Source organism: Colias croceus, chromosome 3 (genome assembly GCF_905220415.1).
Source record: "Colias croceus chromosome 3, ilColCroc2.1".
NCBI lineage: Eukaryota > Metazoa > Arthropoda > Insecta > Lepidoptera > Pieridae > Colias > Colias croceus.
In genome coordinates, this window is record NC_059539.1 from 6,166,513 (window position 1) to 6,238,601 (window position 72,089).

The 72,089-nt window shown below is 32.6% G+C and overlaps 4 protein-coding genes and 1 long non-coding RNA gene across 10 annotated transcripts; 2 read left to right on the forward strand and 3 right to left on the reverse strand.

Moving 5' to 3' along the window:
- Positions 1 to 31,496: 31,496 nt before the first annotated feature.
- On the reverse strand, positions 31,497 to 38,134 carry LOC123705900 (EGF domain-specific O-linked N-acetylglucosamine transferase). The gene is made up of 8 exons (XM_045654987.1): positions 37,643 to 38,134; positions 37,275 to 37,365; positions 37,074 to 37,174; positions 36,528 to 36,704; positions 36,170 to 36,444; positions 34,966 to 35,300; positions 34,229 to 34,331; positions 31,497 to 32,521 (listed from the first exon to the last, which is right to left on the reverse strand). Exons 1-8 carry the CDS (start codon positions 37,953 to 37,955, stop codon positions 32,351 to 32,353), a joined length of 1,566 nt encoding a protein of 521 aa, XP_045510943.1. The 5' UTR covers positions 37,956 to 38,134; the 3' UTR covers positions 31,497 to 32,350.
- An 857-nt stretch (positions 38,135 to 38,991) lies between these two features.
- Positions 38,992 to 50,490, forward strand: LOC123706071 (transcription factor Dp-1). 4 transcript variants are annotated; one of them, XM_045655207.1, is made up of 11 exons: positions 38,992 to 39,344; positions 39,549 to 39,670; positions 39,996 to 40,044; positions 40,116 to 40,201; positions 40,299 to 40,468; positions 41,484 to 41,652; positions 43,966 to 44,178; positions 44,795 to 44,943; positions 45,301 to 45,383; positions 48,287 to 48,370; positions 49,270 to 50,490. In XM_045655207.1, the coding sequence occupies exons 1-11, from the start codon at positions 39,296 to 39,298 to the stop codon at positions 49,428 to 49,430; spliced, it is 1,335 nt and encodes a 444-aa protein (XP_045511163.1). In that variant the 5' UTR covers positions 38,992 to 39,295; the 3' UTR covers positions 49,431 to 50,490. The 4 variants fall into 4 exon arrangements, with proteins under 4 accessions (XP_045511163.1, XP_045511164.1, XP_045511165.1 ...); XM_045655208.1 differs by having other exon boundaries at positions 43,981 to 44,178; XM_045655209.1 differs by having other exon boundaries at positions 38,992 to 39,200.
- Positions 50,491 to 51,679: 1,189 nt separating this feature from the next.
- LOC123706125 (COP9 signalosome complex subunit 9) lies at positions 51,680 to 52,431 on the reverse strand. Its single transcript, XM_045655288.1, has 3 exons — positions 52,261 to 52,431; positions 52,030 to 52,102; positions 51,680 to 51,862 (listed from the first exon to the last, which is right to left on the reverse strand). Exons 1-3 carry the CDS (start codon positions 52,327 to 52,329, stop codon positions 51,825 to 51,827), a joined length of 180 nt encoding a protein of 59 aa, XP_045511244.1. The 5' UTR covers positions 52,330 to 52,431; the 3' UTR covers positions 51,680 to 51,824.
- A 1,114-nt stretch (positions 52,432 to 53,545) lies between these two features.
- LOC123706111 (tRNA-dihydrouridine(20) synthase [NAD(P)+]-like) lies at positions 53,546 to 55,945 on the forward strand. 3 transcript variants are annotated; one of them, XM_045655265.1, is made up of 6 exons: positions 53,546 to 53,885; positions 54,238 to 54,376; positions 54,549 to 54,881; positions 55,001 to 55,288; positions 55,387 to 55,549; positions 55,636 to 55,945. In XM_045655265.1, the coding sequence occupies exons 1-6, from the start codon at positions 53,732 to 53,734 to the stop codon at positions 55,912 to 55,914; spliced, it is 1,356 nt and encodes a 451-aa protein (XP_045511221.1). In that variant the 5' UTR covers positions 53,546 to 53,731; the 3' UTR covers positions 55,915 to 55,945. The 3 variants fall into 3 exon arrangements, with proteins under 3 accessions (XP_045511221.1, XP_045511222.1, XP_045511224.1); XM_045655266.1 differs by having other exon boundaries at positions 53,760 to 53,889; XM_045655268.1 differs by lacking the exon at positions 53,546 to 53,885 and adding an exon at positions 54,087 to 54,167.
- Positions 55,946 to 57,052: 1,107 nt separating this feature from the next.
- Positions 57,053 to 58,295, reverse strand: LOC123706112. Its single transcript, XR_006753367.1, has 3 exons — positions 58,221 to 58,295; positions 57,569 to 57,763; positions 57,053 to 57,121 (listed from the first exon to the last, which is right to left on the reverse strand). It is a non-coding gene; the product is annotated as an uncharacterized LOC123706112 (long non-coding RNA).
- Between the last annotated feature and the right edge of the window lie 13,794 nt (positions 58,296 to 72,089).

Below are 72,089 nucleotides of genomic sequence, written 5' to 3' on the forward strand. Positions count from 1 at the left end.
ATAATAATGAATAATCTAACTAATTACGTATAAAATATGAAAATGTGTCTACGATTTCAAAATGAATTTATTATGTAAATTGCTGATTGCCATTGATATTAAAATTATATCAAGACAAAATATACAATTTCTTTGTTATGGTTTTTGATAGAGTTTTAGGGCAACAACGGATGGGCGACATATTTTTATCGCTGGGATGAAATTGCAATATTTGCGAATGTCTTACAAAACCTATTTCATTAACGAAAAACCAAAAATAGCTGCTGCTTCATTCTCGAATGTCAGTATTTTTCTTATAATAAACAATAGACATGTATAACATATAACATCAAAACAATTTACACTTTTGATTTACGCTCTCAATATGAAACATTAGGCGAAAGGCCCATCACCTCACAAATTACACCTGCGTTACTAATTATTTCGGACACGGATATATCTTCTCTCATTTAATTCTTTATTTGTAACCGTGTTAAAATTGTATTTATTACCACCATCTGTCACCGCAGTAATGACTGCCGCACCACATGGGAAATGTAGCCTAATGCTTCAGTTTAAGATCAATTAAACTTCTCGAGGTCATTATGACGAAATCAATGAAGAGTTAACAGCATTTTTACATTAATCTGCTGTATTTTTATTTTATGTTTTTAAGGAGATTATATTTAAAATCCTATAAAAAGTGTTCACGGAAGTAGGTACTGGTAGAGCCTTAAATTCGCCTTAACGTACATTAAGTTTTGACAACAAAATATAGAATCAATTCAGTATTATACGCGAACACGATTTTTGTAAAAAATTGCGAGATAAATCCTGAACTGCGTAAGCAGAGCATTACAATGAATATTTTCTTTCAGGTTGCTGAGGTCTGATCTTGATTTATAGGTGCGCAGCTTAAACTTACCGTATTATTAACAAGTTGTAAATCATTTATCGGAATTAGGACCGTGGAGAATCGGCACTTGATATTTGATGACTCGAGTATTAACAATCGACACTTGAACTATTTTATATAATTTACAATATCTACATTACATAGTATATTCTATATTACAACGGGAGTGGTTTATTGTAAATGTTAAAAGTATTTATGGCTTAAGTAATATTTGAAAACTGTATCTTTATTTATAATAATTTAAATTAATCAGTTATACTTTTAACTATAATATTTAATACCTGTTGTTTACTTTTTTATATAGAACATCATGCTCATCTGTTACCACCTTAAGGATAAATAATTCAGACAATACCTGCGTAAATACTACGTCTTTGCGTTAAAGGTTTTTGTTTTTCCGGAACAATATTATCATGTGGGATTTCAGCATTGGAAATTATAAAGTAGAGTGTACGTTGATCACGATCTGCGTCGGCGTCGATTAATTAAAGAAATTTTTATATTTTCTTCATTTTGTTTCTTCGAAGTTTTTGGTGTCCTTTTACATGTTCTGTGATAGTTCTATTACAGCTTAATTTATAACTTTTCAACCGACTTCACAAAAAGTTTTCAATACGAATGTATTTGTTATAATTTATTTTTGCTTCCTCGGAGATTCCGATTAGGTGAACTGATTTTAATGATTATTTTTTTTATTTGAAAGCCTCCGGTTGGTTCAATTTAAATTTTGTCCAGTTCTGACTATTTCAAGGCGGCTTAGTTTATGTTAAAAATAATTATATCTTTATTATGGCGTTTACAAGAATGTCGGGTTAGTTACACTGCTTAGTTAAAAAGCTCTGAAAGGATTTTAACAATTTTATTTTATTGGGTTTGTATTCGATTGGATAGTACCTAACTGTTTATAAAAAAAAAACGATTAAATGGACAGGATTGTTAAGCAGCTATTTAGTAATTAAAAATAGTGACAATTTATAACAGTTCCAGTCCTCCATTCGATATTTCCCAGAAACTAAAGATGGAAGACTTGAGTTGTGTCATTTATTTCTCGCTGTAAATTGAGCTAGATTCAAATATAATGTGATAGTAAACTATATAGTATATAGGTATATATGAACTAACTTATACTTACTGAATTTATTTATTATAAGTATGTGATAATAAAATATAACATTATTTTACAATAAATATGTACTAACTTTTTCTCTTACATAAGTGAAACACGCCCTTATTCAGTTCGAATTAAAACATAAATATTTAACCTGTTACTTGAAAACAACATGTAAGTGAGTTAAAGTTGTTTATATCCTTAAGTCAAAGTCATGAATTATGAAATAAGGAAATGACGATGATGTTTGTATTTCGTATTAGGATAAAGACGTCGTTGTCGCATCCAAGAAGTACAATAACAATTATTTTTAGCTCAGTTGCAAACGTATATTGTGTTGATTTATCCATAATATTGTGTAATGCGATCCAACTAAAGATATGACTTTTATATTTGTCAAACGTGATTTAGAATATAATATTTATCTATAGAGTTTAGATGCATTTTGCATTCAACAACACTTTATTTAAGTTTACCTGGCTTTAATTAAATTTTAATACATACGTTATTATTATTAATTCATTCTCAACACCTATGACGTCATAATATAGACTCTCCTATTCTTAGTTGGTTCGCAAGGAAAGCTCAGATCAGTGCAAGAGAAGGGAGGGGGAGAGGAAGAGGTAAATGCATCATCCGTGATAATGAAGTGACTCGCGTGCACGACTGTAGCGGCACACTCGCATATATTGTAATGCACTATCCGGTCTCCTAGTCGTGCAATACTCAAGTACCTGTTGCAGCCTTCCCTCGTGCCGTGATTGTGTGAATAACATTTAGAAACTTGTTCGTATGTGATCTGTAACTACTTTTACAAAAAAATTGCTATGAGAAATTGATTAAGTTTACAGCATCAGAATTATACCATATGCCATATTCATACAAGGAAATGTTGATTTTTATTTTTATTTATTACCTATATTTCAAATATAAAATATGTAGTTAGTATTATTTGAACAATTGTAAGTTTATGGAAAAGCTTATCAAAAGCTTGGAATGTATGTTATGTAAAAAAATACGCTGAGCTTCCTCCATGCATCTATTCATTTTTATATCTATTCGTTCTTGTTTATTTTATAATATTGTTATACTATTTTTCAGTGAACTTTTTGACACCTCTCAATTTTAAATCGACACTAGCAAATAGGGTCCCATTAACTCTGAGAAATGTTTTTAGAACAGATATATTGCAAAAGCAAACGTGATATTCAAAGTGCTTAAAGTAGAACAAAGTACCTACCTGTAAATTGTTTTGCAGGACAATGTTACAATGAATATGGACGCCATTTGTGAACAAGACAGGATCTCAGGTTTCTTAAACTGGCACCTCCCACGTGGTGTCTTGTGCCCTTAACCTTTCGTGCGGTCGTATCGCGGCTTATGCGCCTTTTAGTGTGATCACCATAAACGCATACGGTTGCGAGCTTTATCTAAATTTGGAGCAATAACTTCCACAATACAATTACGGAAAAATGGACTTTGCAGACCATTAAATCCTGAATTGGCAGTCAATTAAGTACAGGTAGACATGGTATATTGCAATCGTTAAGTAATTTTTATGGGCAAGATAGGTTGCAAGGTTTTGAGCACACGTTTAAATATTATAATAAATATTCTCACATTAAAAAATTATCTTTTAAAAATATATTTTACAGAAAAGCTCTATAATAAACCATCAATATAAAAGCTCTACATTTTTTAGAACTCTACCTAAATAGCGCTTTCATACAAAACCAAAAACAGCAATTAGGTAATAAAACTGAAGGTCACTATTTCACTTCAAATGTGAGATTGATAAGGTCTTTGACATTCTAAACTAGGGATATCTGAAAATGAATTCGATCAAGCAATGATTCCGCGACAAGCGCGCACCTGCACCGCTCAGTGGCGGCGCCGACCGAAACGCCGACGCACTTTCAAAAAAGGTTTACGTGGCACTGTTGTGTAGACCAACAATATCAGCTTTACGATTGACCTAAATATCAATTTACATTCTCATTCTAGACTTTAAAGATCACTCAGACATGTGAAAGGCTTTTTTAGATCCTTTTTTTTGTTGTTCACCTCATTAAATATTCTAGCTTTTTATACTACCAATATACTTAAGTTTATACTTGCAGACCTAAAATAAAAAAAGAATTTTGATTTAATTATAACGTATTCTACGCAATTATATACATTTATAAAAAAAGAGTGTGTGTACTTATGTACACGCGTTAGAAGTTATACTTCTTTGGCGAAGGAAAAAAAAAGCTAGAATATACAACTTGAACGTAGTTTTCAATTTTCAAACCACCTAGAACTAACTTCATGCTGTTAAATTTAGGTGTCGGTGTGCGCGCGCATCGTAAAAATTCACACTATAATTTTTCTCCATCGCGCCAAAAGAAGTATAACTTCAAAAAACTATCCTCAATTCATTCGTGTTAATGAGCATAAAATATTTTTATAGTCTACTTATTTCATTAGATACATAAATTAACCCTGGTAAATATATTTTAAATCGCTTTAAGTTTCGAAGTTTATATGGAAAAAAATCTAAAAACAAATTCACTTTATAATATGTATTAATATTCATGTAACTTTTAAAGAGCTTTAAAAGCGCTATTCTTGGCTAAACAGCTAAACGTATTCATTTATATTATTATGCATTCAAATAAATTATCTGATACACTGCCTGTTTATTACAATATCAAAAATATCAAGTAAGCCAAATTTGCAACATGAAATAATTAAGACAACGCGATAAAGATAATATAGGGCAACTCGACAGAATAACAATAAAGGAAACCTAAATGGTTTATGGCTACAAGAGTTAAGATTAACAATAGTGCAGATATGGAATATTTTATTTCGCCTTGTCGAGTCTCCCACGCCATTGGATTCAATTATAGAGGAAAAGCAGATAGGTCGACTCGCGAGTGGTCCGCTCGTGACCCGTAAATTGGAACGGTCCGTGGTCGTATGCCCTTGTCGCACCTCGACCGACGCGCACCTTCTCCGTCCACTCTGAACACTCCATCTCCAACTACACGCTACATTATGTTACGGCACCAAATCTATACAACAACAAATAAACGATTATTCCTCACGCGTGTCCATATTAGAAGCGAACACAAGTGTAATAGCTCCTTTTGCGGAGATCGCTATCAAATGCTTTCTATTCGGCCATTGAAAATTAAAGCCATTGAATCTCAGCTTCAGGTGAGTTGCAGACACCTTTATCCTTTATCGGTTTTCGAAAGTTATTGGGTATAATATCTTTAGACGATAATGTGTCCATTTTAGCTTCTAATATCCGTATTTGTTTATTTTTTCCTTAAAATAAATGGATATTGCAAATAAAAACTGAATGAAATATCTAATGTTTCTAAATTCTTCCACACGATGAATATGAATTGTGTAATTATTATTCAAATGTTCCAAATAAATATTGTTAAACGAATATTAATTTGACAAAAAGAATAATAGGTACGTTTGTCAATCGCAAGTCAAGATAGTCATAATAGGAAACAACATTGAGGTGATCACTGATCGCTTAACACATAAAAATTAAGTTCATTGTTCTGTTCTTTCATGCGCACACATTGAGAACCAGTAATCGTATAAAATTCTCGGAAATCTTTTCTCGCTGCTAAACTTATTATTTTGTTCGTGTTTCATCTTAGCACATATAAAGTTACACAGAGGCTTATAAAAACTGAATTATTGTCCTATAATAATTTCACTTTTAATAGGTGAAAATTAGTAACAATAATATGCTATCGGGCAGATGAAACAGGTGTTCACTCCATATTCGAGCAGTAATGTTTCATAAACAATAGCGAATAAGTATCTAAACAAGCGCATTGCCTTTGTAGCAACTTAAATCAGAAACCTAAAAGCATATCTATCTTTTAGCCTTTTCAGAAATTATGTTTGTGCCTTTATTTGTTATACCATAACATTTTTAATATGAGTTTTCCTTATTTATATTAATTGTAATAGCATAAAGGATACCTCATTTTATTACTTTAATTACTTATCTATCGTTCAGTTAATTAAGATTCGTATGAAAAACATTCAGGTGGTAATAGATACATTTCTAATTTCTATAAATACTTACTACCCAAGTATGAAATGATTGATCGGCCCAATGCATAAAAGAATATATGAAATAGTTTACCCTGTAGGGTAAACTAACTAACTGGTAGTGTACTACCACTTTTTAATTTAGGGAGATATTGAAAAAGTTACTTTCTTAGTGAATTGTGAAACTTAATTTGTTGACGGAAACCTAAGGTAATAAGCCCTAAGAAGGACATTTAACTGTAAGCAAACATTATGCTCATTATGTTTAAGAATTATGATTACTTTAATTACCGTCCCCAGCTAGATTGTAGCTGGTCGGTGTGCATATTTCTAACTCTATTCCGTTGGAATCTTAAGAATTCCCTATTATAAGAAAATGTAGATCTCTTTTACAAGCAATGTAAATATAATTAAAGATTGAAATCTCGGAAGGCATTTTTATGGCAAAATAGCTTCGTCCAGTCTAAACTGTCAGTGTTAATCATTTATTTGTTCAGTTTCTATGAAGAAATTCTTAGTGTTGCAATCATTTGGTAAATCTTAAGCAACAGGTACAGGAATATTTGAGATGAGTAGACGTGAGCGACTGTAGCGGTAAATAGAGGAGGATAAAAAGTACGGCGGGCGCCTGCGGCTGTCGCGTGCCAGCCAGCAATTAAAGTGATCGCTCGATGCGCCTCCGCCACTACGTTGACTAGGTATAGGGGAGAGGGGGGCATAATGGGGACGTTAAGGAAAATACACAGTAACATGATCAACGCAATGTATTTATTAATTAAAATGAATCACAACACTTTGGTTACTTATTAAACTATCATTTGGCATAGAATTTGGTGATGTAAATAATCATATCACGTTATAATTTTAATTTTTTGAAACTATTATGAAAACCCCATCGTGCCCCAGGGTAGGGGCAGAATGGGGTACGTATTTATTTTGCGTCACAATACAAGCACATGTGGATTTCTTCTGTATTGTCGTCATCTACACCAGCACAAGATATATGAGCCCACCGTCCACATAATTGACAAGCCACCCAACCTTCCGAAGACCTTAAATAGTGTGGTTCCCGTCAAGGCAGTACATGCACATGGTATCCTCGTCGGTATTCTCTTCAGAAGAGTCTTTTTGGGTCTTCTGCTTCTTAGAGTTCTTCTTTAACTTGGGGTCATTTGGATTAGAACATTTCTTCGTTCTCTTAAATTGTTCTCGTTTTTTCTAACATAACGGGATACCCCATCGTACCCCGTAGCCATGTCCCCGTTATGCCCCAATTCTCACATTATTTTAAATAACACATCAAATAAAATGAGTGAGGGTTAGAGTATTTTTGTTCAAAACATATCAATAAATAACTTTTCTGCAATAACAAAGTAAATACATGATAGTAGCAACATAAACACTTACCATTTTATAAGCGTATTCATAGTCACTCAAAATTACATGAAATTACGTTGAAAATCGTTTTTCCTATTAAAAATCAAACGTGCGCAGCCTTTCGCCGGTCACTTTCAGACTTAAGAGAGATACAAATTGGCTACCTATTAGCGAAAACAAAACACATCTAGACCGTATAGTTTTCTGTAAGTGTGGATGGCCCCGTCGTGCCCCGCGTCCCCGTAATGCCCCCCTCTCCCCTATAGCTGACTTGTCAATTTTAATTATTATTATCGCTCTTCCTTCAACAAAACAAGTAAATAGCCGAGACTAGTCATCCGTTAGCTGATGCCGTCTACTGTCTAGCCATGTGATCATGATCAATTCAATGAATTTGTAACAGACCTATGCGTAAAAACCGCAGACGAATACAAAGATTTTGTTGGAAACCATTAATTAATGTATAATATTATAGTTTTTCTAGAATTTCATGTAGAAAATCAGCTATTGATTAAACTATTGATTGGATAGAATTCATTAATATTTATAGGTCGTGTTTATGGACTTAACAGAATCAGATTTTATTTGTTCGCTTTTTTTCTCAACAGCAATAGCAATAATATTACAATCTTTACAACGGTTGTCTTAAGTATCTAGTGATCTATACATATAATAAATCTGTAGAAGGGTCAATTCTGTACATTGAAAATATTGAAAAAATAAATACCAGGGGGTGTTACTGGATCGATACCAAACCCAAATATGTGATTAAAAAATTTTTTGTCTGTCTGTCTGTATGTGAAGGCATCACGTGAAAACTAACTGTTCGATTTCGATGAAACTTGGTATAATTATACCTTATTATCCTGGGCGTAAAATAGGATACTTTTTATCCTGGAAAAATACGTAGAAAAAAATTAATCTTAATTTTTCAGTTTTATCCATAGACGTTGTTCTGTAGAACCGCGAACACACGTTGCGTATTATTATAGGCCTAGCCGTATTTGGGTCCAATAGATATTTATAAGATGTCATTGTCAGAGTTACTCAAAATGGAGAAATAAACCATCCACGCCAAGACCGACATCCGCGCGGACGGAGTCGCGGGCGGAAGCTAGTTGATTAAATAAAAATCATTTATAGAAACACCTTAACAACTTTAAGCATTTATGATCTTTACATATAATAAAACAGTAAAAAAACTGAGTCTGTAAATTGGATATAAGTTATAACTACATATTTAAAAAAATAATATAGTGGGTAGAGGGTAGTAGTATGGGTTCAAAAACAGTAATAGAGCACGAATCTGTTTGTCTGTTTGTTTGTACATGCTAATCTCCGGAATTACTGGACGGATTTGAATTATAGATTTTTTTGCACAAGTCTGGGCAACATACAAGCTATTTATTTTGGAAACTGCAGGAACACCTGATGCAGAATCGCAACAGATCACAAAATTATATGTCGTAGCAAATATTGTTTCACATGATGAGCATTTTCTGCTGAGAGTATACAGTAATCAAACATAAGTCATCATCATAGTATCTTTAAGTATGTATGTATGTATGACCTGGAACACCTGATATCAAACTCCTACCTACAGGATGTAATCGTTAAGTGTGCACTTAACGATTACATCCTGATTTAAATATCATGATCATCATGATTTAAATATCATGATCATCATGATTTAAATATCAAAAAACTTTAAAATGATATCGAAAGTACTGCGTGATTTGATAGCAAGAATGCATCATCATCTGGACGTCCACTTGGAAAATAGACGACGGACGAAAAAAGAAAAATACCTTTAACCTTTATATCTATCTATCTACCTAATTCAATTGAAATCCTCCAGTTGTGCACGGCCAAAGGTCACGCGAACGAAGTCGCGGGCACCTGCTACATTGGCATAAAATAATAAGACATATAATATTTAACCCATCAAATAATTGAAAAGGTAACGGTGTGATTTATGCAAATCGATAGCTTGACGTTCAATTTAAACTGAGAGGCACGTTGCGCCTGCGGCAATCTCGCCCATTAAGCGCTTCGCAGGACACGCGCTACTTTTCTTTATCGGATAACATCACTAGCCAAACCAAATAAGTGCAGTTCCTCAAGTGCTTGAATAATTGTTAAGTTAAATAACTCTTTGTAATTATCTAGTTAATATATTTAAATATTACCTATTAATGTGGGTTTATTGATTTAAGTTCGCCTTTTTTCGTACTTATTTCTTATAAGAAGTATTATTAGCTAACTATTTAAATTAGACGTTTATTTTGATAGCAATGTCAATATATATATTAAATAAAAAAAATTAATAATTGGAGTCGTGAATATGTAATTGTAGAGACATTTAATATCATTTTTTTATATCTCTACCTATACCATTCATATCAACTAGCGATTTTAAATCTTGACAAATATCAAAACGGCGAATGTATGACTAAAGTAAAAACTATTACCACATAAACCACTTGTACAAAGGCAATTAACAGAAAACATTGTTCAGTGTTCAACTGCACGGGGTAAACCAGGCACGAACTGAAATACGATGTCGATATTAAGTTGTAAGGTGCTGTGTAGCTCGTTGGTGAAATTGGCTGCAACATGTACACAATGTGGTACCGACGTACCTACTGAACTATTGCGTTAGATATCATGTCTTATTTATTGGTATATACTAAGATAGGAAATACAATAATATGAGAGCTGAATATCAACATTTCAGAAGAGAAAATGTAGGTGATATCTGATGAAAAAGATTGTTGTATAAATCGATGATTACCTGATCCCTTTTATTTTTCAAGATTTAACACTGCTGTTAGGTACGTACTCTCAGAGCTACTGCTGCTAAACAATGTTAGTAATTATTATCACTAATTCTATTTCGTAATTATATTCAGTCTAGATATTAAAATGCTTGAATGCAGATCGAGAGTTCGATTCCATACTCGAGCAGAAATATAAATATAATTGGTGGTTTTTGAATGAAATATCTCATCAATCGTTGATAGCCTTTTATCCTTACGAATGTCTTAGTTGTTCTATAAGAAATGAAATGATGTTCTCCGGGAAGATTTGACACCTCCAATAAGGAGGGTGGGGGACAATTTTCAAGAGAATGAGTGTAGAATAGATTTCTGAATTCTGGTTTCAGATTCTAGGCCATCTATGCTCTAGGTATACTTTTAAATGGGATAATCAAACTGTCTTCAAACAATACACAGTGTACCGATGCTGGCATAATATGCAAAATGTTAATAAGTAATAATGATTATACATAAATGTTTATGAATTAGGAACATGGTAAAGGTAAAAATATTAGGTAATAAAAATTATTTGATTTTACAAGAAGAATTTAGTTTATCGTTAATTAATATGAAGTTCATCTTCGTTATTGAACCGTAGTTAACTGTTATTTTAACTACTTATGTAGGTATTATATGGAGCAAAGCATCTCTAGTAACAGTTACCAGAGCAATACCTCTATACAATATATACCTATATCTACCTACATACTATACAATAACATAGGTTGCCATCTTCCTGATTCCATACTGTGCTGTAATAAAGTGACTCATCAACGGAGGTGAAAGTTAACAAGTTCGACTAAGCCTCGTAAATCCGAGGCACTTGACAATGAACAATATGACACTTCTTAATGCATTTCGTAATAAATCGCTTAAAGCTCCTTGTGTAACAATACTTACTTTACTACACAAATACTCAAAGCTACGTGAAAGAGACTTGTTAGAACTTATATCTTTATGATCTAAGTGAATATTGAGATAGTATCTCTCTAAACAACTTTAAAATACATAATTGTATACGCATAAGAATCTTAATGCAATTATGTATCATTTTTCAAACTGTTTCACAATGAGATATATGATGAAATTTAGTGTTACAATTTAATACCTATACATCACAGTCTTTGAATTTGAAACTAACAACTATTATTGTAAATAAGCAACATGCCGACGTGAACTTAAACATGAACAAGTATCGATGATGACAGCGAACAATGCATCTGCAATCACAACTCGCGATTTCAATACATTTGACACAAGTCTGACCTTGCTGTTTAATTGAGTGCTACTTGCTCATATTCATGTGTTATTTGGATAGGCCAATACCTTGACACATACGGTCATTCACTTAGTTTTTGTACGCGGCTTTAGATTAAGCTTGACTGACACAAATCATGGAAATACTCAACTTTGGCCTTTAAATTTTTTATATAGTTTTGTAGTGTAATATTGCCTATGACATCGAACTGTAAAATGCTGGAAACATATTCAGGAGTTAATTACAAATAATAATTACATTGTAATTAATAACATTTTTAACCTTACTATATATTACACATTAATGTTTTAAAAAAAGAGTAACGTGTAGGTACGTTTCACCATTATGACTCAAGAATAACTGAATAGTTTTTAACGATTTTAGTTCATTCTCTACTAGGGACAAAAGGTCTCCTAATGTTAAAATTTAAAAAACTACAAAAACATCGACTACCCAAGCGGAATCAGGGCCAGGCAGCTAGTTTAATAAGATAATTATAGAAAACTAAATGTTCAACATTTGGCTTAGTAAAAGTTACCTACTTTGAGCCTAATTGGTCTCTATTATCATCAGTTCATTGACTTAAGCAACGATGTAGATAAGCTGTGACATTGTCTTATACGACATTTTATAATGAAATAAAGCGATTATATTGTATCGCATACTTTGAAAGTTTAAAGCCAGTTTGAAAATGTTTGGAAAGTAGAGTTCCTGCACGTGCATGTCATATAGATTACGGAAAAATATGAGCTCATAAATTATTGCAAAAGGGGTGTCTCTTAGCAATTAGAATATTATGAACTAGGTATTTTTATAATAGAGTTTACTTACATATAATAGCGCATGTAGGTATATTTTGATGTCACAAGATTGGCACTCAAAATGCACAATAGCTTTAATAGCTGTTGTGAACCTCGTTTAATTTTATTTACTTCTTGTTGACAAGTTCTAGGCTATGAATAACGAAAGGGAAACACGAAACATATTTTTTGTTTTGTTATGAGCCATCATATATTTTTATATAAGGATTAATGATTCATGAATAAATAATAAAAATAATATATTGATCTATCTTCGTAGATTTATAATTCGTATAAAGATAAATCGATTGATTTTTGAGAAAAAAGAAAGAAAACATTATAACGTGGAAACTATAAAATATATAAACTGTTTAGGTAAATTAATATATATAAACCCAAATATTCAAACATTGTTCCACTCAACATACAACTCGACAAACGAAGACAGACTTTCCAAATTCCAACGGATCTATTATTTACAATATTAATTGAAATGGGATCATAATATCAACAATGGGTTACAAAAAATAGATATGTGTAGCATGTTGGCATTAAAAAGGATTGGGGTCGAAGCGAAGCAGCACCCAGCGGCCAGCACACCCGCTCTACTGCCTCCGCACCGTGTCCCCGCTATCGCTTTCACGTCGTGGTTATCGCCGCAGTGATAATCTGCATAGTGCGAACCGTTATTGAAAGCCACGGTACTAGTTTGTGCGTGAAGGCTACAATAGCGGCACTTTAATCTGATATTTATTGACCGAGAGATAGAATGAGGCTGCACCAAGAGGTGACCTAAATCTAGGCTTATATGTGTAATTGAATAAAATCTGCCCTGAACTCCGTGTCGCATAGTGGAGTGCAAATAGAATCCTAAAAGAGCTCGACTTAAGATATATTACACCTACACCTACTGTGTTTTCTGTGCTAATATGATGAAGAGTTATAGTGTCTCACTTTGTATGTTACAAACATAGAGCAATCTTTAGAAGAACTGCTCCGAGCATGAAAGTTCAAAATTACAAAAGCTTTTCTCGTGACAATCCATAGCAAGTTGCAAGTATAATAAAATTATCTCAAATTAATTATTCGGGATTGAAACATCCAATCTTAGTTCTATAAAGAGATACCAGATGTTCAATAATAGTGTGGTAAAGTAAAGCGGCTTATTAACACAATATACAGATACATACAGTAAGGAAACTTCATACAAAATGTTCGAAATGGCTCCCCCCCCATAAAGCGTGTTTTCGAGGGTATTGAGGGGGATCGATAGTAGCGGGTGACACATCCACAGATTTTGAATATAGTATGGAAAAAAGTTTAAAGTGATGTCATTTCACATTAAATAAATATCGATTGTTTCAGTTTGTAGCCCTTTCAATAAATATACATATATCTGTATCGTATCTGACTACAAGTTAAAAGAGACTATTTTTTAATTTCTATAGATATGGCAGTATGAGTTTTAAATTATGTTGACATATTTTCTACAAATACTACCTATTAGGAGTCCAGTCTGTTTAAAGACCGCATCTATTTTTTACGCAATCTAGAAGAGCACGAAAGTCTACAAAATGGAAACCTTAAAAAATCTTGTTTAAATTTATGTGCATAATTACGTAAATATTAGGGAAGAAAAAGATAGATATTATCTTAGATTACAAAATAAAGTACAGATGGAGCATGACAACCGCCCGTCGCCCTTGTCAAAGAAAATACGAAATCAAAAACAAATACGTCGCTGCACCAGTGCTATAGCGCATATAGTGTCATGCAATACGTCAAAAAGGGTTTGCAATTTTAGTAAAAAAATGCCGTCTTGTGATAATAAAACGCTGTAAAATTTGTTCCCGAAAGCAAAAAAAAAAAAGATAAAACATAGTTTCACAGGTTTTCTGTAGATTATTTGGCTGATTTATTTCTTTAATACGAATAATAATTTTACAGATATGAAGGAATACAAAACTTCAACGTATGTTGCCAGTATTTTGAAAATGAATTTGACATTTTTATTGGTAAAACGGTAAAATGGTTAAAAGATCTTCAGGGTAATGCTGTTGGATTTTTCGATCGTGAATGTGATTATTTGTATAGTGCACTAAAGGTTCATGATAATTATTAGATTATTTTAATAAGCATAATACCTACATTATTTTGTTACTTTTATAAAGCTTAAAAACGTCATAGTCGTTTTCGCTAGCGATTTAATTATTTATGTGAACTCCATGATGGATATGATGAAAATAAAATGTCCCGTATTCTCGACTAAAAACTACCGCTATTCGTATTCATATATTATGAAAAATAAAAAATAATATAATTATTATAGTTAATATTATTGAAACTTTTTTTATGTAATTTATTTAATAAAAAATTGAATACAATTATTTTGTCTATATATAACTTTAGTAGGCAGGTACTTTATGTAATAAAAGAATTTAAATAAAAATTAAAACTTGACTTCTCATTTATGTATATAGCCTACGTCACTAGCGCCACTAACATAATAATTCAGATCATTGCAATGAAACCTCACAACTCAAAATCGGTCCAACGGTTTATACTGCAGGGCGTGTCAAAGACATATTATACATACATACATACATAAACTCGAAAAACATAACCCTCTTTTTTCCGTAGTCGGGGAAAAATTTGGGAAATTTTTCAATATCTGGCAACATTACACGCACACAGAAGCACCGTGTACGTACAGTGCAGCGGCGAAATGACAGCACACATAGCTTTATTGAAAATGACGATAAATTATTCGGTTTAGTTCGGCAACGCTCCATCTGTCTTTTATTTTGTAATCTAAGGATATTATAATAATTATTGTATTTTTATCGATACGTGACTTTACCACTTTGTCAAGCACTAAGCCTGTCAAACTATTTTCTTTTTCATCCTAAAACAAAAAGGTTATATAAAAGGAGGTTCTATGTTCGTATAATAATAATTTTAATTTATTTTTGCATATTTTGTGTTTTTTAATTTAATTTAATTTATCGTTTTAAAAATAATTTAGTAGGTATACCTACATACAAGTATTGTTAATTCTGGTTTAAAATAATTATTGAATACTTACCTATATGTATCATACAAATATCAAGCATTATAAATAATTTAGGTAGGTACCTACATTAAAATAGCCTTCGGCGTCCAAAAAAGACAAGATTTCGAAATATAGCACTGAAAAAAACGTACCTATTTACTTTTACAAGGTATATATATTTTATTGAGATTGTTTCTTCTTGTAAATTCATATTTAGGCTACACCATTTTTTAATTTTAACGGGCTTTAATCTCAAAATTACCACAAAGTCAACTGTGAAAAAAAGCAAACAGAAATATACAGGCCGAATTGATAACCTCATCCATTTTTGAAGTCGGTTAAATATCAAAAAGGTAACAGCCCTATAGCTATACGTCATAATTTCATCGCAGGGGCTTAGTTTCCTAACTGTATGTACGTAGTATAAGTATATCTGTCAACTGTGTTATTAATTCAAAATATTTGACCTGAAAGACCAAGAGGAAAATTAAATTGCCAATTTAAAAATACAGAGCTTTCAATATCGAACAAGTATTGGATTTACATTTGGGCGTGAGCTTGATGCTGGTGGCGAATCGCGAAGACACATTTGCACGCCTCCTATCAGTGATCAATTTCGGCTTGGATGAGATTATCTTTTCATCGGAGTAATTTCTCTTCGGTCTTTTGTCGATAACATCGTAAAAACAACGGTTTATATCGTTATGCATAATTACAATCTTGAAATGAAATTCTTTGCATTGTGACTTATGTTTCGCTGTTTTTTGCTCGGCGGGAACTCCTACTTTGTATAATACACTTTGTGTCATTATATTATAATAAATTAGGCGCGTCTATAGCTTTTATAGCTGGTTCTTTTCGTATGAAGTATATGAACTTTTTTTAATACCTAATGTATTTTATTTAAAATACAATATAAATGTTTTGTCGCAATAGTAAATATCTTCAACCAATAAGTGAGAACACAGACAAATGGGATAAAATAGAGAGCAATCAGAAACAATTTTCTATTGGTATAACTCGTTGGACATATTCCGGCAACAAACACGATCGTCCCGCGAACCGTGGGAATGCCCCAGTCAAGTAACGGACAGACGGACAAATGATGTTGGGCGATCTATTGCCTGTAATTGATGATGAGTATTGTACTGTGCTTTTGAAAGCGCCACGAATGTTTGTCTTCGTTCTGTTACCTTCTGTAAGTATGTTTGCCATTGTTTGTCTACTCCATTGACGCTTTAATCGTTTAGTCATTATCAAATAAAAAGCCTCTCGACTTCACTTATATAATTTTCGTTTTGAGATTTAACGGCTGTCAGGTGCCGTTTATCCACTTGGCATACTTAGTAGGTATGTATCGCAAGTTGTTTTTACATAATATAAAACATTTGTTTATTTTTGTGTATGTTGATAAAAATGACAAACAATAATTCCCTTGTATATAAAATAAACATAGGGATTAAGCACAAAGCCAACTATTAGCACAGCAATGAAAAATCAATCTCAATTGCTGCAACATAAATCAAAGTCAGCGAAATAAGGGCTTCGTTTGTAATTGCAGGTGCTTTTATGCAAGTGTCCGATTCAAAGTAAATAAATGCTGATAAATATAGAGAATAGTACTGGTAGCTGGCGCCTACGATCGCTATCAGCGACATGTTTCTGCAGCGTCGTCGCATAGTCGACCACCGTGCGCGCTGCCACCGCACCGCGCAAGCTAAACTCATCACGAATATACCACTCATGTCAAAGCTTATAAAATAACCACCCGTGAATGCAGTCCAAATATATTTTGTCAACAAAAGGATTATTAAATGACCGTTTGTATCAAGGTGAAAATGTGCCAAATAAATCTTGTAAGATTATTTTTCTGAGGTTTCTTCGAGCTGATATAATATATTTTAATGCAAAAATTCCTATAGATTCATGCGAGTTTAAAAACTACCAAGTTACAGGAAACTGCAAGTTGCAACTAAAGATATTTTTATAAATAAATAAAATGATTTTGTATTTTGAACACGTAGTTTATAGGTTGGTTGATTTTAAAATGTATACAGTTGCGATAGTATTTTTTTCTTCGGATAGGTACAGAGTATAAATTTAAACTAGAGTGGTTTAAACAATCGGTACACTTAAATAACTACAACCTCTATATTACAGAATACCTTTGTATGTTGCATTACCACTAAAGTTTACCAATATGATGTACTGTAAATATCAAAAATAAAATTTTAATATGGAAATCTATACCGTTTTAATAATAGATTTTTAATCAATAGGACCCTCTTGTTTGTACAATATATACATATAATATCATTGGATAGGACCAAGGATAGGACCATATTAATACAATCGATAAAAAGAAATATCATTACTTATAGCTTAACTAGCTTTCCGCCCGCGGCTTCGCCCGCGTTTTCAGAGAAAACCCCGCATAGTTCCCTTTCCCGTGGGATTTTCGGGATAAAACCTATCCTATCTCTCAAGTTGGATCGAACTGCACATGGTGTGCGAATTTTATTATAATCGGTTAAGTGGTTTAGGAGTCCATTGAGGACAAACATTGTGACACGAGATTTATATATATTAAGAAGAAAGATAAAGAGACTTCAAACTGAAAAAAATGTTTATAGAGATGTATTAAAAACTATAAGAGATATCATCTCGACGTAAGGATGAATTTATTTCAATTAGCTGTTTGATTCTTATTACCGATACAATCTGGTTAAGCCAAAAAGTTATAAACACGACGCCCGAGGCAGTTCGGCCATTGGTCATTAATTTCCGTCTGTAAATATTGCCTCTACATGCGATTGTTTTACGATTTACCGATTCTCTCTTGAAATATTGTTTTCTTTAGAGATCCGTATCGGGACACTTAAATAATATGTCATGAGATTAATACATTTTGTACTACATATCTGTTTAAGTATTCAGACGAAAATTTGGGTTTTGAATGGAATTGGAATATTATACAACTTACCATCTACTATGATTTAAATTATTTTCATATTTTTATAATACTTAACTTTCTAGCATGTATCTGCGTAGCATGGTTGCCCTAAACGGCTAAACGCCCGGCGCGCGTAGGTGCATTGCATATAGCCTATCGATCATATTTGCCTTTTAGTGTGAAGAGAGATGTCACGGACCATTACTCCTCACAAATTTTTCATTTGTTAAGTTACTAAGTAAATAGGACTGTGAATGAATTTATGAATTTATAATACATAATACATATTAAATTCATACGTACTTTCCATCACAAAATAAACAGGTACCGTAAAATGCTGTAACATTGCCTTTATAGCTCAACATTGCCTAAATTCAAAAAAGTTAAATTATTCCCGCTGCGAAATGTTTTTTATTGTCTATGGTATTACTAAAAGCAAGTCGGCAATCTGTATGGCAACATTCGATCACACGTCACTCCAAATTTTAGTTAACAAACTGTCAGAGTCCGTTTCATTGTCAGTGCGGATACTCGCTTTTTACCGGCTCTCAGGAAAATTTCATTTTGTGAATATTTATGCTTTATTTTCTAGCGTAATATGTTATATAGCAAAGAAAATATGCTCTTTTATGTATTTTAACTGTTTTTTCTGTATTATATCTTAATTTAAACCGTTAAATCATGGTCGGCAAAGTTGTGTCAGATTTTCGCAACTTTTTACTCAACATTATCTAGGGTTAGGGCTGCCCCTTTTAATTTTTTCAACAAACTCTTAATCGACCGTGGTTTTGCTTGTGTAATTGTTTTTTTTTTGTAATTGATCTAACAACGTTTTATAGAAGCTAGAACTATTGTTTCTTTATTTATCATCATCAGAAATTAAGGATGTCGAATTTAATTTTCTTTAAGTCATTTATAGTACTTATGATTACATGAGCAACCCACCCAAGAGTAGAAGAAAACCAGGGGCTAGACAGTACTCCGATTATTCGCAGGAGATGCTGGCGGTAGATTTAGTCACATGTAAGAAAATATCTTCATACGAGGCGGAGAAGCAATTCGGTATTCCTAGGCGTACTATTCTTAACAAAATATGTAAGAATCTTCATGTAAAATGTGTGGGCCATCCTACAAAATTATTTGCAGAAGAAGAAAAGCATATTGCTGAGGTTGTTAATTTATCAGCAGAGTTCGGTTGTCAATTGAGTATGATTGACTTGCGTATTGTTCTGCACGATTATTTAGAAAAAAAATGACCGATTGCATGTTTTTAATGGAAAATGTTGAAAAACTATTTGTTGATCTCACTAATGTAAAACTCTTTGTTTATTTTATGTAAAACTAGTTATTTGTTGATCTCACTGCAGGCTGCTGTTGTAATTTTTATTACTTATACGTAATAGGTACCAACATTAAAATAATGTTATTACCTAATGCCTTATTACCTATTGCTTGCTCTGACATAAAAAAAAAAAAAAAAAAAACCTAATACTATTACATATTTGTTTTCCTATGAAAAATGTGATTAAAATTTAAGTACAACAATTTTATTTATTAAAAATATATTTGAATATTAAAAAAAATTGTTGCATTTCCTTTGGGGCAGCCCTACACCGAACTCACTTTTGTATGGGAGTTTTAGAGAAACATGCACAACTTTGCCTAGCATTGTAAAAAAAAAATTCTTGTGCTATTCAAGATTCAGTGAAGTCTGATGTGGAAAAGAACTTCATGGCAATATGGGTGTCAAATCCGTTACCAAAATACCTATTCATTTAAAAAGATATTATGACGGGCAATGTTGTAGTTTTTACCTCAACTTTGCCTACGTTTTCAAAACAATTTTTTGGTGCCTTATAGGTGTTTTTTTTTACTAATAGCAAATGTATTCCTATAGCTTAAAGTCCAATATTGGACAGTAATTGAAAAAACATACGACTTTCTTAACAATTAAAGATTTATCGAAGAAAAACGTCAAAATCCGTGCAAAGTTGCAGCATTTTAACGGTATCTAGGTAATACAAAATCATACCATAATTATTGGCATATTTCATTCATAGTTCAGGATACATCGCCCATTTTTGCAAGTGACTACTATCAAGCTGATTTTCCGTTTGTAGCTTTATTTTGATGAGACACCGAATAATTTCGTGTACGAAACTCTCGATTGTGGTAGCTAACAGAGATAACAAGGATAAAAATTTTTGATTTGATTTTATTATTATCAATATTTATCAGATTTGTAAATCATTATTGCAAAGAATTGCAGAAGACTTATGCAATATTTAACAATTTAATTCATTGGAAAGTAACGTGAATAACAACAACAGGATAAATCAATATATCAAGTAAAGGAGCTCGAACATCTCGGATCGGAACAATTATCAGTTTATCGTAAGATATAATTACGGTAGTTACGATCAACGGCACTGTTACAATTAACGTAGCGGTTCATTCGCGAAATAATAAATAAAACGAATTATATCCATATGCGATTTACTTCTAGAGATAAGATGACGATCTCCAGATACAGACAAAATAAAAATGAACACAATTTTCTTAAACGAGTTCATCCAAGATGTTTTTTTTATAATATTGATGATCGATGTGAACTTATGAACATAATATTAACCATTAATTACAATATAGTTTAAAGAAACTGTAGGTATATTATACAGGTACCTACATAAATTATAGGTAGGTACCTACTGCTCTACCTCCAAACTTTTTGCGGCATACACGTAGGTATGTTGTGATTAGAATACATGTAAATTGTATTATAAATTCTAGGAAAGCAATATCTATGAACTTTATTCGGCGCTAAGACCAACAAGATTAAATGATACTCAATCTATAGTCTAAAGTAATCTGCAAAATTAATCCCGACTAACCAAGAGCGCCTGTGACACCAGACAGGCAATTACGCTTACAAGAGTTTTGCTTGACGCATATTAAATAAATAAATATTAAATAAATAAATATTAAATAAATATTTCGTGATTTCGTGTAGTTTAGAAAATCGCAACAGTCGATAATACCAGATGATCATGTCGAAAGTCCTCAAGCGTGGGGGCAAAAGGAGTCCCCAAATTATGATTTTGATATTTCACTGATTGACTGATTAGAGTGAACAAATATAGACCAATGATTTCTGTTAATATTTAAGATTAATATAATCAAATAATCATGTACTGTAGGCTGTAGGTAAAGGTAAAAGTGAAAAAAAAAAAATATCAAAGGAAAAGATGTTTACTAGTTTAATGAAAGTTTCGCCCCGGTTGCCCTCCCCTAAATCCGGTCCTGTATCGTGTTACTACTGATTAGTTTGATCTACAGACATAGATACTCAGTTTTTATCAAATAAAAATCAGATATTTGCTCTCTCCCGCCTAAACAGGATCACCAAAATTTAACTCATTCACATTCGAAAGTTCACAAGAGTGATTAGGTAATACAAATTGAAATTTTCTCATTCTAAATTATTCATATACACAATGGAACGTTCGCTCAACCCAAAAAAAATAACAAGGACATCACACAGGAAGTAATTAAAACATTTAATTGGTAATTTAACAAAACATTTTATTAAAAATATAATATTATAATATGTATCACAATAATTATAATAATTCTCAATTGATAGTAAAAGTATAGTTAATTTTATAGAACAAAATACAAGCAAAAAAGATTCTGTTCAGATCACACGTAATTAGCACTGAATAGTATTATAAATGATTCAGTTATGTGACCAGTCAAAAAACAGGTAGGTAATGGACGCACACGTCCATTTCAACGTCTACCTTCCTGCGGTCGTTCTAACCAACATTTATTTTGATTATAAATTTTTATCACTTACGCATACTGTTCATTCGTATAACATGATATTTGAATTATCAAGTGAAAAATAAGTCAATTATCAATTACAAAATACGATTCGAACTTCATCGCTAGATTACTAATTAAATGACGTCATTGCTAATTAAAGACTAAAAGACAAAGACGCTGTGAATCAGCAATCATAGGCGTTGTTGATAAGAATATGGAAGAGAAAAACGTAAAGTGTTTGTAATAAATTTGGACATTTCTATTTCAAGTGATGCATGAGTCGTAGTTACCATAAAAATGAAAACATGATCGGTCAGTTGCCAAAAATTTGGACATCTGAAAAATCAGTGTTGGTTTAAGAAAATTAATAAAAAGACAGATAAGCAGGTAATCTAGATGCGTACCAGTGTTACCACTCTACTATTTCAAGAGTAGATTAACTGTTTTTAAAATGACAACACTGTTTTCTGTTTAGTGCGATTTTCTACTGTTTTTTTGACAGTTTATGCGTGTATCCAAATTTTATAGACTCGACGCGCGCTCTGGCTGGTGAATTCCCGTTTTCTTACGCGGTACCGTTCACACAATGAAAAGGATTTTTTCTTAGACACATTTATACTCTCTTTAATGTAAAAGAGATAGTTGTCTATTGAATACCGATAGTTTTTCGTCTTGGATTTTTGATTAGGTTAAAGTTTAAATCAATTCTTTCCAGGAAAGTTAGGTTACTCACAGTTGTTTCTCGATTAAGCAAACAAGTTATTATTTAATAAGTGAGTAGCGAAGAATCTGATTCCGACAAAACTTCTCCTAGGAGCTTTGAAGTATACAAAAGTTTATTGGTTACAAGGTGAAAATTTCAAAGGCTGGCTAAAGAAAAGTGCTAAAGGTAACAAGTATTTCTTCTATTCAGCTTGTAATTGTGATAGAAAATGCGGGATTCATGAATTTCTGCGCAACAAAAGCTCTAAAAAATATTTCAAAATGTCAGTAAAACAACCAACATTAACATCAATGTTATCTTCGAGCTCACAAAATCCAAAACAAGCTGCAAAAAAAGGGGAAAACAAGATGGCTTGTTTTATTGTAGAGCACAATCTTTCGTTTAATGTAGCGTCGAATTTGAAAAAAATTATACGCGCTGTCTGTCCAGATTCTAAAGTTCAGAGGAACTGTCTATGAGCAGAACTAAAGCTAGAGCAATTATTGTTAATGTAACTAGAGAAACTGCGCAAAAAAAACCTAATTGAAAATTTAAGTGAAAATAACTTTTCTTTGCTTCTGGATGAAAGTACGAACAAATCTACCAATAATCCTTTAACGCTGATTGTAAGAATAGTGGACGATAATTTTCAAGCTGAAGACCGATTTCTTACATTGATACCCAATGAAGTCCCACCTCACACCAATTGTTCAAAAAAAAATAACTTCGAAAAGCCCTTCAGTAGTGCAAAAATTTGAGGCGCAAAAAAAGAAGAAAAATTCTACAAAAAAGATTTACGGTTACGGTTACTCTTTGGACTGCTATACAGCATGGCAAAATCAATGAGTCGCCTGCGCTTAATCAGCTCGCTCGACAAGAAAAAATTTCTATAAAATGGTGCGGTCTGTTTATTGACCAAGAATGTTTTAATCTTGGAGCTTCACCGGACGGGATGATAATTACAAAGGGATAATTGAAATCAAAAGCAATACGCGAAAAGCTCATAACCAAATGGAAACTGAAAAAAATAAAAAAGTGCCAAAAAGATGACAAATAAAAAAGATAAAGCAGAATATGAAATAGGCCTGAATAAAAACCACAATTATTGGTATTACCAAGTACAGGGTCAGTTACACATAACCAAAAAAATTGTTGCCAGTGATAATATTTTTTAGTTCCATTTCACGGCATTTTTGCCAAACTGTAGTTACTTGTCCCGAACAAGTATTTGAGCTCTAAATGACTGACACAATAATGAGAGTGTGAGTTTGAATTACTTTATTTGGAATTTTTTTGTCAGTTTGAATTTTAATTTACTCTTACATTTTGATTTTTGGCTGTTGCTTTGTTTTGTTTTGTTTTCGCTTGTTAACAGCCTAACAGTCAAAAAATATTGGCTTTAGTCCCAAAAGAACATGCTGCATCTGAAGGAAGTGGCACATCCACAAGCAGTTAAGTTAAGTAAGAGGTGAGGGATGTGAAAGTAAGAAGCGATGAAAATATATGTATTTTGAAGTGGAAGGATACAAAAGCTGTAACAATCCTCTCTACATCTGTAGGGAGTACGCCTGCAGATACTTGCAAGCGTTGGTGCAAGGTCCAGAAACGGAAGATTGACGTCAATCAACCAGCTGTTGTTAAACATTACAATACTTGTATGGGTGGTATTGATTTATGTGACAGATTGATAGCATACTATAGAAGCGCAATGCGTACAAGGAAATGGACGGTTCGAGTCTTTTCTCACTTTTTAGATTTAGTAGTCGTAAACTGCTGGATAATGTACATACGCTGCTGTAAGGAAGAAGACATTCTGCGCAAAGATAAACTGGGATTACTGGAATATAGGATCAATTTAGCTAAAGCGTTGATCAAATATGATGGTGGGCGAATTGATCCTCATTTCACTGGCACTGGCCCAGCTGCGGCACTAGCTGTACAGATTTACCCAGTCCCAGTCCTACTGAGAGAGGAGAAGTCTGCATTGGACCTCCAGCAAAGAAACACCGGCTGGTTGTATCACAACCGATACTGGTTGATTAAGGAAAGCTGGCATGTTCACAGTACTCACACTTATGCAATTTTACTATACAGTATGTTCAAAAATAATTGCGATTCTAGTGTAGACTTGAATTGTAAAATAGGTGCGTTATAGATAATATGAAAGCTCTGATAACTTATATGTAAAATTACAATTTAAAAGTAACTCAATCGATGAACTTAATTATTTATTCTCATACCTAATCAATTTTATTGTAATATAGTACTGATTATCAAATAATAATTAAATTTAATTTCATATTCAAAATGACGTTATAAACAATACAAATAACACATGCACTCACTCCCAATACAATACAATCGAAACCCTAGCACATAAGAGATAAGGTTACATTACAATGTAAGCTGTATTGTTCAGCTATGTATGAAAATTTTAACTTACTGCGTTTACATTTAGTTTACAAAACTTATTAAAATTGTTACATAATTTAACCTAGGTAAAGTCAAAAAAAAAATTCTAATCCGCGTGCCGCGAAGTAGTTATCTCGTCGAATATAGTTAGTAGTATACCTAACGTCTTTGTTTAAATTACATCACCCTGTATTTATAAACAATTGCAAAATAAAAACAATAATTGTCCCCTTCACTCTCATAAGCTTATCTGCGCGCGAGAGAGATGGGCAAACTTTTCATGATGCGTATGCAGTATGACGTCACGACGCGCGCGTCTTCATATGTGCAATGTGTGATTGTTTACGTTCCAGCTCTTCTTAATCGGCCAATACCAGAAGTTAGGCTAAACAATGTGGGGCACCTGCCTCGTTCTGTGGAATCTAAGTTTGCATCTAAATGCAGACATCCCTTATGTTCTTCACGGTGCCGCACCATGTGCGTAAAGTGTCAAGTGTTTTTATGCATATTGAAAAATAACTGCTTTGAAAATTATCATACTACCAAAAACTGTGGTCCTTAAAGCCCGAAGTGCACATATGTGTATTGTGTACCCATTTTTTTTTTAATTTTCTAATAATAATAAAAAAAAAACAAATCCTGAGTTTTATTTTAACCTAAAAGTGAAAATTTTTGTTTATCTGTGGTAACAAAATATTGTCTCTGTGCAAACTTGCGCCACGTGTGTAACTGTGTACTCTTCCTTACATTGTGATTAAAGATGTCTGACCGCAACCATACCTGTGTTTTATTAGGTTATGGGCCCAGCGCATATAAAAAAGTAGTAATTTTGTGTCGAGAAGTAAGTTTCGGACTGATTGAAGTTAAAGTTGTATCGATCGTGTTATCCAGTGAGTTAACTAACGAGGATGTCATCGAATTACCTAATCAACGTGCCCAAACTGAAAGGCAGAGAAAATTACTCACAATGGGTTTTCACTGCAGAGAATTTTCTAGTCCTGGAGGATATGGTGCATTGCATCAGGCCAATATCTGGGAAGGTGATAGAAGCTGCAGAAGATGCGAAAACAAAGGCAAAGCTTATCATGACTATAGACAGCGCCTTGTACGTGCACATCAAGGAAGTGAAAACATCGTCAGAACTTTGGAACAAGCTTAAGTCACTTTTTGACGATTCCGGATATACGCGTCGTATCAGCTTACTACGAACATTAATTTCTATACGTCTTGAAAACTCGGAATCGATGACTGCGTATGTGACCCAAGTAGTAGATACTGCTCAAAAGCTTAAAGGTACCGGTTTCGAAATAAATGATGAGTGGGTCGGTTCGCTTCTATTAGCCGGTTTACCCGATAAGTTCGAGCCCATGATAATGGCCATTGAGCACTCCGGAATGAACATGAGTGCAGATACAATAAAGACTAAGCTGCTAGACATGAGCGCAGGCACCGAAATTAAAAACGAAGGAGCATTCTTTTCAAAAGATTCTTGCAAAAATCAAAATGGCGGGAAACGAACGCAGGCGTCAAGTGTCAACATCGAATTGGCAAGTCAGCCATTTTAACGGAAAGCCGGTAAAAAATAATATTCGTTGTTATAAATGCAAACAACTCGGACATTACAAAAATCAATGTCGTTTCTCAGAAAAGCATAAAGAGAAACAAGTAAATGCATTTAGTGCAATGTTCCTAACGGGAAAATACAGTGACAAAGACTTGTATGTAGACTCGGGTGCTAGTACGCATATGATATCGCAGTCGAGCGAATATATGCTAAAAAATATATCGTATAATACTAAGCCTCGAAGTATAGTGGTGGCCAACAATGAAACCGTGCCAGTTATATGTTCCGGTGACATAGAAATTACCACGAAAGTGCGAAATAAGGAGCATAAGGTAAATGACAACAATGTTTTATGCATACTACATAACCTCACTACAAACCTTCTATCCTTTAGTAAGATGATAAGTGTTGGCAACAGAGTTATTTTCAAAGAAAGTGTATGCTACATTTATAATCAACGGAATGAATGCATTGGAGAAGCTAACTTAACAAATGGTGTGTATAAGTTGAACATTGTGAAGTCAGATCAACTGTTAGCAGCGACGGCAGTGACTTCTAGTTGGACATGGCACAGACGGCTCGGCCACATTAACAGTAAAGACTTAAATATCATGAGAGATGGAGCAGTAGAAGACTTATCATTCCAAGATAAGGCAGAAATCAGCAGAGCTAATTGTACTGTGTGCTGCGAGGGAAAGCAAACCAAACTACTTTCCCTACAAGTTCATCACGGAGTGATAATATCTATACATATAATAAATCTGTAGAAGGGTCAATTCTGTACATTGAAAATATTGAAAAAATAAATAGCAGGGGGTGTTACTGGATCGATACCAAGCCCAAATATGTGATTAAAAAAATTGTTGTCTGTCTGTCTGTCTGTATGTTCAGGCATCACGTGAAAACTAACGGTTCGATTTCGATGAAACTTGGTATAATTATACCTTATTATCCTGGGCTTAAAATAGGATACTTTTTATCCCGGAAAAATACGTAGAAAAAAATTTTAATTTTTCTTAATTTTTCCGCGCGGAAGGAGTCGCGGGCGGAAGCTAGTTCTGAATATAGTACATGCTGACCTCTGCGGACCTATGGAGAATAAGTCGCTCGGACAGGCCAGATATTTCTTCTGTTAGTAGATGACTATAGTCGGATGGCTTTTGTGTATTTTCTTAAATGTAAAGATGAGACATATACACACACCGGCACAATTAGCGGAACAGAAACCTATACGCGAGAACATCGTCTGGGATTTGAACGAACGGCAGCAGGTTCTCTTTACTGATGAGTGCAGAGTTCTTTTAAAACAGATCGATGGGAGACAGCGAATATGGAGACACAGAATAGAACGCCAAATATAGTCTAATTTTGAACACACAGTGGCGTATGGTAGCGGCTCGATTATGGTTTGGGGAGGGATATGTTTGAGAGCTCGCACGGAGTTATTGATAGTCACAGGAGGGACCATGACAGCAGATAAATACATCAGAGACATTTAAGAAGAACATGTTGTACCATTTGCCCCATTTATTGGTGACGACTTTATTCTAATGCAAGATAATGCTCGTGCTCATAGTGCACAATCGGTACAGGCATATCTGAGCCACGTAGGTATACCGGTGATGCAGTGGCCATCAAATTCCCCCGATATGAATCCGATAAAGCATATCTGGGACTTGCTAAAAAGAAGGGTTAAATCCAGAATGCCACCTCCCAACAATCTGAATGAACTTCGAAACGCATTACTTGAGGAGTGAGAGCGGTTGCCTCAAGAAATCATCGATAACATAATCTGTAGCAAGCCCAGACGAATGGAAACCGTAATCAGAGCAAGAGAGGGAAACACTCGTTATTAATTTTACTTTAATTTTATTGTCAAATCATTTAATGCTTACTTTTTTATTTTTTTGTGATGGTTCATAATCATCTAAAAATTTCACTTATTTCAAATTTCTTTATTTTTCAATAAAAAATAACGAAGACTTTTTCAAAGTCGTTGTTAAAAGATGTTAATCAACTTGTTATTTTGTGTCTAATTACATTTTCGTCAAATATATGCGTTATTATCTCTAAAGTCTCACTTTTTTTTCTGTTCCGCTAATTGTGCCGGTGTGTATATAATTTGTTAAATAGTAAATACAACGTTAGGGTTATAAATCATAATAAAATTAAACGAGTTGTGAAAGATTGGCTAAAAGATATGGATTACGAAGAAACAGAAAAATTAATGATGGTAAAGCACCAGGAAGTATTCACCCACCCACCCACATGTCATACGTACTAACTTACTCACATGCTCTGCAAAAACACATACACACACGCAAACACACACACACACACACACACACACACACACACACACACACACATACATACATATGCGAACAGATACAAGCACACAATATTTATAACGGGAATGACTTCTTAAAATTGAAACGTTAACTTCAGTTTGTCCTTTTTTTTGTATAAACAAAGGTATATATATATTTGTTTTTCCTTTTATCTATTTTTACTGTTTAAACATAAAACTGTGAGTTTGCAGAAACATATATAATATAGATATAAAGACTGGGAAGAAACTGGCCTTCGAAACACAGTTTACCACTAGTTCGAAGGTCAGGGTCTGAACATAATGCTGTACCTGTTTCTTGAAAAATAAATTTTTATTATAAAAAAAAAAAAAGACATTCTCTTATTTCAAGCAGTTTAAGAGCTTAGTAGAAAATCAAAAATCTAAAAAAATAAAGATTTTAAGAACAGACAATGGAGGAAAATTTTGTTCAGCACAAATGGAAAATTACTTAAGGCAGACTGGAATTATACACCAGAAGACAAACCCATATACACCTCAACAGAACGGGCTTTGTGAGAGGTATAATAGATCAATTATTGAAAAAGCCAAATGTCTCTTATTTGATGCTAAATTTGATAAAATATTATGGGCAGAGGCAGTCCAAACTGCAGTATATCTGAAGAATAGATCTCCAGCTGCAGGTCTTCAGCATCATACCCCGTTCGAACTATGTACTGGAAAGAAACCAGATGTCAGCCATGTACGAGTTTATGGCAGTTTAGTTATGACTCACATACCTAAAGAAAGGCGATTGAAGTGGGACAGAAAGTCAAAAAAACTATTTTTAGTTTGATACCCTGAAAACGTCAAAGGGTATAAGACTGTATGATCCTGAATCACGCACTGTTTCAGTGGCAAGAGATGTTGTGGTCATGGAACCGGAAAATGACTGTATGACAACACAGGTGATAGTGCAGGAGAGCACTAAAGAACAGCAGGATTCAGTGGGGGATCAACAGTTAGACAAGTCTAGTTATCATGAAGAAGATGTGCACTCACAAAATCATGACAAGACTTTTATACCAGATGGATCCAGTTCAGGATCAGAGGATAGTTTCCAGGAGTCAAATTCTTTTTCGCCAGATGAGTCAATGATTGCTAATTTACCTTCCAGTAGCATAAAAATTACAGAGAAACGTGTAAGGAAAAAGCCAGAGTACTATGGTATGGCTAACTTATGTGCTAATGAAATGTCAACTGATGAGATCTCTTTGAGTGATGCGATTAATGGTCCAGATAGTGTGCAGTGGCAACAAGCAATCAAAGAGGAGTTGCAATCATTTAGTGATCGAGAAGCAAGTGGGTTTTTAAAATTAAATATGACTGTGAAAACAAAGTGAGGTATAGAGCGAGACTTGTGGCGAAGGGTTTTACACAAAAAGAAGGTATGGACTATAAAGAGACCTTTTCACCCGTTCTCAGATATTCTACTTTGAGACTTTTGTTAGCTTTAAGTGTAGATAAGAACCTAGATTTAATACACCTTGATGTACCTACTGCCTTTTTAAATGGTTCATTAGATGAATGTATCTATATGGAAATACCAGCTTGTTCAAATATGCCTAATTGTGAAAATAAAGTACTTAAATTAAAAAGAGCGATATACGGTTTAAAACAGTCAGCCAGAGCTTAGTATAAAAGAGTGGAAGTTTGTTTGTTAGAATTAGGTTCACCAAGTGTCAGTATGAACCTTGTTTGTTTATGATTTGTAATAGTAATGTTAGAGTATATTATATAGCATTATTTGTAGATGATTTTTTTGTGTTCCATAATAGTAAAGAAATATGTGATAAATTAATAAGTAAATTGACAACAAATTTTAATGTAAAAAATTTAGGCCAGTTGAAGCGTTAGTTGGGTATGAATGTAACTGTTAAGGACGCTTCTATTGCTATAGATCAGAAGGATTTTGTGTAATTTTAAAAAGATTTAAAATGGATAAATGTAAAAGTTCAGACACTCCAATGGAAAAGAATTTAAAATTAAATATATCTAAATCTATTTGTCAAACATACCCATATCAGCAATTACTAGGTGCGCTAATGTATTTATGTGTTTTATCTAGACCTGATATAGCATATGCAGTGAGTTTCCTCAGTCAATATAATAACTGCTATGAAGAGACTCATTGGAAACATTTAAAAAGAGTTCTAAAATATTTAAGTAAAACTAAAGACTATGGATTGAAATTTGTAAAGGGAGAAAGTTCACTGATTGGCTTTGTAGATGCAGACTGGGCATCTTGTTCTATAGATAGGAAGTCCTATACAGGGTTTATTTTTAAAATGTCTGGAAGTGTAATATCCTATGAATGTAGAAAGCAAAAAAACTGTTGCATTATCAAGCACAGAGGCGGAATATATGGCGCTCTCTGAGGCATGTAAAGAGGCTGTATATTTAAGAAATTTAATTATTGAGATAAGTGGAGGTGAAATTGTTAATACACCTGTTAATTTGTTTAGTGATAACCAAAGTTCACAGAAATTAGCATGTAAATTAGCAACTCGAAATTAGCATGAAATACTTTCTTACTCATTTCTTTTAATTCTAAGTTATAAGAGGCTATGGATGAAGGTTGTTGTAGACTAGGTACTGCCAAAAAAACAGTTGCCTTTTGTCTTTTGCATCAAATGCAAAGCAAGATTGTGTTTCGTAATCGGCAAAAACGAACAAAACTGTTTTTTATAAAGAAAAAGCAGAAAGAAACCCAGCACATTCAAAGGTTTAAATAAACCAGTGAGAAAATGCAGCAAAGAAATACTTGATTTTCTATACAAAGAAGAAATATTTAGAATGTATTCGGATGAAGAATTTAGAAGGGGAAAAAATAACAGTCTGCTACTATTTATATATTAAATCTAACAAGCTTTCATGACTGATAGATGATTCTAGAATTGTGGAATAAGTAAAATTTCGTAGAATATTGAATGATAAAGTTACCTAAACTATCTTTTCGGAATGTATTTTCATTTCTTGATCTTTGAGACGACTTTTTAATTTTATTTTGTTTAAGATTAAGACTTGAAATTAAGTAACTTAAAACAATTTACATGACTAAGCAACCATTAAAAATTAATTGTACATCAAAATTGTACTATAAAAAAATAATTTCAAGTTAGTATCACAAATTTTGAGTTTAAATCTTACTCTAGAACACAATTTATAACTCGTCATTCATACGTCGAGATTCAAGAGATGCCTTCACAAAATTTTGGAAGTCCTGTCTTTGTTGTACGTATGCGGCGCATATTTTCACCAATCTCAAAAATTCTTCAACATCAAAAGAGTAATTTGTGAATTTTGCATGCGACGTACCACCTGGGCCATGTCCCTAAAAATAACAGTAGTAAAATATAAAATATGATAACAAGTTTAAAGGTCAATTTATGAAACTTTTAAAACATATAAGTAATATGGAAAAACATCAGCTATTTTTTGAAATATCGCTTAATATGAGCAAATTACCTTTTACACCCATCTAAAATTTAATAAAATTTTGTACTAAAACCTTCCTCGAGAACCACACTATCGATCGATGACAACACAGTAAAACTCGATGAAGTCGTTTTGAGATTATCGCGAACAGACAGACAGACGCATCAAGGGGGTTTGTTTTATAACATATCGTGATTTAAAAGCTATGGTTAGGGAGCCAGGTGCAAATTTGGTTAATTATTTCCTCTCAAGAGATAATTCGTCAGACGCATCAGAGTATAGTATTATAAAGCCTCGTGAACGTCAGCTGGCGCTTGGTTGGGGGGGTGAGCGGTAGTAGCCTCCCACGCACGTAGGAAAAAAAAATTCATTCATTCATTTCCTCTCAGCTAAAAATTTGTCAAATTGTAGCTAACCCAATATCTCAACGAAAAAAAATAATCAGCTGGTTATAACATGGTGTATTATACGTCAGCTGGTGTCTCGAACATGAAAAAACTAAAATTATTTTCCGTGATTTCCTCTCAAACAAAAATTTACCTGATGATAGCTTATATGTAACTGTGGATATATATATAGGTCAGCTGGCTGTATCTTGGTGGAAAAACCGTCAGCTGATACTTTGAAAGTTATTACATAGGAGTTAGACAGAAGCATCTATTGCCAATTTATATGCATCAACTGACTAGGTTTTCCTCGAATTATTGCTAGCTGATTTTTTTTATTTATCGCATCAGTATATTAACAATCAGCTCACAAATTTTCATCTGAGATGAAATGACGTATCTTTAATTATTATCGTTATTTTTAAAAATTCAAGCAACACACGCTAGCATAATATAGACAGTAATAAGGTACTTGGAGGTGGTTAGTTGTGCGCATGATCGGGGTACTACGTACATTCAGCCACATCGGTAAACATGTCATCAAATTCACATAACTACCTAAAAGTGTAACAAATATGAAATAACCTGCTAAAAACATTAGTTAACTATAATTATTAAAAAAATAATAGTATAATATATAATTAATAAAGTTATTACTTATCTTTTACGGGGACTTATGTTGATGGAATTCCACGTATCTCAATGATTTTGTTAATGTCTCATTATATTCGAGACACCAGCTGACGTATAATACACCATGCTGTAACCAGCTGATTATTATTTTTCGTTGAGATATTGGGTTAGCTACAATTTGACAAATTTTTAGCTGAGAGGAAATGAATGAATATACTTTTTTTTCTTACGTGCGTGGGAGGCTACAACCGCTCATCCCCCCAACCGAGCTCCAGCTGACGTTCACGAGGCTTCATAATACTATACTTTGATGCATTTTACTAATAACCGCTTGAGAGGAACTTGGTCATAAAATCTGCTTCTGGCTCCCGGACCACTATAATGACTATTCTGATTTTTGATTCATTTAATAAATATAAAAAAAACCTGCTCTATCTCTTGATTTCATAAAGCTTTATAACAAATATTTTACATTAGAATAAGGAGGGTAAAAATAAAATATTTTCTGATTAATCTATAAATCGAAAAGGCAAGCAAATGACTTCCTAAGGTATAGTAATACACAGTTTATGTTTTTAACTCACTTCATCCTCCTGAATAAGTTTTGTTTTATTTTCCCATGTGACATATTTCAGACCGCGAAGTCTAGCCAAATCTGAATAGCAGTTAGGATCCTCACAATTGTACCTGAAAATTTGCGATGATATTTTTAATTTAAATAAACATACTTATGTACGTCGATTACATTAGGTCTCTTTTTCCAGGCACATCAATCCTATTTTTATACTAACGTAAATACACATTCCTTCAAAACCTAAGCCTTGAATTCATCTGTACATTCTTAAGTGTGACTCGTTTTTTAGTTTACAATTTTATAAGAAGTGTTGTAGTCCTTCTTCATTAAGGTTTATGAGGATGAATGTATGGATTTATTTGATTTTAAAACAGTATCTGTTACCAAATCTACAGGAAATTTGGCACGAAAAGAGTGCTAAAATTACTTTATAAAGAAACTCAAAATGCAATACAAATAAATAACTATATAAGTGGATAAAACCAATATCATCCAACACTAAAATAAATGAAATTCATTTAAGCACACATTCCGTTTGAATCATGAATTAATCTATACTAATATTATAAAGCTGAAGAGATTGTGTGTTTGTTTGTTCGAACGCGCTAATCTCAGGAACTACTGGTCCGATTTGAAAAATTCTTGCGGTGTTAGATAGCCCATTTATCGAGGAAGGTTATAGGCTATATATCATCACTCTAAAATTAACAGGAGCGGAGCAAGTAAGCGAGTGTAAGTCATACTTACACTTCAAACACTGCTGCCCAATCGGGCAGGAACAATAAATGTGTCAATCCAGCTCCATGCATTCCAATGAACACATCAGTGTTGTGAGTCATTTCCAATTGTTGTGAGAAAGGTATTGTTCTGTCATAGACAACTCGCTCCACATGGTATTCTTTATTCTTAAGCAATTCCTTCACTATTTTCTCTTCATTCATTATCTTTCGATAAGTAGTGCCTCTCGATAATAATGTAATCCTTACTTTGTCATTTTTACGAATATGCAGTGGTATCTTAAGAGAATGTAAAATATGCTTGGAAAATGCGTGAAATAAACCACTTCTTTCACATCCATATATCTGAAAATATTAGAAAAATATATGTATAATGTTGCAATTTTCTTTTTAGTAAGTAGTTAATATGGGAGCATAAAAACATTTAATCAGATAAATAAAAGAACATAATTTACTTTTGCAGGGCACATTCACTCTACATCATGTATTCACCCATTTACATTCACTTATTAATCATTAAAAACTTATTATAGATATAACTTATTATTAGAATCCAAATCTTATTTGCATACAATGTATCTACTGTACTGTTTTTGGATATGTGGTGTATTTGTTCATAGTATGTTGTTTAATGATTGGTATGATTTAATACAATATTAAGAAAACAAAATTTCACATTTAATTAAAACAATTTTGCGATGCAAAACCTTACGAGGTTTGTAGCAATGCTCACAGACACATAAACACTGTTTTTTATTTGCAAGGAACACAAAAGATGTGCCTACATAAACCGGTTCCTTACCTATTCATGACATACAAACAGAGAACATTAGTTATAAAAGTATGTATTAGAAAATTTTAAGAACAGAAAATAAACTGGTTTCCTTTCACATCATAATGATCATTCTTTCTACTTTATTTTTACTATACTAGATTTCCACCCGCGGCTTCGCTCGCGTTTTCAAAGAAAAACCCGCATAGTTCCCGTTCCCGTGGGATTTCCATGATAAAACATATCCTATGTGTTAATCCAAGTTACCCTCTATATGTGTGCTAAATTTCATTGTAATTGGTTCAGTAGTATTTGCGTGAAAGAGTAACAAACACACACATACACATCCTCACAAACTTTCGCATTTATAATATTAGAAGGAATTAGTAGGACAACGAGCTTAACAAGCTACTAGTTTCACATGGCTATGTTGTCAACTTACCACAGGTGTATTATAGTAAAGTCCAAATATCATGCGTGGTAAAAGAGGAAATACAACATTTTTGAAACATGCAACTTTTCCTCTGAACATTTTTAAGTCCCAAATGGGATTAACAGTAAAAGCTTTAAAAGCATCTTTGAAGGCAGATTCATATGTAAATGTTTCCCAAATAAGAATGTGATTGTCCTTTGAAAATGTTGTTGGATGAGTCGAATTGACATGCAATGATGCATACAAATTAAAGAAATCACAGAAATGGTGATACATATTCACAGCTGAAATTAAAGAAAAAAAATTGATGTCATCAGATTTGTATGTACAATAATTACAGACAGTAAATCAAATTTCATAAACTTACTTGCGTCTAATTTCATGATGTATGTTGGTTTTTCAATTACTATATCACATTTGCTATCTTTTAATGGTCTTTCTGGTGTTCTTATAAAATTAACAAACTCAGGTGCCCAGGACTGCAATGCACTCATGTGTTCTGCTTCTTTCATTAATCGGTCAGAATAAAAATTGCAATGTCCCCCTGTAATTATATATTAAAAGAGATGATAAATTTTAAAGTTTACTTTCACTGTTAGATAGGATTATATTTCCTCTAAGAAATGTTAAAAGTGGTTACAGGCAACATATTTTTCAAACATAAGCTACCTATATAATTGATAATTAAAATCATACACATGCATATTATGTTATATTTTTAATAACTTCCTTCCTTTGTATATAATAAGAACTTAATTTTACGAGTTAAAGGAGACAATGCAATAGTATTTTTGTACAATACTTACTATTAACTTATTATTGTATGCTGAGTTATAATTACATATGTATATAGATTTTTATAAATTAATTTAATATTCAGGTTCTTGGAAGTTTTAAGCATTATGTTACTTACCAATCTGACCAGGTCCCAGAATATCCATTTTATATCTTAAATTGTTTCCACGTCCAACAAGGCCCGTAAAGTTAAGCATGAGATTCCGACCTCTACAAAATCTATAAAAGATAAATACATTTGAGTATTTAATAATATCTATTCAGTATCTTTTAATCTTTTACTTGCAGTTTTTACTTGCTAAGGCACATATTTTCATACCTTAAATATTTAGAGCACTCCAGAGAACTGTCATCAGGAATCGAGGCTTCGCACATTACCATTAGTTCATCTATTTGCTCCTTTACATAACCTAATAGATAAATTCTAAATTAAAACACTTATAATTTTAAAAGTACCCACTAGATAAAGAAGCTTAAATAAAAAAATTACAAGAACTTAACATAGGTATTTACTTGTTTTTAGCCTAATATTGTGTGGCCACATCATCAAGGAGTTGTTTGCCAACTGGGCACAAATCTATAGACAAGACGAAATCCTATCTTATTTAATAATAAAGTAGAAATTAAGAAACTTAAACCATAAAACAGACTAATAGTAATTTTATAGAGCAATAAGAAGAACCTTACCAAAATCAGCTTGAGTATAGAAAGTTTCATATTGAGCTTGTTTTGATTTAACCCAGCCTCTGTGATCACCGGGACATCGAGGCCGTACATGATAAGAATTTTTTTGATTACAATCTGTTTCATAACCCCAACAAGCTTTCCTATCTAAAAATGATTTGTATGGACAATTTCCATCTTCCGAACAAGATTTGGCAATATCAGGAAAAGAATTGAATAAATATACGAAATGTTCAGGTGGAAGATTAATGTCTTGAACATTAATTGAAGAAACATTATTCCAGAACAAAAATAATGTTAATAATTTTATAATCATTTTTACTTTACTCAATTATTAAGTATAAACTCGCAATAAGTAGGTACAAATATAACTTGAAATGTCTTCCGTAAAATTCTCTTCTTCCTAACAAATTATCATAGTATGTAAAGTTAATAATAATAAAGATTTAAGTTTTGTTTCAAGGTTAATCTAAAAAGTAAATAATCGCATCGCCGCGCCGCTAAGATGCGAAGTGAAATATTGTCAAAATTATGTCACTGTCATCTGTCATATAATTTGACATTGAATCAGCAGGAATCAGCTGACTACAGGCACATTATAGGCTATGTTCTATGGCTATGTTTTCGGCGGGAGTGCGCGGCAAGTGCGCGGCGGGCAGCGCGGTCGCGGACCGCGGTGGCATGAGTTTAAAAAGTAACATGGATAACGGTAGGTACAAAATAGGCTTTTTTATAGGTGGAAGTCACAGGTGGAAGTTCTGTATTTAATAAAGTAATCGTTTTATGGGTTTCTTCACATTCAACACGACAACAAACAACATACAAACTTGTGAATCATTTCTTTTAGACAGCGTTAGTTTATTTTTAAAACAATATATTATTATGTATATATACTTTTATTGAGCAACATTTCGACTAACGACCTGTGGACCCACTGTGGACCTGAATAAAATACAACTCATTTTAATATTGATGTTATTTTTTTGATCAGTATACATGTATACATGGACGTATAAAAAAATGTATACAAAATATGTATATTGAATATTTTATAAAAAATTTCATGTAATGTTGTCGTCTCTAAATATAAATTAGAGTTACTTTTGTACTGTGTTACGTATTAAATTTTGACCAAATTATTTGTAAAAATTATTAATGAGGAAGCTTGAGGAAGCTACAAACCTTCTACAAACGGACAAAAAATAAATAAATCGTTGTTTATAATCTATGAAATATGCCTTTGTTCTTCGACAGATGTCACTGTGAGTTTCGCGCCTTTTCCGGAAATAAATCCGGCGGGGCTTTCTGGTTTTGGGTACACGTGAACAGCGTCATCCAATCAGCTGGTAAATTTTAAGACCGGCGCCACTTTGTCATCAATGTTGTCCACAGTGATTGTTTAAACTTTTTCATGAAATATTCTAATTAAACATTTATTGTGACTTTGTTTTGTGTTGAGTGGCTAAATCTTAGGGGCTAGGTGTTTTTTATTTGCAGTAGAACGTTGCCTACAGCATTTTCTGACCTTCGAAATATCCCAAATTGTCGCCATTTTGACCATGCAAGTTAATTTGTTGTAGTTTATTTAAGTGTTTTACACATAATTATCACCATATAAACGTAAATGGATACCTTATTGCATGGAGTATTGCGAAAATGTCACAGAAAAGTAGTATAGTAAATTTTGTAATACATGACGCTAATGGTTAGTACATGGTGCCGCCAAATTTCTCAATGTTATTTGCCTACTTCTTATTTCAATGGTATTTAATGTTAGGTCAAAAAATATTGTATTTTTACATCTAGGAATCAGTATAAAAAATTGCCTAGTAATGTGATTAATTATTTGTGCCTTATACTTAATATAAGTAATACATTCAACATAGGACTAAATTATTAAAACTTTTAGGAAAGCCTCAAATGGTTAAGGTAGTGCAAAACCCTAACAGTCAACCCCTTACCGAAATAAAAATCAAACAAACCCCTGTGAAAATTTACAAGTTAGCTCAACCAGTAGAAGGAAACATTAAGGCAAGTTCCTGATCTTATATAGAAATTCTCAATCAGTAGGTAAACAATGAGAAATTTAGATGAAATAATCTACTCTGTATTTAACTTTTATGGTCCACAAAATTTTTTTCATTACCTATTTGTTTTGTGTTGAGCTTTAATAGTGCAGCTTTAGCTTTAGGTAGGAATTCCATATGATTCATTAGGGTATCCATTGTTACCTTTGTTTTTTTTTATTTATTTATAGAATATAATTAAATATTCTAATGTAATTTTGATTGATTGTGTATGTACAAGTATAAATGTTATTTTTACAATGCTGTAAATTTAGCCCTATCTTTTCCAGCCTCAAGCATATCAACCTATTAAACTGACTGGCATTAAATGTACATCAGGTATGTTAGATTATTCAATATGTGAAGTGCAAGCAAAGTCTATATAAATTTTATGAGTTTATTTCTTTCAGAGCAATTAGAAGAATCTCTTACTTTTTCTACACCACAAGAAGTTGCTACATGTGTTGAGCCTGAAACAAAATTGAATAAATCATTGGTGTGTAATTTAAACACAGATTTTTATTGAACTGAGGTGTTATTAAGGGAATGAATAATTACAATTATCAATTAACTAATTCATGTGAAATTTTCAGATAAAAGTACAAAATCCTTTTACTGAAGTAAACTTAGAATTTGTACCTAAATTAGTTCCAATTGTACGTAAAGGTGAATTAACAACAGATAGCAAACAAAGTGAAGCTTTAAGTATGTCTCATGCATCTCGGAGAAGACATGATTCAGATAATGATGCCCCAACAGAATAGTAAGTATTATAATATGTAAAGTTTGTTGTATGACATCTATAACTTTTAATTTAGATGCATGTTTCACAAGGTGAACATGACATACAAATCCTTTTTCTGATGACTTGTTATGACTACATACAAAGCTACTAAGACAAAGTCCATCTTGAACCAGCTGAGAAGTCCCATATTAACTAAGAAAATTTGTATGTTAATTAACTTGTGGAATACTGTTTGATTCATATCAATGGCTTGTGGTTCTCAATTTAAAAGCATTTCATACTAAAATACACACTTGTTATATTATATTGTTACAATTGATGAATGTAACTAAAAAGGGTAAAGAATTTCATTTACTGATCTAATAGTTCTTTAGATAACCTAACTTAAACAATCCTATGTTTTGTTTCTCTTGAATTAGCAAACATTTAGTTTTTTCTATGATATTGCTGATTCAATTGAAGACTAATTAATTTTCCATAGATATTATTCAATGACTTGGTAGAATTGTGATAAAAATTAATCAATTAATTTCACACACTTGCTTAAACATAATATAGGTACTCTACATAATAAAACAGGAACCATAATATTTCTGTACAATATTAAAAAAATGGCTGTAAATTTAAAAATGATAAATAATTTTTTTTAACATACTTTTATGCTCCATGTATGTTTGTATGTAATAGTTTTGACTAAATGTATAGTTAAATGGACAGATTTAATTCAGGCTTTGTACACTTATCAAGAATCAAACCCAATACAATTGTATCATGAGTTCATCTTATTAAAACATGTTTTTAGGGTCCCATACAAAACCCTATTACTGTTCTAAACCTTATTATTGAGACTCCTGTCTGTCTGTCTCTATTTATTTTGATGATACTTTACCATAGATTGATTTTGACAACTTGTATTGGAACTAAATTTGTTGAAATTTCAGTGGTGGTTATATTTACTGGTATATTAAATACAGCTTTTGACAATCATTGTTTAAGTTAATTATTAAAATTAAAATCCTTCTGACAATTATAGCACAACTAAAAGGCGTAAGCATGCAGACAAAGTTGGAAAAGGATTAAGGCATTTTTCAATGAAGGTTTGTGAAAAAGTCAGAAATAAGGGTTTTACTTCATACAATGAAGTTGCTGATGAACTTGTCCTTGAATTCGCAACTGGAATACATGGATCATCCGATAGCCAAGTGAGTTATATTTTATTTAAACCTATTGTATCATTATAAGATTGTATGCAGGCCTTACCCCTCTACAACGACGACGACGTTAGAGGGGGAGACGATAAAGGAAGGATTGATACAATGAATAAAGCAATGACTGAAAAGGGTAAGAAAATGGATATGGACCTACAGCTCCGTTTCTCACCAAACGAACGACAGTAAGCATTCATATGCTATATTTCGCCGAAAAAATAGTTGAAATAATTTAAACTACAGTCATTTAAACATTTAGTTATAGACAAAACTATTGAAAAATTACACTCTGTTCATTTTAAAGCGAAATTTAGTGAGGTTACAGTGGTATCTGGATAAAATTTACAGACTAAATAGCTATTGAAACCAGGCAGTTTTAAAGGCAGGCAGTTAGAAAAAGTTTTGTGACTGAAATTGCGTTTTTTACAATGCAAGTGTAAATTATAGGTTGCCATGTAAATTATCTTAGAAGTTAAAATCAAGGTCCTCAATTATTAATGTCTTCAATATGCTTTGTATTGCCTTACTACTCTTAAATATGCTAAAATTAAAATAACATCATCACTTCTAAACTACAAATAATCACATCACATACGTGGGGGTGATGCTAAGGATGCTCAATCTCTGTATGACCACTTGACAGTCTTTCTGTGACACCCTTATATAACACACACCCTTATAAACAAATGCCACCACTACATTTGCATTATTAATTGGTGTATTTTACTCTAGATGAGATTGTAATACAATAGATGTAGCTGCAACTTTATAAAACAGTTAAAGTAAAGAAAGGCCTTATCAAATAAGTAGTAACTTGGGTTACTTCTACCTTGCCTTTACATACTATGAAAAGTTGTATGTATATTTTAATAACAAGGAAAATATAATTTCAATAAATTTTTAATAATCGTGACTCGCATTAGACTAACCTACCGTATATATACGCACTAGCTTTCCGCCCGCGGCTTCGCCCGCGTTTTCAAAGAAAAACTAGGCATAGTTCCCGTTCCCGCGGGATTTCCGGGATAAAACCTATCCCATATATTAATCAAAGTTACCCTCTATACATACAGAGTGAGAGTATAGTGCTAAATTTTATTGTCATAGGTTCAGTATTATTTGCGTGAAAGAGTAACAAAAAATGCATACATACACATACATCCATCCTCCCAAACTTTCGCATTTATAATATTAGTAGGAAGTAGGATAGTAGGATTAAAAGGATAGGATTAGATGACCTAATTTAGACTAAATTTTCTTACTAATTAAAGGTAACGTTTCTTCGTTAGTCTTTTATGATTTTTATGTCTGGTGATAGAAACGTCCGTAACATTTGACGATGACGCGCAAAAGACGCGTATAAGCAGTAAGCACTAAGCACTTCAAACGAGATTTGAACGCAATCTTGTTACTGTAGGCACATGGGATGAAGGTTTTGATCAAATCAGATCGATTTTGTCCAATAACGAAATCGTTAAAAAATACCACTCATTTCCTTTAAAGATTTGGGCCGTAAATAATAATTATATGTAACTAGACGATTATTTATTTTCGTTACACAGCGGTCGGTGACAAAAAGTTCTATTTTAAAACTAAAAACACTAAAGTAAATAATATTTAGAAATTAAAGATTTTTCAGCGAGCATGGAGCGTTAGTCTCCCTGTGACCACGCTCGCTGCAAAGTGTGCGAAATGTCGGGAAAATAATATACTGAATAAATCGCGTCTAAAATCCTTTAAAAATCTTTAATTTCTAAACACTAGTCTACGCTTAGTCGTAAGGGTGATACTATACGAGCGGTTTTCCCGCCGCGGGAATCCGCTCGCCAAAGCTGCCGCAGACCATTAAACTACACGGGACGCGGTTTATCGCTGTTTTCTGTTCATTTGAACATCACGAGCGAGCGCCAAGGTCCCGCGCCGGATGATGTAACGTAGCGGGAAACCGCCCGTGTAGTTTAAAGCGCCGGTTATCAGCGGCGGTTTGACGCTGCATGCGGCGGTCGAATTTGTCCCGCCTGTGAACCGCGACGGGAAACCGCGCAGTGTAGTATGCAGCATACAACTTTCATATTAAATTGTGACTAGTGCGGTTCAGAAGCGGATTCCCGCGGCGGGAAAACCGCTCGTATAGTATCACCCTAACTTAGCGAGTACTACCGCGTGAGCGCACGCCCTTTTACGCGCGCTTGCGCGCATTATAAATCAACATTGCCATAATATAACAAGCAACATTAACCTACACTAAAAGCTCCCTGTGGGAAAATGTTGTGGTCTAATGTAATACAGAGAAACTTAACATTTCAGCAATATGACCAAAAGAATATTCGACGAAGAGTTTATGATGCGTTAAATGTTTTAATGGCAATGAATATAATTTCAAAAGACAAAAAAGAAATAAGGTGGCTGGGTCTACCAACTAATTCGTTACAAGAATGTACAGCTCTTGAAAAGGAAAAGCAAACAAAATTGGAACAAATTCAAAAGAAAACACAACAGTTACAGGAACTTATATTACAGGTAAGATAACAGTTTTATTATAAGCTGTTTGAGTTTTCAAGAAATTTCTTGAGAGAAAGTGCATTTGTTCTAAATTAATATTTGAATACAAATGTATAAATTTTTAACAAATAGCATAAGACTTGTATTTGGAATGGTATAGAAAATATTGAAAGTAAACAGAACAAATAAAATTAATTCTTATAATAATATTTACTGAAGTCACATTGTCAAGCTATATAATTATGCCGTAATTCGTTTCTCTCTGAGAAACCCGTTTCTATTTCGTAAAGTATAGATCATAATTAACTCAAGAACAAGTCTTTCATCATAAAAAATCCACATAATTTATCATTAACAGATAGAAAAAAATATGTGTGTGTATGTATTATCTTACAAATGCAATGTATGATACATAAAGACATTTTAAGTTTGAAAAATCAGATGTTTTGCGCGAAGTGACAGTAGTACCCACCTCAACGCTTCGCTTATGAGGCGTGCAAAACACATGCAAGTAATAATCATTTCTGCTTAGGGAAAAAAAATACTTATAACTGTATCAAGCCCTCTGATTACTTATTAAATGATGTTGAATTATTATGGTGTATATATTTATGCAGGCTTTTGTATTTTTCAGCATATATCATTTAAAGGTTTAATAGAAAGGAATAAAGAAGCAGAAAATAAAGGCATAAAACCGTCAGCATCATCAGCAATACATTTACCATTTATTGTTGTAAATACAAGTGATAAAGCACTTATTGATTGTAGTATCTCTAATGATAAGTAAGTATACTTTTTAATTAAATTTATTTAGTAACAGGAACAAGCATTGGACAGATTGATTTTTTTATTTAAACTGTAACAATTAAATACCTGATTTACATACTTAAATAAAAATATGTAAGTTATTTTGATATATCGAAAATAAAATTCAATTTTTTATTCTTAGGATATTTAATCTTTAATAAGATTTTCTCATAATATATGAAATACTCTTTATTCATTAATTTCTAAACATAGCTATTTCTCAATCGCAATGCAGCATTTTGCATAATATGTATCATATAACTACATACTAGCATGTAGGATAAGCTTATTCACCTTTTTCTATTGGATTAATGGATTTTTTTCTACTTCCAGGACAGAGTATATGTTTAATTTTAATAAGAGGTTCCAGATACATGACGACATAGACATATTAAAAAGGATGGGTCTTTTATTTGGTATGTGTTATATTATCTTCTTATATATAAAAATGAATCACAAAATGTGTTGGTAAGCGCATAACTCGAGAAAGGCTGAACCGATTTCGATAATTATTTTTTTATTATATTCCTTGAAGTACGAGGATGGTTCTTATGTAGAGAAAACGTAAATATGTACCACGGGCGAAGCCGGGGCGGACTGCTAGTCTATAATATAAAAATGAATCCTAAAATGTGTTGGTAAGCGCATAACTTGAGAACGGCTGAACCGATTTCGATAATTCTTTTTTTATTATATTCCTTGAAGAACGAGGATGGTTCTTATGTAGAGAAAACGTAAATACACCACTATTTTTAAATCAGTACAAAAACTTTAAGGACTTGTTAGCGAATACTTTATTATCGTGATCATGATGTTAGAATTACATAATATCGATAGATAGCAAAGATAAAATCATTTGTTTATTTAAGAAAGTCTCACTAAAATCATAGACACATTGCAGAGTTCATTCACTTATTCATTGATAGTATTACCTAACCTTGGGCAATAAAATGAAACAAGAGATGTAGTTACTAACTTTATTTATTTTAATTTCCTAAATTCAAATCTCCCCTTCATACTTCATCCGGGCTTAGGACCGGAATAATTACTTTTTTACAATAAATTAAATAGGTACGTAGGTATGCAATTACAAAACAAACAATATCAAAATCGAATTTTGACGTATAAATTAAGAAGTTAGAATCAGCTGTTTTTTACAATACCTAATCTGTATTGAAAGAAAAAACGATTTTGGCGTGTTTAAGAAGTTAGAACCAGCTGTTTTTTACAATACCTACTCTGTATTGAAAGAAAAAACGATTTTGGCGTGTGAAGTTAGAATCAGCTGGTATTTACAATTATCTTAACTAACCTTACAAGTATTTCAATAATAAAATTGTCCTTCAAAATGTCCACCACCATTATCAATACACAGACGTGCACGTTTTATTAAATTGTTTTTTAACGAGAGAAGTAAGTAGGTATGTTTTTTTGTCTTTTCACTTCATCCAATATGCGCTGTTTTAATTATTGTTCGACACTAACCGGATCACTTTTGTTCACTTAATTTCACTCCACAAAAAGAGGTCCAAGGGTGTGAGATCAGGTGAGCGAGGAGGCCAAGCAGCAGGCCCGCCTCGACCGATCCACTGACTTCCAAACTCCGCTGTGAGAAATTCATGAACCGCAGCGTTATTCGACATTCGTACTACGTCGAGGATCCTCTTCAAAATACGCTAGTACATTACACGTTAGCATTTTGTGACAACGCCTGCTGGTAAGCATTTACCACGACGGTTCGTACATTTGGCGATCGAGCGTTCGGGACTCGGGTACTATTATCTGTACATACGTACTGCTGCACTCGCATTTTCTCCACTCAAAAAGAACGCACGAAGCATAAGTACATAATCCCGTGATATGAATTGATATGATATTGTACCGGGAAAAACGTAAACAAACGCGACGAAAAAAAGCAAGTTTTCACTTCCGCTAACAATTCGGCACTGTTTGTCCGTTGTCGCAACGCGTTCGGCGTTGGGGTGCGAACTGCGAACTGCGAACTGCGATGCGGGCGCAGGCCACAGAGGGAAAGGGGGTGGCGGGGTGAAGGATGGCGAGCTTCGACGCGAGTTTGCCGGAATTTATCAATGGAGCTGTCCAGCGGACCTATTCGAAATCGTACGCTAGAAAATTACAACACAATACCTAGTGTGGGTCAATGACTAAGAATAGGTTTAACAATTTTTACATATTTATGTGGACAATTTTGGGACATTTCTGTTTGTTAGTGTTTTTAATTATTTCTTACACAAATATGATTGGTTAAAGGTACTTAACACCCTGTAAAATTTTATGAACTGATTAAAAAATAGTGGTGTATGTACCACGGGCGAAGCCGGGGCGGACCGCTAGTATAAAATATTTATATGTATACTCAAATATGTTTCCATTTTTTTATCTATTAATTATTATCATCTGCAGAAACACGCGTGTATGCGTATTTATACAAATAGAAATTCTTGCATATAATATAGCTATATATGTATTATGTTACCGGAAATGTATGAAATCAAGGAATTGTATACAAATCCTAGGAAATGTGTACAATTCCGATACCATTTAGGAAATGTATAAGATATTGTTTAATAAACTATTTAATGCATAGATATCCTAGGAAATGTATAAAGAAAATGATTTCTGTAATAAAACACTGTATCGGGTAACAGTCTTACCGTAAAATAATAATAATATATGTATATCATATTATCTTACTAATTAAGTAATTAACATTTCTTAAATCAACTTATATTCAATCAAATCAAATTTTCATTTGGTAAGTAATCAGTCCCCTCGTCCCGCTGTCCCCGTGTACACGTCCCAGTCGGATTGTATAATCCGCCGTATTACAAACGGCCGGCATTTTGTAATATGCCGAAATTCGTCTTTTTCCATAATTTTACAAAAAGACGGTCGCGAGCCGACGGAGCCCCACCTATTTTTCTGTAGTTTTTGAAAACACAAACCTAACCTAACCTAACCCCCTTATCCAAACCAAAAATTTCTGATTACGAATTTTCGGCTCTCCCCCCCTCGTCCCGCGTACCTTCCAATACCTTAGATATTTTACATTTCCGATTGCTATTTAGGAAATGTATAGATTTCCTAGGCAATGTGTATAAAATAATTTATTTCACACATTTCCGAGCGATTTTAGGAATTACATACATTTCCTAGGAATTTTATACAATGACGGATTACATAAATTTCCGTTAACATATACATAAGATCACGCATCATCGCGCTACACTGCATAATGCGGTGCAGTTTGCCCATTGCCTAAATGAATGTTAAAATTGTTACTATTTATTTTTTTCAGGTTTAGATAAAGGAGAATGTTCAGAAGAAGATATTGAAAAAGCGAAAAGTATGGTTCCCAAATCGTTAGAATGTTATGTTGAACGTAAGTAGATTTTTGTTATCATTTTAATATAAAATTCCATACTAATATAAGTAACTCTGTCTGTCTGTCTGTTACTCAATCACGCCTTACTTACTGAACCAATTTGCATGAAATTTGATTTAGAGATATTTTGATACCCGAGAAAGGACATAGGATAGGTTTTATCCCGGAAATCCCACGGGAACGGGAACTGGTTTTTCTTTGAATGCGCGGGCGATGCCGCGGGTGAAAAGCTAGTTTTAATATAAAATTTATTTCATGCCAAGATCGTTTAAAAATATGTAGGTACTAGGTTTCTGCCCGCGGCTTCGCCCGCGCAGTCAAAGAAAAACCCGCATAGTTCCTGTTCCTGTGGGTTTTCCCGGATTGCGTTATTTTCCCGGGATAAAAAGTAGCCTATGTCCTTTCTCTGGTATCAAAATATCTCCATACCGAATTTCATGAAAATTGGCTCAGTAGTTTAGGCGTGATTGAGTAACAAACAGACAGACAGAGTTACATTTTATAATATTAGTATGAATTAAGTGTCCATTACTCAAATAAATGAACTTGCGGTCACTATTGCTCATGCTAAAAATTTTTGTCTTATATTTACTACTGATTTAAAATATCCTATCAAGATTAGTTAGCACAAACCATGCACAAACAAGAACTTAATGGTTCACTTCTAATATTATCTCTCATTGTATAACCCCATTTTACTAATTCAGCCTTTCAGTTGATACTCATGTTAAGGGTGTCCCAAAAAATGTGGTGCATCCACAATAAATTTTTTGCAAATGTTGCTCTGTTGTTATCACAAGTATAGTGTAGTGTAGTAAAACAGCATAATTATTATAGGAAGCCTAATCTCCATCAAATAGCAAAACATTAAATTCAATATTTTCTTTGCATTTCAGAAATGGCAAGAGGGCTCAGCAATAACCTTTCAGATATTCTCGATGAGGAATATTTAGAAGAAGGCGTGGATGATGAAACGTTAGGTGAAGCAGATGTTGATGATGATCAGGAAGCTGATGCTAATGAATACAGTGAAGACAGTAGTGACGTTGATGTTTAACAAAGTACTGTTGTTATATTTGGTCTGGGATTTAGTTCAACAATATATAATTTTGAATCAAAATGCACTTTTAAGTGCAGAATTATATTACAGTTAAATTTCATATTGTACTTTAACATAATATAGGTGTGGAATTTATCATTTTGATAAAAAATATTTATTTGTCTTATAAATAATAATAACCAGTCATAAAAGCAATAAAAATTATATTTGTTATGTTATCCAAGTCCAAATGTTTGAATTAGATTTATTTAATATGCATCTGCATTATATGTCAACTGCATTTTTAATTTTTTATTTAAAAGTCTTAATAACATCATTGGGAAAAAGTTCCCAAAACAAATATAAATTTATAATGATTATTTTTATTTCAACAGGCTTCACATAATCACATCAATATTTAGGAATTCCAATAATGAATTTACTACGGCTACTACTAAGAATACAAAGAGGTAGAAGCGGCATACGCGTAAACACACGTTCCGTTTGAAGTCAGCTAATTTCGCTTCGTTGTGTTTAGTCTGTCACGTTGCTAACTCTTTTCGGCTAATGGTATAAATGTATATTCTATCTTTGTCTAACGCGGAACGGCTTTAACTGCTAGCTTGTTCGCATATATACCGCTTCTACGTCAGTTTATTTATGTATTCTTTACGATAAATCGCGCCAGCCAATAATAGAACGTAACAAGAATCAATTTAAAATAAAACCCTGGGCTGGTCGTTTCGATGTCCATCGTTTTAGTGTTGGTGTTTAATTATAATAATCAGATTAAGCCTTAACCTCTTGCATACAATGTATGACTGTTTGCATTCATTTGCAGAAGAATTATATGCCTCCCATACTTTTGCGATTTTTTGTGAATGTATAAGTGTGATGTTAATTGGTCCTAGATTTTGAAATCTTCCGTTTCTTGATAATATTTCTCGACAGCCTCTACAGAAACGCCCTTTCTAGCCAAAGGCCTTGACATATTTTTTTGCTCATTTCTTTCCACGTTCACTACTAGGCGTGATTAATCGTATGATGACAATTATTAACTTGAAGACTAAATTACTTACCTAATTCACTCAGTTACACACACAGTTATGTGAAGCACGATTCAAACTCAAGTTTAATAAATTATGCATTTTTATATCCCAATGATGGATGGAGATTGTGTAGTTTTAACTTTTATTATTGTAATAAAGGTACCTGTATTATGTGTAAAATTGTATAAATGTTATAAAATAATAGGAAACAGTAACTTTATAATAAATATACACTGATTTTAAGACAAATTCATATTTGTTGATATGCATTATGCATTGGTTGTATAATGCCAAGATGCATTATAAAGTAATAAAAAATGTTTTATTGTTTTTAACCTCCATAATAACAATAATGTGGGATTTTTCTAGTTTTAATTAATTACTATAAGATAACCTTATTATTTTGAACTACAAATGCTCAAGTCATTCTTTATGAAATTATATGAATGACTGTTGACTGTTTCATTTGTACATTTTTTTATGTTCAAAAAGTAGAAAATAAAATGATTATCTGGATTGTTAAATTTGATCTCAAATGAAATTTAGGACAATCACTTATTGAGGCACAGTATTTTTATGATATTTTTGGGGTATTGACTGAATGCACTAGCTGTTACAATGTACAAGATCAGATGACAAAACGTTTTCAGCATATCTATCATTTATAGAATAGATTTCATGTTAAAGAGTATAAATAAAATAATTAAATATTTGTTTTGTTTAATTTTTCTCCTAGAAATACTTATTTTTGTTAATCTTCTGACCGGCTATCAAACTAGTTATCAATTTTCTTCTTCATGGTACCACTAATAGTATCTTAATGCACACAATAAAATCATAGAATAGGTAGTCGAAAATGTACATTAAATAATATTTCTTCAAAAAAATACATACTTGGGGGGTGATCTACAATTATACCAAAACCAAAAATTGAGTTTTAAGAATTTTTGGTCTGTATGTCAAACTAAACTCAAATAGTACTGCATGGAATTACTTCAAATTAAGTACAGCAATAGCTTGAGAGCTGAGGAAGGACATAACTAGGATAGGTTTTATCCCAGAAATCTATGCAAGATTTTTCTGACTATGCAGGTGAAGCTGCTGGCATATTATAAAGCTAAAAACAACATATTTTCATGAATTGCTGAAAAGATAATATGAAATGACATAATATAGAAGTTTGTTACAAATGGGTATTAAATAAAATTCTTTGTTAAGTTTTAATAAACCATACTCTTATATTTATTTGAAAATTGAATACAAGAAAGCAAGCTTTTCAACATAATAGGTGGCCATATTTGAAATGTCTTTACTTCCGTTGTTAAAATTAATAGCTAATATAAAATAAAGGATTTTCCTATTGTTATTTTAAATCATCATCATCAAACAAATCTTCAAAATCTGCAAACAGAAAAAAACAGATTAAATTCTATCTAATTCATATAATAATAATATATTGGTAGTTATATTTTTTTGTTATTTGAATAATAAGTGGTGTTACAATCATAATCACATCTGTCTTCTATCTATATAGATTTTTAACAAACAACAATTGGATGATACTCTACCATTAAAAAAGTCTCCATGTACTGCTTTTTCATTAGCAGCTAAATCCATTAAAAGGTTGGAAGGTCCACCAGCCTAAAAATATCAATAAAACAATTATTGTACTATTGTTACTTAACGTCAGTAGTACCTTTAAGTGTGGTGATATACTGAACATGTACTTAATATTTGTGTACAAGATGAGTGCACAAAAAAGAAGTCATTTGTTTGTTTCTATAATAATATATACATACTTCCTCTAAATCCATGTAAGGTCCCACTCCTTCAGGAAACATTTCATCAGCAGCCACAGTAGGTTTCATTTTTTTACTGACGTGCGTTGACTCGAATGAATTATCCAATTTAATGTTCGCTAATTTTAAGATGTATAGTTTTAATATCTTCTCCTGCTCTAGAAATATATTTTATAGATTTATAGTATTTGATAATCTCAAACTGTATCGGCTATAAAAAAAAAATATTGATATTTTTATATAAAATCAATAAAGTAATTCAGATTTGTAAATGACACAAGCTCCTGCACTAATACAACAATATTTCTAATGGTATCTTATTTACGTAATTGGCTTTTTATTGTATCTTTTGAACACAACACAAAGCACGTGCACAGAATTAAACGAGTCAAAAATTAACAATATTTTTAATGTCAAGGTATATTTTCAAAATATACCTTTGACAGTTTGACATTGACAATTGACATATGACAGATATTATTTATCATTTTTTTTATGACGGCAACGTTTTAACTTTTTGACTTTTTCTAAGTTCTATGTAAAATATTATTATAAATTAAAATTAAAAATGAATCGCTAAAGGAATTGATATTTTCTTTTCTAAGCGTAAAAATCGAAAACGGATCGACCAATTCGGCTAATTTTTTAACGTTCATGTACGCCCAAGGAAAGCCCAATGTTATAAATGTGGTTATAAAGCATTATGCAACACAACTTAGCTGAATGATATGCATTTTCTTCTGACTTCTGAACCGAAATTATAATAGTTACGCATCTTTAAAATAACGCTTCCTATATAATATATCGGCCATCAGCGCTGACGGTACGCGTGTCGTCAGCGTGAAATTAAATTCAGCCTTAGGGCGTATTCGTTTCGTTTCAAGCGCTTATAAGTTTCAAGCTTTCTTTCTGAATACGCCCTTAGAAAATATCGTTGCTTTTTGACACAGTTACTGATATTTCTTGGCTTAAATTTTATCACTAGCTGGTCTTAACGTAATGATATAAAGCATATAGCGTACCGCGAAAAATGGGCTATATAACACCGAAATGATTTTTCAAATCGGGCCTGTAGTTCCTGAGATTGATGCGTTCAAACAAACAAACAAACTCTTCAGTTTTATAATACTAGTATAGACTTAAAAGACTCGTAGCCGAACCATTAAATCTTCGAAAAAAAAAAGGAAACTGACATTTCATTTTGACACATCAGGATGACATTGACACTTGACAGGGTCATCAGCCTGTGATACCGGTGATCATCAGTGATCACAGATGTGAGAATTCCGGAATTGTGAGATACTGTGAGATATGATATTCGAACATAACCTTTAAAAGTTAAAACATGAATGATAACTTTATAGGTACTAAATTAATATTAGCTATGTCCTCATATTAAGATGTAAAAATCTAATGAAAGAGTTAAGTGATTTTCAATTAATTTTTATCAACTACATTTATTCCAATCAAAATGCTTTCATATGAAAATAAAGTTATCTTGGCTCCAATGGTGCGTATTGGCACTTTACCTATGCGAATATTAGCACTCCGATACGGAGCAGATATTGTGTATTCGGAAGAATTGATAGATTGGAAACTTTTGCGCTCAAAACGCAGATATAATGGTAGGTATGTTGTTCACATAAAATAAATTAAAAATCAAGTATTTAGTAATAATATTTATTTGTGTGGCATCTGTAGCAATTATACTTGTATCTGAGGGCACGGTAGTGCCCCCGCCAAGACGAGCCAAGCGAAGCGCACAGGCACTACCTACCTTTTCTCGAAGCACTTCGACGTTTTTTTGAATAGATATAGCTCATCTATCTATTTGATAGAAATGAGGAGAACAAATTGTTCCTTCTGACACAGTAATCTTTCATTTATTTAACATTTTCAATAAATGAGTATGTATCTGTATAATTAAATGATTGCTTCACAAATGCAATAGTTGACTAGTTGATTTTAAATTTGTAGATATACTAAAAACAGTGGACTATGTGGATCAAACTGATGGAACCATAGTGTTTCGTACATGTGCGGAGGAAAATGGAAAAGTAGTACTGCAGCTTGGTACCTGTTGTGCAGAAAGAGCTTTGAAAGTGGCAAAACTTGTGTATGTTTAATGTATTTTTATGTTCAAATTTATGCATATATTTAAGTACCTAAAATTTAAATTTTTGAAGTATAAAATGTAGAAGAGTAATTTAAAAGAATTAAAATAAACTTGGCTAGAACTTGTCCGTACTAATATTTTGATTATGCAAATATTAAATAATACTTTTCAGAGAAAATGATGTTGCAGCAATTGACATTAATATGGGCTGCCCTAAAGAATTTTCCATTAAAGGTGGCATGGGTGTTGCACTATTAGAGCAGCCAGATAAGGCTTACAATATTTTAAATAAACTTGTAAATAATCTCTCTATACCAGTCACTTGCAAGATCAGAATTTTAGAGACTCCAGAGGACACACTGAAATTAGTTGAGAAATTGGCAAGTTCTGGAATAAAAGCTATAGCCATTCACGGAAGAACAAAGCATGAAAGACCCCAGCATGCTGTACATACTGATATTATAAAATATGTTGCAGAAAGATTGTCTATTCCTGTCATAGCAAAGTAAGTGTAGTTGTTCAAATTATAAGAGAGCCTACATATTATATAATTCATTAAAGTTTTTTGTTTTTAGTTTGTATCTATTATCATAGACTAAAATTAATTTTTATATTTTGTTCTAGTGGTGGTTCAAAAGAGATAGAAAAGTACACAGATATAATAAAATTTAAAAATTTGACCGGATGCTCAAGTGTCATGCTAGCAAGAGCTGCTGAATGGAACTGTTCAATATTCAGAAAAGAGGGTTTATTGCCTATGGATACGGTAATTAAAGAATATCTTAAACTTGCTATAGACTTTGATAATTCACCTTCAAATACAAAATATTGCATTCAAAATGTTCTACGAGAATTACAAGATACACCCAGAGGAAGAAAATTTTTAGACTGTCAGACCCAAGAACAAATTAGGTAAGTTATTACTTTAGGAAGGTTACTTTAGAAAGCAGAAATCCATAATAAATGGATCCTTTTCATAAAGGAATATACTCTAAATAATTTGTTTACAGTGCAATATGGGATATGGATGAATATTGCAGAGAGAAACAGAGCCTTTATCAAACGTTGGGTATAAATGGTAGATGGCAAGTGAATCCAGATGAACTACAACCACCCAACAAAAAATTTAAAACCACAGAAAATGAAAAACTGGATGATATTGAACAAATTAAGGTATGGTATATTTTCATATTTTTTTATAAAATCAAAACATTATATTTTTTATTACAGTAGTTAACCATTTATGGATATCTTTACAGGTATGTTTTATCCGGGCCAATTTCACTGATCTGACATTGCCAAAAACGGAACTCCATTGCTGGGCTGCCAAGAATGGCCATAAACTACCAACATATGAAACACAACAAGTGCAGAAACTTTTCAGAACAATATTGACTTTTAATGGGAAAAAATATACTTCTTCATTTTGGGAAAAGAACAAAAAATTTGCAGAACAAGGGGCTGCTTTGGTCTGTTTATTTTCCTTGGGTCTTAAAACTAGAGAAGATTTGATTGATCTTGGCAGTATAATAAAATGAATGAAACATCAAAAAAACTTTTTCATTCCATTTTATTTTCTTTAAATTGTTGATTTTTTATTGTTTCTATATTGTCTACTAATTCTTTATCAAGTTTTTCGAGTTCGGAATTGAGAACATCATGTTTTTGTAAGCCCTGGTTCAATTTCTTCAGATTTGTATAGCAATCGAAGGCTTCTCGTAATGGATCATCATCAAGGCTTAATTGCACAGGCTCTTCCAATTGTAGAATACCTGAATCCGATAAATCTTCCAAAATACATTGCGGAGATGGTAAATTTGGAATTGGATGTTTGGTATTATCCATTACTTAATGGATAAATTCCCTGGTACTTATATGAAATAGCTTAAAACAGTCAAACCGTTATGTTTTTGGTATTATCATGAGCATTAATAATTCAATAATCAATACATACACGAATACGTTCACACTTCTCAATCCCAAAACATTTGATTGACAGACTTTAACGACTTCGACTTTTTCCTTAGCACAGAGCAATGAATAAGGAATCACATGGAAGTGACATACCTACAAAAAAAGTGTGGCCGGCGCCATATTGCTTGTAACAAAACATGGCGGTGTTTAGTGCCGAGAATATATCGATAAACATTATTATGTTTATCGATATAAAAATAATATTAATATATTTTTTTTGAAGTTATACTTCTTTTGGCGCGTAACTTGTAACGCGTGTACATAAACACACACTCTTTTTTATTTATTTTAACTTTATTGTACAAAACATAGAAGTAAAATTACAAATGGAAAAAATGACAATGCCAATTAATAAAATTAAGTATGACGATGGCTGCTCGTGACGGTAACACCTATACAGGGTTACTTGTAAAACACCAGCAACCTCGCCGGACAAGATAGCTAACCCTGTATAATTTGATAAATCCAGTTCAATTTTGACTTCGATATAAGGATTACGGTTGACTTACAATTTGGTAATTTCAGTTTTGAGGAATGTAATATAATGAAACAACATAATATATACTAATATAGGTATATAATAGTATTTTATTACGATGAACAACACAATATACAGTAATTGTATTTATTTATTTATAAATAATAGACAAAAACAACAATAATATATAATAATAGAGAAAATTATAGAGCTAAACTATTTTGTGTAGCCTGGAATGCACTCAGATACACTCTGTTCATTTTTGAGTTCGGGATTTGAGGCTCAACTGGTACCTGGAAATGAAATGTCACAGTTTACATTAACTAGCATTGTTCACTTTACATTTAAACTAAAATGCAATACATTTTAATTAAAAGGGCAATGCTGATGGTTTGAAATTAATATCAACATTAGGGCTTACAATAGCGGAACTTGAATTTATATTTTTGGTTTTATGGCATTGAAATGCTTTATAAATATAAATTTATAAAGAATAGAAAAATAACTTAAAACACCCCATGTATTTAAAGTAAATTGCACTTTCCCTCAGTCAATAACATTTCAACAACCAAATATCACCCAAGTTTGTACTCAAAAAATCATATAAAACCATCTCAGTTTGTTCACAGGCCTCCTTCAAAATAGGAGAAACGTTAGATTATAAATGACAGCCCTAAATCTAAATAAAAAGACCAAAAGTAAATTGGAAGACATCACGTGTCTACAGATAAAAACCTCACCCTGTGTGAATGCAGCGGCAGACATACTGGTATAGCATCATCGTGCAGACTAATCACATCCATTGTTCTATTGAAAGCACTTTCGGGGAAATGTAGGGAACATACTATGATATTATATCCTTTACATTTGGCTTGATATTTTCATTTTCAATTGCTTCTAACCATTCTCCTTTTCTATTTTCACTTCTTGGTAACCTTCAAAAAATGAATTTTTAGGTTATTATAATTTTAGTCCTGACCTGACTTATTTATAAATACATTTTTAAAGTACCTACTATAAAAGCGATTAATCTTACTTAAGTTAAAGTTCATATTAGGTAAATTTAAGTGTTTTATTTTTCCTTCTGCTGCTCTAGGCAAAATTAATTTGTTATTTTGGAAGTGTATTCACCAAAGCAACTATTCTTAAGATTAATGACACAGCCTTGGGAGACGCACGTCTTCATCGAACATTTTGCTGATGTCGATATTATAAGTCATCACTAGCACCCAAATTCATTATTTTACTAGAACGAAAATATACATAATAAAGCTATATTTGGTAACAATTTTACACTGAACATAGTCTGTGAATACTCCTCAATTCAATATACATGAAAATAAGTAAATCAGCAAAGTAATAACTAATATTTCAGTCAAAACGTATACATACCGGTGCAAAGACAAACTTTTCTAGTTTTCATTCTTTCCGGAGCCACATCCCACAATACTGCGCTTTGGTATTATGGGCGTATTCAGAAAGAAAGCTTGAAACTTATAAGCGCTTATCGGCGCTTGTCATGTTCATATATTTTCCTGCGCGGGTTACCAGCGCTGACAATCGCCGATAAGCGCTTATAAGCGCTTATAAGTTTCAAGCTTTCTTTCTGAATACGCCCTATGCCACTATTTGTCCTTGACCACTCTATATGTTTTAGACACAAATGTTTGTCACAATCACAAAAATATTCAATATTTTTCAATGTTTACTACGGAGCAATGACAGAGCATGTACATCATAATAACGAGAATAGTGTTGCCGCTCGATAGTCCATTATCGATAGTCTATCGATTAACTATCGATAGTTGGGGAAAAGCAATAGTATCGATAGCACTATCGATACTATCGATAGTGTCGATACTATCGATAGTATCGATAGTCCTATAAGCGTAAATACTATCGACACATAGCAATACCATCGATAGTATCGATACTATCGAAGCTCAATATCGAACGAACTATCGATACTATCGATAGTGTCGATACTATCGAAGCTCAATATCGAACGAACTATCGATACTATCGATAGTGTCGATACTATCGATAATATCGTCCCATCGATTGTGACCTTTTTCTCGATAGTATTGCTTTATCAATAATATTATAGTGGATGACAGAGAACTAGATGTTTGGTTATATATAATACTTTTCAAGTTATCTATTGGCGCTTTGTACAATCCATTTTTTTTAGTTCGTTAATTCGTAAGCCACGTACATTTGTGCATAGTTAGTGTCTTCTAATTTAAATTGACCCATTATACCAAGAAATCGTGAACAATACTATTGCACAATTTACTACTATCGATAGCTCAAAACTATCGATAGTATCAGTACTATCGATAGTATCGATTGTAGTTGCAATATTCAGTAGCAATAGTATCGATACTATCGACAGTATCGATAGTATAGCAACTATTGGCAATCAATACTATCGATTTTATCGATACTATTGCAGTTCATCAATAGTATTCCATGATTAACGCTATCGATAGTATCGATAGTATCGATAATATCGATACTATCGATAGTGCTATCGATATTCTGACTTATTTTCAAGGTCAACTATCGATAGTCAAACTATCGATAGTTCGGCAACACTAAACGAGAACATAAAATGGCGCCCGGCCACAGTAGGTATTTGAGCTAACTTCAAATGTCAAACGGTATAGAATTAGCCAGGGGGGGACACTTAGAACAAACTGACATTTATTAAAGAAAGCCACGCGATCTATACTTTGGCGAGTAAAAACTTATTTAAATAAGTTTATATTAAATCCCCAAAAGATGGCATCGCACTTTCCGAAGTTTTTGCAAAGTGAATAAAGATATTTAAATAAATGGAAATTATTCTTTAAACATTGTTTTATTTTAATAGATCGAATGCATGTCTTACTTTTTTTCAAATTCCAATAAATAATTTTGCGATTTCAATCGCTTCATATGGTATCAAATTAATAAACTTGCAACATCTTCTGAAAGCTTCTCAGTGTTGTCCTATATGAAATCAATGCAGTAAAATAAGGCAAATGAAAACCTTTCTTTATTCAAAGTTTAAATGAATTAGAACAATAATCTCAGATTTTTAATTCAGTACCTATCTTATCTAGAACTATAATTATTCAGGAAAATATTTTACATAAAAAAATAGTGCGTCTAACTAAATAAAATACTGAAAACGTCTTATTTAATTTACATGAAAAGTGTTAAATATGATTTATTAATTGGTAACATTGACTAACTTTTTTTTTGTAATTTGTATTTGATAATTATTCTGTCATAAAATGGCGGCGACTATACGTGAACGGTGAAGTTTATTTACGTTAAAATTACTTAATTAGTTCATTTTGTTGATAATCGTGTGAAGTTTATAGTTCTCGTGAAAGTGTGGTGAAAGTGCGTTGAATCGAGCCCTACGTTCAGGCTTTCAAAACGTTTTACTGAAAATTATGTGCACGGACAGTTTTGTTTTAGATAAGTACTTAAAAATATGTAATATTACAATATGTGAAAGCATTTAAAAAATAAAGAACTAATTTCTTTTATTGTCGTTTTCTTCATTATCCTTAGTAAGTACTTCAATTTGTTTTAAGAAATTTGACTGAATTATACCTATTTAGCACTTCCAAATATCTCATTTTTAAAGACTCCGTATTTATATTCATATAATGAAACTAATATAAATACTAATTATATAAGCTAATTATCTTGTAATTATTACAACTGAAAAGTTTTTTTTTAAATCACCTAAATCTTTAAAAACCATCCATTTTGTAATCATTTAGATCTTAGTCTTATTTCTAAAATGTTGAAAATAAATGATAATAAATCAGTTGTAGGTATTCTCTGAAACAATATCGCTCTCCTATTTCAATAACGACGCAAATATAATATGTGAGCATTTATTCCAGGCACATTATTTTTGCCTGAAATGATTATTCAAATTAAATTGCGTCGTTATTTAGAGAAGAGTAGTGATAAAAAAAATATACCTACTACCTATGTATATTAACGTATATATGTATGTAGGTATATGGAATTAGTTCTAACCCCAAAATCCAGAGGGCTCATTGTCGCCAGTCAAAGTCAAATAGGTTGGCCTTCATATGCTTCAAGAGGGCTCTCTATGCCCTATTATACATTATACTCTTTGGAATTAGCACTGACTGACGTATAGTCATATATTTTCACTTAGCAGAATATTCATTAGTTAGAAAGAGACAGTATTCGTTTTATTATTTCGGTATCGAAATGCATGATATTTGTATAATCAGTTGTTTGTATAGAACATTATGCCCTGTCCATAGGATTCCTTAGTCATTGGCACAGAGTATGCTTAACATGAGCATTAATTTAAACGCTATTTAATCTGACCCTCAGAGCAATAGTGCTCTGAGATCTGACCATCCGTTCAAAACTTGACATTGGCAGAATCCGTCCTCACAGGGATCGGGAGTTGCCATTTGCTAAAAAGAAGAAGAAGACTTCGACTTGACGTTATTGACAAAAGTTTTGGCATCGTATTTTTGTGTCTACGCCACGAAATAAGTCCCGCGGTGAAGGTATGAACTAAATTTGACAGGTCGGTTATTAGGGTTGCCTCTACCCAAGCCTCTACCACTATGATTTGAACCATACGGGAAAATATTTGGGGTCTATTGAAAATTAAATTGCATTACAATCTATGATTACAATATTATATAACTTAAATAAATTTATACTTCACAGACCGTAATTACCAACTGGACTATGGGTGCAAAATAACTGAGAAAAATTTTCCCCAGTTCTAAGGGAAGAGACTTGTAACCAGCTCAAGAAAGACCATAGACGAAAAGAAGAAAACTTCTAAACTCTTCGAGTATACCTTCATACTGTACGACGTACGTACTTTAATTTGTCATTATTGCCATACATAAGATTAACGTTGGTCTGGAAATGCAATACAACGTGCATTTTTTATTCCTTTGTGATTGTAGAGTTGGAGTTAATTTCTCTATCTCTATTATCTCTCTATACTCTATTATATTTCTTCCTCGTAATAAAGATAACAGATGGAAATGCAATATAACGTGCATTTTTTATTCCTTTGTGATTGTAGAGTTGGAGTTAATTTCTCTATCTCTATTATCTCTCTATACTCTATTATATTTCTTCCTCGTAATAAAGATAACAGATGTCGCTTTAACAAACAATGCAACAACTATAATGCTAGCAGATGGCGCATATTATTTATTAAGCACGGTCATCGGTAGGACGAACTCTGATAAGGGAATTCTGAGGAAATCAACCTGGAAGCTCTCATATTTTATAGACTTGTCCCGTCCGATTAGGGCCCTTCTGGCCTCCTCCACTCAAGCGACAGCTCAAGCCGAGGTTCGTGGTCCCAGTCAAGGGGGGACGCCCTTGTGCATGTCGCTACCAGGGTGAACCTTCAGTTCACCCCCGCGTCCGCGTTAAAATGTAGAAGCCCTTCTGGCTAACATTGAGAGACACCACACAAAAAAAAAAAAATATAGACTTGAATATTTTTTTCTATTGATTATTCATAATATAGCTGTTAATGCATTGATTATGGACACCATAGCACGTCATGATGAAGACAAAATCTAGCAATGGTGCGCAAGCGCCCTTTAGGATGTTTAATGTTTTAGATAATATGTTAATCTGTTATTCATATAATAATAAGAGGTATACATATTAGGCATTCTGTATTTAATATTGAAAATATTGACGACGCGGTTGGCGCAGTGGTAAAGTAACTGCCTACTGAGCCGACGGTCCCGGGTTCGATCCCCGGTCAGGGCAAATATTTATGTGATGAACTCAATTATTTGTTCTTGGGTCTGGGTGTTATTATCTATATATGTATTTATTAAATATTATATTTATCGTCGCCTAGTACCCACAACACAAGCCTTAATTGAGCTTACTGTGGGACTAGGTCGATTTGTGTAATAATGTCCTATAATATTTATTTATTTATTTATTTTATTTATATATTTTCAATATTTCAATTTAGACAATTACTATTTTTTTCGGGCTTTGTGCTTCAATATAAAATGTGTAAACATTTTTTTGATTTGACGTTCTTTTTTAATTTTTAAGAACCAATTAAGTATGTACATATTGATTTCATAAAATTATGTACCTAATTGTAAGATGTTTTAATCGGGATTTACGATGCAAATCCATACTAATATTATAAATGCGAAAGTAACTCTGTCTGTCTGTCTGTTACTCAATCACGCCTTAACTACTGAACCAATTTGCATGAAATTTGGTATAGAGATATTTGATACCCGAGAAAGGACATAGGCTACTTTTGATCCCGGGAAATAGGATAGGTTTTATCCCAGAAATCCCACGGGAATGGGTTTTTTTTTGACTGCGCGGGCGAAGCCGTGGGTGGAAAGCTAGTATTCAATAAGGAACGTTGAAGGGATAAGAAAGTTGATATTATATTGATAAATTTTAAAAGGTAAGTAGAGGTGACTGTAGAGACTTTTTTGTAACTAACTAGTATATATTGCTTTTTTTCGCAATAACCTCTCCAAATTCATAATAATTAAAAACAATAGGCAGTCATTCATATTTCAGTTGAAGGGTCCTCAACCGTCCCACACAAATTTGTGTAGGAAGTTACCTACCTTAAGATTACTAATTTACTAATGAAGAGAAAGGCTTTCAATATTGACGTTTTTATTTCAAACTAGCTGTGCTCCGCGGTTTTACCCGCATTGCTCCGCGTCTGTTGGTCTTAGCGAGATGATAACATATAGCCTATAGCCTTCCTCCATATATGGGCTATCTAACACCGAAATAATTTTTCAAATCGGCCCAAAAGTTCCCGAGATTAGCGCGTTCAAACAAACAAACTCTTCAGCTTTATAATATTATTATCTTAGATTACTATAAATAGGTCCCTTGTTAATAAATTAATTATTAACTATTAATTATTAACTTAATATTGATTTACTTTCACACACACAAATGGCAACACGAATAGTTAATTTATTTCAATCATTTAATTTACATAAACTTTTTGATGAACCCACACGAATTACACCAAGTTCTGCAACTTGTATTGATAATGTTCATTCATAAATTTAGAGATAATATTAATAATAAATTGCCTGGCCTGAATGATCAATCCTTTCATACTAATCCTTGTGAAATGTTTACAAATCTTTTTAATTTAATTCATAATGAGTTTGAAAAAATCTTTAAAGTTAAATCTTTAAGTATTACCAAGGATTTACCATTTAGCCAATGGGCAACACCTAGTATACACAGATGCAGGAACGTTTTATATGAGTTATATGGCATGAAGCAATATAACAAAGACTTGGCATTTCTTAGTTATGTTAGAAATTATTCAAAAACTTTTAAAAAAGTTTGTTTCACTGCCAAGTGCTTGTATGTCAGAGATAAAATACGCAACTCTGATAACAAAGTTAAAACGGTTTGGGCAATTATTAATGGTGAAATGGGCAAAAGCCAATCAAATAGTACCATAAAACTAGTTAATGCTGGTAGGGTCATTGACAAAAGTGCTGATGTTGCGCTCGCTTTTGAAGATTTTTTTAGTAGTGTCCCTGCTAGTATTACCGAAAAATTAAATTCGTCATCAGCGCTTGCGGAGTCCTACTTGAGGGACCATGTTGCTGAGTGTAATGTATTATTTGAATTGCGACATGTGACTGCAGAGGAAATTGTTAAAACTTTTAAAACATTAAACTTAAAAAAAACATGTGATCTCTGGGGAATGTCTGTAAATCTAGTAAATAATATTATAGAAAACATTGCCAATCATTAGCGTTTATATTTAATCAATGTTGTGACTGTGGTATATTCCCTGATTTATTAAAGTTAAGTAAAGTTATTCCTTTATTTAAAAGTGGTGACCAAGAAGACTGTTATAACTATAGGCCAATTTCCATTTTACCAACTTTGAGCAAAGTCTTCGAGAAATTAATTTTAAACCAATTATGTAGTCATTTTGTATCAAATGGTTTACTGCACGCCAAACAGTTTGGTTTCACAAAGGGGCGCTCTACCACTGATGCTGGAATAGCTCTTTTGTCACATATATATAAAGCATGGGAAAATTCAAAGAATGCTTTGGGGATATTCTGCGACCTTTCTAAGGCTTTTGACTGTGTAGAACATACCACTCTATTACGGAAACTAAATTTTTATGGTATTAAAGGTTTATCTCAGGACCTCATAGCTTCATATCTTCAGAACAGGGTACAAACCGTTGTTGTTAATGGAGAGAAATCTCGCGGTGCGCCGATTAACATAGGTGTTCCGCAGGGATCTATCTTAGGACCGTTTTTGTTCTTAGTATATATTAATGACCTACCTTATTATTTGCAGGTTAGGTGTGAAATAGTACTGTTTGCAGATGATACCTCATTAATATTTAATGTGGATAGACATGACACAAATGTTGACGAAGTAAACTCTGCTCTTTTACGCATATCCAAATGGTTCACTGCTAATAATTTATTATTAAATGCAAAAAAAAACAAATTGTGTTGAATTTATCCTTCCAAATGTAAAAAAGGTGAAAAGGGATATTATTTTAAACCCTGTGGATTCTACTGTTTTTCTTGGTTTGACACTAGATGAGAAGCTACAATGGGGGGCCCATGTTGCCACCACCGCTGCTAAGCTTAGTTCAGCTGCATATGCAGTTCGAAGAATAAGGCATCTCACCGATGAAGACACGGCTAGATTGGTTTATTTTAGCTACTTTCATAGCATTATGTCCTATGGAATTCTGCTATGGGGCAGGGCTGCAGATATAGAAACTATATTTATATTACAGAAAAGAGCCATACGCTCTATATATAATTTACGTGCTAGGGACTCACTAAGAGATCTCTTTAAGAATACTGGTATCCTCACAGTACCATCACAGTATATATTTAATAATATTTTATATGTACACAAAAACGCAGACTTACACACAAGAGTAGGAGATAGACACCGTTACGGCACAAGGAACCGAAATAAAATTGAAATGCCATTTTACCGGTTAGCTAAAGTTAAAAATTCATTTATGGGCCAAGGTATACTTTTTTACAACAGAATTCCTCATAGTATTAAAGAGTTTAGTAGTGCTAAATTTAAAAATTATGTAAAAAACGTATTAGTTCAGAGAGCCTATTACAGCATTAAGGAATATATGGAAGATAAAAACCCATGGAGGGTTGTCGCGTAAAAACCACAGGACAGTTCTTTGGCATATTATGATATATACGTACAGTTACTTACATATTTTGTAAAATTAAATTGTAATACTGAAATGATTTAAAAGAGCAACTATGGAGTTTCTTGCCGATTCTTCTCCATAGATACTGCTTTCCGAATCGGTGGTAAATGTTAAAAATATGTATTGACGTTTCAAAAGTGCTTCTCGAAGAAGTCTAATTGAATAAATAAATGTTTGAGTTTGAGTTTGAGTTTGAAATATAAAAATAAATAACATTTATTTACACTCATTACCGTTAAACTCGATCAACCAACAATACAGTATCTACTAATTGTACTTATGGATGGAATATTATTCCGCATCTATTCTTTGGAATGACTTGGATTAATTGAGGTTCTGTTATCTGTAGTCTATTAACCATAGAATATAATATACGTTACACAGCTACTTTATGTTATACTTACATATAATATGTTTCTTACATACTTAGGTTAATTTAAAATAGAACCTCTATCACAAAATTTAGGTTGGACTTATGATGCAAGGACACTCAGTAAATAATAACCAGTTGAATAGTAAAATAAAATAATATTTATTATCAAATTTATATAGTTAGTTCACAATAAGCAAAACATGACTCATCAAAGCAATATAGGTACCACCAAGAAGGGTAGGTACCTACCACAGATCACAGAAACTAAATATGTAGATACAATGTCCTCCATGCGCATGTGACTGCCCATAAAATTCTGAATATTCATGAAGAAATATCGAAAATAAACTTCAAAAGGGGGAGTCTATCTTATGTAGTATATTATAAATTTAATGATTAAAAAAGTCGTGCTATGGGGATAATTTATGGACTTTTACTAGTATTTTTAAAATAAATACAAAATTTTTTACTGAAAAAATGACTTTGATTCCGTTTTATTTTTCGTAGTCAATAATTTTTAGTAAAAATGTTAATTAATCTAATAAAATAACTCGTAAGCTTTTGGAAATAATAAACAGAATCCAAATCGAACCATAAACTTCGGAGATGTATCAAAAAATAGAAAGCAAGTCTACAAACTCTACTTAAAAACTAAAAATTGAACAACATGAAAAATATTACTTATAGACAGACTTAATCTTTTGAAGATTATTTTCAATATTTTTTCATGAATGTTCAGAATATTACGGGCGGTCACATGCGCACGGGCGACATTGTACCTATAGCCAATATTTTGATCGATTATATTATTGATGCAATACTACAAAATCACATCAATAAGCCTGTAAAATGAATGTGTAATAAAACGAAGAAAGACGAGATATCTGATGTTCTGGAACGTTGGAGTTATTTAGGTGGATGGTTTGCGGTTTCCTGTCGCGACCGCGGCTGCATCCTTCGATTTACGTCTTTACACGTTTTATGTATTGCTATTCTCATTTTTATTATATTACTAATTATACTATAATAAGTACCTACATGAGCTACATAATATAGTACCTAATATATAATATAATATAGATTTTGGATAGAAAAATCAAATGTTATTGTTAGTTTATCTCTTATACTCAGATCAACTTTTTTGTTTTTTTTTTTTATTCTGATCTGATCTTCAAGCAGAATTTATGAAAAATTAAGATTATTATATAATTCAACAGACATATTGTCCTACAAATTGCGTAATAAATATTTGAGAACCATCAAATCAAAAATTTTTATCCTTGTTATCTCTGTTAGCTACCACAATCGAGACTTTCGTACACGAAATTATTGGGCGTCTCATCAAAATAAAGCTACAAACGGAAAATTAGCTTGATAGTAGTCACTTGCAAAAATGGGCGCAGAACTATAATGTTACCATTTCGATGTTAGTAGATACCCTTATAAACTAAAGACGTAAATAATCGTAATAGGTTGAAATAGCAAGTACATAATTGAAGAATTGACTTTTAAGCTTCATAAGCTAAAGCTTTAAGCTACTACTAACACTGAGGACGCTTCTATTATATGATATGAATTAACTTGACATAAGAAAGATAAGCGTGTTGCGTGTGGTCTTCCGTGTAACCATAATATTTCATATTATGCTCAATATCCGACGCAGAAAGCGTCAAATTACAATCACTTCACATTAGTGTCATTCTAGAATACTGGACTCGATGAGTGGACCGAACAACTTAAATTTATAATTACAATTTATTCGTGTATTAGAATGCCTGACATGAATAAGTAGCTAGAAAATATGTTATTTAGCTTTTTATTTTGGAAAGAGGATTGAATATGGTGCGTATTTATTTGATATTTGTTTCAAAATTCAAATTTTAATTAAGTACACAGCCCAATCAATGCGTTTATAGATCAGTCAGGCAATCAGTCACCTTTGCGGTATATCACTTGTATATTAAAATCTAAATTCTCATGTTAGTGTTAATTACCATACAATATACTCCTCCGAAACAGCTTTACCGATTGGGTAGTTCTGAGAATCGCCATGTTACATTTATTTTTCATATACCTATAGGTGATTAAAATGGTCGCGTAAGAACCACAGGACAGTTTTTTGGGATTATTATTATGATATAGCTATAATATGTAGTTACATATTAAGTACAATTAAAAATTACACGATTTTAACATAGCAACTATGGAGTTTCTTGCGGTTCTTCTCCATAGATACTGCTTTCCGAATCGGTTGTAAATGGTAAAAATATGTTATATGCTGATTCAAAAATGCTTCAAGATGAAATTATATTGGTATATAAGTAGGTTCTTACAAAACTTATTTAGCACTGGACTTTAGTTAATTTCTTTCTCTACAATTTAAACAAATTACATCGCATTCAGGACAACCACAAAATTACTTCAAAGATTAAGTTCAAGTAACGACTAAACCGCAAACTTTTCTCCGACCTAAAACCCGCATACAAATAAAAGTAGGTATCTTCTCATCCATCTATACAATGTACCTATGTAAAACATCTATATAAAATTTGTTCTTTAGAAAAGAAAAAGTCTCCCATATGTAATTTGGCACAAAACTAGCATAATGCGTAATGACTAATGCGGATGCGTAGGTAAGTACTTTCATGTAGAGTACTTGTCATCTTATCCAAGAACAAAAATGCTAAATGCTGCTTGATTCAGATCTTTTAATTGGCGATAGGAGCTTTGACGATCCCAATGTTATCTGCTTAGTTTATTTACAAAAATTCAAAATAAATGTGGTAACACCGAAGAATGATCCAGAGGAGAGCGGCTCTCTGGGATTTCTCACTATTTTATTATTTAAGAACTTAGATTACAAAATAAAGTTTAAGAACATAAACTAATTAATATTATGACAGATAATATAATACTAGGTGTTACCTAATAATCCTAATAATAGAGCCATCTCGCGTCCGTTTTTATTCGTTGTCTGTGCCATATTAGGTACCTAGAGGTATGATACCGTAAACCGTTGAATCTTTGTTAAAAACTATATCATTAGATTTAATATACTCATGACTTAGGATGATTTGTTTTATGTACAGAATTTATTTTAATAGAGGTACATAGTTGAAACTGGTATTAATGAAATGACAAAAAATAAAATGATTTATCTTATCAATTAGGTAATGGCCCTAAATGTCTCTTCGTTACTCATAACGATGAGAAATTTGCGCACTACATAGATACATTTACTGAGTTGATTATCGCATTTAAATATTACTGTACTGTATTTTGATACATTTAAAAACTTGAATTGCATTGTTTGACTTCAACAATGACCCGTCGCGTCGCGTCGGGCACATTGTCTGTCTGCATATTGAAATTTCAAATGACAAGCAATGCGACACTCATGTTGAACTAGGGAAAATATTTTTTGTTATTATATTTACTTTTCAGGCACTTTAAAAGCTCGCGATTATTCTATTTCAATAGGATCGGATTCCTGTCATCTAATATTCATAATTTATTGATTAAAATTGCCACATATTTTAATTAAACTTTATAGCCACGCAGTTTCTGCGTTACGAGAAACTATAATTTCTTAATAGGTATTATTTTCCAAATTTGACATTTTAAAAGATATAAAAATGAAGTTCAATAAAAATATAAGAACATGTCTAAATCAGAAAAAAATTAATGGTCTCATGTTAATATTTATTTATGAATTTACGTTAATTAAGTACAAATGAAGCTGTCGTTATTATCTCAGCTTCCACTTGCAGGAACGTGCCAGATCATAATCAAGAATAATATCTCGTAAATAAATCGCGAGCTTTGTTAGAAAAACAAAAGGGGGTTAAGTTATTAGGCTGAAATAAGGGCGCGCGTGCCGACGCACGGGTGGCTGACAGACTCGTAACGGCTCCGACGGTAATAAATTGCTTTCGGAGACAGATGACGTCCAACGGAGAACTTTATTTTTTCTCTTAATTCTTCATTCTAATTTACGAAATAAAAAGGAACAACCAGAGGAGGTACTGGGTAGGTATATGGTGAAGTCACTGTCTATGGTTCAAATCTCAAGCCATTCACAGTACAGACTATAGTAGTACAGTGCCAACATCAGTAGTTTATGCATTTATCCATCACAAATTAACAAATAAAACATCGCTAAACCGATTAAAAAGGGGATTTCTATGATTAAATGGTTTTAGTCTACTCTAATAAGCTCTTAGTTAAAAATAAAAATAAAAGTTGTTAGATGTGACTGTCATATCATTTAGAAATAAAAGGTCTTCTAAACCTTTGTATTTTATTAATTGAATTGTCTTAACTCTTAACTGCATATCCAAATTATTTATATTTATGAAAAAATAAGCTTTGTTTGAGTGAAAACAAATAACTCTGTAGCTCTATTTAACGATCGCTATATAAAAACAGAATGATATATTTGTAAGGACGACGAGTTCCAACTGTTACAGTTGTTTACAGAATTTACGAGCGAACCCGAACACGGCAAATACATTTGTTAATAGACACATTAGCTGTTAAATGCGCCTGCGCTCGCTCTTAATTGTCGACATATTGTCATGTCTACGGATTGTTAGTAGTTGCCTTTGTCACAACCCAGCCCATTTAAGTATTGAGCAATTTATTTAGAGTCCACTTACTTATAGAACAGTGTGAAATTAGTTTTGAGTGCTGCCTTCGTCGAGGGCAACTTTTATGTCTGTAGCATTAAACAATTAACTAATACGAGTAAGAGCGATGGAACAGGGAGTTAACATAAGCTTGTCTACATTCTTGGCATCTCATATAAAGTTGGCAAAAGTGGTCATAGTGGCGAAAGTTTTAACTAAACTCGTGCCAAATCATTCAATGGCTCTACATTTTTAAGTAGGTAGGTACATCTGCATCTTGATGTTTGAATGGCATTGTAATACGTGATAAGCGATATAATGAAGTGACTAAGACGTAGAAATTATCATATGGTAAAACCGTGTCCTTAACCTCGCGTTTTGTATGTTGTATTGTCAAACAATTTCAAATCGGTGCCAACATTGTTATTAAATAGTGATAAGAACCATAATATTTTTTTAATATTAATTATAGTTCCTTACCATTAATTTTACAGTTTAAATATTATGTATTAGGTATATTCTTTAAAAAGAAAATCTGCTCATCAAACTACCTTCCTGAAATAACAAATTTATTAGCTATCTACCAATACCTTTGATCAAGTTTGGGTTGGAAAACATAGACTTAATTGTTGGACATGTCAGACAAAATCATTTTGTTCTCCATATTTATTAGTGGTGCCTTAGAGCCAGCGCGCACGAGCAACTTTGTCTCCGCAACTATTCTGTCCCCGCAACTATTTTGTCTCTCCCACCCATGGGCTAGTATGAAAGTGCGCGCACGTAGCGAGTAGCGACGCAACTCCCCATACAATTGATGGGAGAGACAAAATAGTTGCGGAGACAAAGTTGCTCGTGCGCGCTGGCACTTAGATAGAAGAAAGCTAGAAGAAACTTATTACTTATCCCTGTCTCTATGGTTTTCAACTTAATTTGTCATCCTTAGATTGTCTTCAAACGTAGCGATTTTATCCTCAAGTTGAAAA

Excerpts from the sequence above, each read along its gene's own strand:
- LOC123705900 (XM_045654987.1), bottom strand. The coding sequence starts at position 37,955 with ATGATTATAAAATTATTAACATTATTTTTGTTCTGGAATAATGTTTCT. Across the intron at positions 37,175-37,274 it reads GAGTGCTCTAAATATTTAAG|ATTTTGTAGAGGTCGGAATC; the intron begins GTATGAAAATAT and ends TATCTTTTATAG. Across the intron at positions 32,522-34,228 it reads AACTTATTCAGGAGGATGAA|GGACATGGCCCAGGTGGTAC; the intron begins GTGAGTTAAAAA and ends TGTTATTTTTAG.
- LOC123706071 (XM_045655207.1), top strand. The coding sequence starts at position 39,296 with ATGTCACAGAAAAGTAGTATAGTAAATTTTGTAATACATGACGCTAAT. Across the intron at positions 40,469-41,483 it reads AATGATGCCCCAACAGAATA|CACAACTAAAAGGCGTAAGC; the intron begins GTAAGTATTATA and ends TGACAATTATAG. Across the intron at positions 41,653-43,965 it reads ATGGATCATCCGATAGCCAA|CAATATGACCAAAAGAATAT; the intron begins GTGAGTTATATT and ends TTAACATTTCAG.
- LOC123706125 (XM_045655288.1), bottom strand. The coding sequence starts at position 52,329 with ATGAAACCTACTGTGGCTGCTGATGAAATGTTTCCTGAAGGAGTGGGA. Across the intron at positions 52,103-52,260 it reads CTTACATGGATTTAGAGGAA|GCTGGTGGACCTTCCAACCT; the intron begins GTATGTATATAT and ends TGATATTTTTAG. Across the intron at positions 51,863-52,029 it reads ACATGGAGACTTTTTTAATG|ATTTTGAAGATTTGTTTGAT; the intron begins GTAGAGTATCAT and ends TTCTGTTTGCAG.
- LOC123706111 (XM_045655265.1), top strand. The coding sequence starts at position 53,732 with ATGCTTTCATATGAAAATAAAGTTATCTTGGCTCCAATGGTGCGTATT. Across the intron at positions 55,289-55,386 it reads CAGACCCAAGAACAAATTAG|TGCAATATGGGATATGGATG; the intron begins GTAAGTTATTAC and ends ATTTGTTTACAG. Across the intron at positions 55,550-55,635 it reads ATGATATTGAACAAATTAAG|GTATGTTTTATCCGGGCCAA; the intron begins GTATGGTATATT and ends ATATCTTTACAG.